Source organism: Oryzias melastigma, linkage group LG10 (assembly GCF_002922805.2).
Source record: "Oryzias melastigma strain HK-1 linkage group LG10, ASM292280v2, whole genome shotgun sequence".
In the NCBI taxonomy this organism is placed as follows: domain Eukaryota; kingdom Metazoa; phylum Chordata; class Actinopteri; order Beloniformes; family Adrianichthyidae; genus Oryzias; species Oryzias melastigma.
Window position 1 is genome coordinate 146000 of NC_050521.1, and position 71280 is coordinate 217279.

Below are 71280 nucleotides of genomic sequence, written 5' to 3' on the forward strand. Positions count from 1 at the left end.
GGAAGTCCGCGTCCCTATCACTGAAAAATAGGCTGTAGAGAATCTGTCAAACATTTCAAATGTTGGACATGGGGGCCAGCAGGTTTGGGATCAAATCAGGATCAGCTTAAAGTGAACAAAAAACAGATTGAAACTTAAAAAATAGACATTTTCACTGAAAATTTTATTTGAAAATTTGAAAACAAGACAAATTTGAAAAAAAAAAACTGAAAATTGGAAAAAAAATTTAGAACATTAAAAAAAACCCTGAAAACTAGAAATAAATATTGAAATAAAAAAAAATAAAATTTGATTTATTTTTGAAAATTTGAAAAAAAAACAACTGAAAACTTGATAAAAAAAACACAATAAATGTAAAATTCACCAATTGAAAAATAATTGATCGTTGATTGTTTTGAATTTTCAGTAATTTGTCCTCGCTAATATTCCTGTGCACCTTTCACGGTCTCGCTGTTTGGTGGATTTTTTTCAGTGCAACTTTGCTGTTAATCTCATCAATCAATCGCCTCCTTTTCACTCAGACGGGGCATGTGCAGCTGAGCAGCATTATAAATATTCATTGTGATTAGATCCTTGTTTTTATCCTAAAAAAATGAAAGAAAAGTGTAAAAATAGTCATGTGTGTCTGTGACAAGTGTTAAACATGTCCCCTCTGTCACACCCTGGGAAACATGTCCCAGTGGCCAATGAGCTCAAAGCCCCGCCCCCATGAAAAATTAAAATCAACTTAGAAGCGAAAAATTGAAAATCAGAATTGAAAGTGTAAAACTGAGGACTGAAAGTAAAGATTAAGAAATGCAAAAAAAAAAAAAATTAAAAAAGGAAAATTTAAAACAACAGCTTTTACTAATGGTTATTTTTTTAATTCAACTTTTCAGTTTTTTTAAATCAAATTTTCAAGATTAATTTAAAATGTTCTGTATTTTTCCCCCAAATTTCCCAATTTATTTCTAGTTTTCCTTTTTTTTCAAATTTTCAAAACATTTTTTCTTTTCTTTTTTTTCAAATTTACAATGTCTTGTTTTCAAAAAATGTTTTCAGTTAAAATGTCTATTTTTCCAGTTTTCAGTCTGTGAATGAAAAACGTTCACTTAAAGTTGATCCTAAATTGATCACATACAGCAGCTCGACCTTCTTTTACTGAGGGATCGGATGAGTCCAATGTGAACTTCACTAATTTGAACTTACAGAACCACATCATTAAACACGACGATGATCGAGAACATGTTAAAAATGATATCAGACCACGAATAGTTCTTCTGACTGAGTAATAGTGGTTAATTGTAGAAAGTTATTTATACTAATGTGAGAAACTGGTTTAACATGTTCAGATAAACCTGCTTCCTGGTTTACTGTCATCATGTGCACTAAACACCATCACTGCTTCTTCACAGCTACACAGAGTTCACATCACAGGATTTCATGCAGAAATTCTTCAGAAAAAATTATTATTTTTTCCTTTTGTAGGATATAACAAGTCAGGTTTTCACAATAGCACACAACCAGTCTCATAGGAAACAAGCCATTGAAACAACACTCGAGAGACCCTGAAAGCATGTATGTCAGAGATTTTCTGCATCCCCTTACTGGAACAGGAAGTAGAAACAGGACCGCAGCTAAAATGTGTCCTAAAAGGGAGCAGAAAAGGGAACTTGAACAGGAACGGAAGTCTGACGGGTTCCTGGATCTGAAGCAAGACCTGGAAGTGAGTCAGGAGCTGCTAGAAGAAAGACTCATGAACTTATAGATGAACAAAGAAAGAAAGAAAGATACATAACAAGAGCTGAAAATATAGCTGGAACAGGAAAAGAGAAATAGAGAAGTTAAACAAGAGCCAGATCTGAAAGTAGATTTAAAACCAGTTTTTTGTTTGTCGAGACGTATCTTATCACTGAAGGAAATATTCTTAATGTGCAAATAAAAACATAAGCCTTGACTTTATTGATCTATTTGTGTCAATTTGTTGTTTCAGAAAGATGGTATGCTATGTTATATCAGGTCACATTAAGACATATTAATCAGTCAGTTCTGTTATGGGAGAAAGTCTTTGTGCGCACAGATTCTCTGCAAAAATGCTCTTTGACCAGGAACTGCAGATGAACTTTGTCCAGCAGGAAATCTTCATGAATGTCTGACTCATGTTTCCCAAAGGATGTGTTTTAACGCAGAACCAAACATGTCCGAGTTCTTTCATGTCATCCCGGCAGATGTTCCTCCAGAACCGGGCCACTATCTGAGGTTCAGCATCCGTCCGGTTCACCTCTCCTTCTGCTGATGAGGTTTTCCAGATCAGGAAGTTTTCTCCCTGACAGCCCAAGTTCAGGAAGGGGATCAGCTACCAAACTGGTACTGGAGTGTACAAAGTGAATGTTAAAACACTGGAGTGTTTTTGGAAGTTGTATAGACGTTTATGAGCCACTCATACCTAACCATGTGGTTTGCATATCCTGTTTCTATTATTTGCATGTTGAAATTAACAAAAGATCTACTCATAATTACAGTTGATATCTATGATGATTGATATTCTAAAATATCAGTAATGCACATAGTTTTTTATATCACAATGTATTGGTATTTGGAATAAAAATACTTAATTTTAAGTGAATAGAAAAACAGTTGAAAGCATTCCTGTTAATTTTGAAACAACAAAAATAAGTTTTATTTTGAATTATTTCATTTTATTTGCTTTTCTTTTATTGTTCTTCATATTTGAGTCGAAATGAGGCAACAATTCAAAGAAATCAATGTGTTAGTCATAATATGAACTCATACGTCATAGCACCAGTAGCCACGCCCCCTCCCGTCTTCACCTGAGAACACCGGATGTGAGCTGAACCCCTTTCAAAAATAAAGCAGGATTTTGTGAAGTTCACGACTGAAATTTAATGATTTTTTTAAATCAAAATTCGTCCTTTTAAACAAAAACATAGTTAACGTTTACATTTTTTAGAAACTTTATTTATTTTTACTTTATTTTGATAATAGCTTTTCCAACATGATGATAAAAAAGTAGTGCAGACAGACCAATGTATACTTCAAATCACACTGACGCAAACCTCTAAAAAGTATTAGAGATAAAGTTTAGTTTTCAGATTATAATTGCAGAATTTAGGCTTTTATTAAATGTATTCAGTTCCTACAACAAGTAATAGGAATTACATTAATATAAATATAGATAACTAATATATATTAATATATGTGTATATATATGTGTGTGTGTGTGTGGGGGGGGTGTATATACACACACACACACACACCCACACACACGCACAAAATATCATTACTATTTAAACAAACCAACAAAATCAATTTTCTCAAAATTCATGCATATCTGTATGTTTTTTAAAACGTGCATATTGTTCTATTAATTAACAAAAGACATGCACTTTTTTTCTGTATTATTTTTTTAAGGAGCGGAGGAGGTGAGCTTTATTTTGAAAAGCTCAGGAGCGGAAGTGTAATGGCTGACTCTATCAGATTGACGTCCGCTGCCTCCTCAGACCGTAAACTTTTATTGACTCTCGGCGACTTTCCGTGTCTCGTGCTTGGCTAACGCTTTTCTGACGTTCCCGCCGTCACTTTGGTGAAACTTTTCAGAGTTTCGTGAACCGTCCGTGGACTTCAGTGAACTCGAGTGTCGGAGACGAAGCGTTCTGGGTTTGGACCCCGCTCATGTCAAACTCTGCCGAACTTGGACAGAGTTTTAGCTAGCGGTGCTAGTTCTTATCTGGCTAAACTTTTAACGACTTTTTGCCCTGTTGTCCAGCTTTTTCCCGGCACTCTGTCGTGTCATTTTCTCTCAACTCTGCCCACGGAGCTTCCGAACCGCTGCCAAAATGAAGTCTGGGAGCAAATAACGGATGTTCGGCGGGGATCCGGATGACTCTGTCGAACTTTCCCAGCTTGCTGTCACCGTCTTAACTGAAGGCTCCCCTTCCGAACTCGCTGCCCCAGGATGTCCGGAGACTCCGCAGTCAGCTTCAGCCTCCTCCACCGGACCTGTAAGCTGGTGGTGCTGCTCTGTGTCCTCCACATCTCCGTCACCCTCTTCTTCTACGTCCGCTCCATGGACGTCCGGTTCGCCTTCGCCCAGAACCAACAGATGCGCAAGAACCCCCCGCGTTTCAACCACGTCCAGACGGTCACCAACAGAACCGAGTTGGTTTCGGAAGGGCAGAACTCCAAGAACGCGGAGGTGTCGGTGAGGAGCCTGGAGAAATGCCCGGAGACGTCCCCCATTCTCGGTAAGATTCTGGTTGTATTCGTTTAAACCCAACTTTATTAACACGACAGGCCTTTCTTCTCTGCTTAAGTTTGTCTTTTAATATTGAAAGTGCAGCTGCTGAACACAGCATCAGGCTAAAGTCTTACCCAATGAGTTCACAAAAACACCGAGGAGGATAGGTGATGCAGCCAGGGGGGAACATGTGACCACGAAGGGTCGTCAGGCTGTCAGCTAGAAGGAGAGATGATGACCTGGTCTGTGCTTCAGGTCCATCAGAACAATGTCTGGTGATGACCTGCCAGCACCAGTGCTGCCACAAACGATTATTTTAGTAGTTTACTAATCACAGATTAATTTTTCAGATTAGTCGACTAATCAGGCCATGCTGGATGTAAAGCACACAGCTTAACCACCATTAGCTTTACACTAACTAAAAGCTAGATATAAAGCATTACCTGTGATAATTCTAGTGTAAATGCTGTAAACTAAATTTGGTTGCTGAAGATGCTGAAATTGATAGCTAAAAATGCTTAAGCTAAAATTGCCGAAGCTGATAGCCAGCTAAAATATTTGTTAGATATCAAAATAGCCTAAAACAAAAATACCCCAAAAACTGAAATAGCCAAAACAGCTAGAATCCAGCTGAAATATTAGCTAAAATCCAAATTAACCCCACAAAAAACCTGACAAAATCCTAAAATAGCTTGCATGTAGCTGAAATATTAGCTAAACTCCAGAATAGCCTAGAAAACGGAAAAAAATCCACAATTAGCTAAAATAGCTAATTTGTGGGTGGGGCCATTGGCATGGAGTAAGCATGCCCTTACTACCCATCGTCCATCTGTTTACACTCTCTCCTATTACCGGTGCAACAAAAATGGCGAGCAATATTGGAGCAATCCAATATTGAGTTTCCTCAGTCTGAATAGGCTCCTTGCTCGGAGCAGAACAATTTGACCAAAACGGTGTGTCACTTTTAACGTGATCCAGAGTCAACAGAGTCAGGGCCTTTAAACCCTCCAAAGACCAGATATCATCTGTAGGTACCGAGAACTGAAAAATGAAAACGTTTGCCACTTTCAGGTTCAGAACTCTTTTGGTACTACAGAAACGTTGTGAACCATGACTTCAACTCTGGCACGTTTTTCTCCCCAGCAAAGATCATGAAACTATTGTATGCATGTGAGAGGTTGAGGCTGGTAGAACCAGTCGAGCACCCTGCCCTTTTCTAGACGTGTCTTTCGGGTTTTGAATGTCCTTCATGCAGGACAAAAGTTGCCTGTCCCCTTCAGGTTTTCATCTTTGTGCTGCAGTCTAGCAGCTTCTGTGGTGTTTTTCCAGTAGACGAGTTCTATGGAGATCTGAAGGTTATTGTCTACATACTTAGAAATGAGCAAAAGAAGAGAAGACTAAAATGGGAATAGAATAAACTAAAATAAACAGAACAAACTAGTGCTTTTGTGTCCACCACAAACACTCCCAAAAGCCTGTTTGGGAAGGAGTGTGAGGCCAGTTAATGCTTAATTTCTTCCTGCACATTACAGCTGCTCACGTATGACTCAACATGGCTCACCTGCTGAATGTGAGAAGTTGAGTGAAATCCCTAACGAGTCATTTTCTGATTGGTCGTCTGTTTAGGTTTGTTCTCCCACCACTCAAGGAGGACTTTGTCCAGAGGATGAAATGGGAAACAGTGAAGCTGTTATCAGCTTTTGCCTCTCAGGCTAATGAGCTTCATATGTCAAAGGTCATCGGAGATGTGGTGGTTTGCGTGATTTTTGTGTAGGAACCTGGATGTAAACTCTGACTCCTTTGAGGTGGTTTCCGCGGTGACCGGGTTTTGTTCTGCGGTGTGTTTTTACATGTACTTGTGGCTTTTTTCTAATGATGGAAGACATAGATAAAAGAAACAGCATTTCTGTTTGTTTTTTTTATTCAAATTGTTGTAAAAACAGAAGCAGTCATAAACAAAAACAAAAAAAAAACACTGAAAAAAAAATTGTACTTGTTACGCCGAAAGCCACAAGCTCCCTGCTCATACACATTCTGACACACTTGTAGACATTTCTGTTTCCTCACCTGAGCTGGAATCTGGATCAAAACTGTACGACTAGATAGCTCCAATATTTCTCACCATTTTTGTTGCACTGGTAATGTTATCTTTGAGTTGTGAGGGATTGTAAATTAGCGGAAAAACTTGTTTTTCCAACAGGTATGTGTTATTCTATTGGGATGCTCGTGTGCGTGAGGATGCTAATGAAGACTGCTGCTTCAGGGAAAATCTGTTTCTGAGCCTGATTGTTCTGGCCTTCCTGTGTGTGTGTGTGTGTGTGGGGGGGATTAACACTCCATGCTTGGGGTGGGAAAGGTCTTTTATAAAAATGGCAGCTGTTTTCCTGCATCTGGAGCACTAAATAAGCTCAGCTGATGGGAATCTGTTGGCAGTAATTCTGTTTGGATGTACTCTGTCTCTGTTCACTTCCTGCCTGTTGCTGAGCAGCTGCTGGACCACACAGAGGTGGAGGATGAGAGGAGACCCCCCACCTCACACCTGCAGGAAGATGAGAGCGGTGGGGACCTGTCAGGTCTGACTCTGAGGGTCCACGCCCTCACTCTGTATGCTTTGGGTCTTCAGAGAAGAGCATCTTGTAGTGAAGACATTGTGTTGTTTCTGTGTTTCCTGATTTCTATGTCATCTTTGATCCGACATTTGAGTCTCGGGTGACGAGAACATTGTCTGGTATGTCTATCCCAGGGCTCTTCAACCTGCAGCTCTAGATCCACATGTGGGTCTTTTATCTCTCTATGGTGGATCGATCATTGGCCAAACATAAAATAATTCATGGAGACTGTTGACCGTCAGAGTCAGCAGCTCCTGCTAATGACTGCTTAACCAAAACTACCAAAAGAAAACAAATAAACAAAGCCTGCAAACTTAGACTACCAAGATCCAACCCCAAACTAAAATAACAAAACCCAGCAGAGTAAGACTGCTGAGGACAAAGAAAGGAAAAATAACAAAAAAAAGGAATAAAAGAAAAAATAAATATCATTTTTTAAAGTAAGGATTACTTAATTAGCATTTATTAAATTTAGATTAGTTAAATGTATAAACTGATGTCTGAGGTTCACATAGATGATAAATTATGTAGGTTTTTACATCCTGTTGACCTGAAGACGTCTTGTTTGATCAACTCTACCTCCAGAATGAACAGATTTTGTATGCAAAGCAAAACTTTGGTAAAAAGTTTGATCTTTTATGAGTTAAAAGTACATATTAACTTATGCTGCACAACATTGGTTACTGTCTGTCCAGAGCTGCACTGAGATGATCCTGTTTGGCACAGAGCGTCTTTTATTTAAAAAAAAAAAAAAAAAGAAATCACGTTTTAGAGATGCTAAATTCTTTTTATATTTTTACTTTTTGTTTGTGCCAAAAAATAGACAAAATTCACATTTATTATATATATAAAAAAAGTCATGAATGCAAATCCACATTTCTTAAAGGCTAAAGTAAGACGATGCGGCTCCCTCTAGGTTTGGATCAGTAGGAAACACTGTTACTGTTAAAGGTTGCCGACCTCGGCTCTAGAATAAAGCTGAGAAGGTTTTGGAAGAGTGATGCCCGGTATTGGATGGTTTCAGCAGATCAGCCCGCCGACGTGGAGTTCTATGTGACCAATGCAGACTGAACAGGATATGTGCACGGTTGATGGCATCACGAGATAATCCTTCTGCGTGCCACAAACTATGATGCTTGCATGAATGACTGCGTTCAGGCAGACGCCTGCTGTCAATGATGGCAAACGAGTGTAATTAACCAAGAGACGTCTGATTATTCCAGTAGTTATGAGTTCCTGTTTGGGTTTGCCTGAGGGCTGCAATCAATACTGTTACACATTGCAAGAAGCCTCCAGCAACTTAAGTGCACCAATCTACACGACTCTACACAAACTCAAGGCCTCTGCTGAGTTTTATCAAAGATAAAGGCTGTGGGATGTTGGAGAACAAACAGAAATCTTCAGGGTCAGAGATCTGGACCACTCTTCAGAACCTAATCAGGTCAGGTTTAGCTTGGTGAAGCTGCAGATTAGCTGTTTACCACAGCAGCGCTCTGTCATGACACCACCTGAGGCTGTCCATTAATGGGAAGGGTTGTGAGCAAATCCAGAACCGGATCTGGTTTCATTGTTCAGCCTGATGGGTGTTGTTTACAGCATGCTGCAGTAGTTTGTGACACTGATGCTGATTACTTCGTGTTTTTCAGCAGTGGAGGTGGGGGGTTGTTGTTTTTAATGAAGCTTCTTCACATCCCTGGAGTTTACAAAGATGGTAAACATCTGTAGAACTCCTCTACCCTGGTTTCTGCTGTTGTGGTGGTTCTGCCAGAACCAGTTTACATGGTAACGAACCTCAGAGGGAGCAGTGAGCCCAGAACATGACATCCCAGCGCTGCAAGAGCACCTGAAGACGAGGCGCTGCTCTCTGAGCTGAGGGTCGTCATGGTTTCCAGTCCTATCAGCAGCTGGAGCATGAATGCCGCCTGGCCCGGCGCGCTGTCTGTTTCCTCAGCTGTGTGCATCCTTGTTCAGCATGGCTTCCCTCAGCAGGAAGGCTGCACTCGTCTGTTTCTGACACTTTCTGGAGAGGCTCTTGTTGACATTTTCGTCTCTCTGAACAGACTTCCTGTCAGTTTACATGTTTTCTGACTAACCTTTCATCACCTGCCATTGTGTTTTGCTTTGCCCCATCAGTGCCAGCAATGAACTTGTTTCACTAGAATATTGTATTTCACTCAGAACTTCTTAAGTTTTTCTGTTTTGATTCTTGCAAGGTTTTTTGTCAATCTTCCTGCTCCTTATATTGAAGTTTTTTGTTTTATTTTGTGTTAAACAACAAGAGAATGTCACATTTTGATGATTCTTTAGCTCATCCTAACTGAGCACGCTCCAAAAACTTTCAGGCATTTGTCACTGTGACATCAAATTTGATCAAAATTTAGTTTCTAATTGCCCCAATTCACACTTGTGATGCCATCACACTCTGTCCAGGTTTTTATACAGAACTAAAAGAACCCTAAAACTTTACTTTGTTTATCTAAGAAGTGCTGAGATGGAACCACTTAGTTCCAAAAAATGAATCTAGAATACAGTAAATTTTCCCAGAAAAGTAGTTATCTTTCAAAACAACAAGTTACAACCGAACTTGCTATATCTAGTTTATAATCTCTAAAAGTAACATGTTCTTATTTAGGATAAAGCTACTTGTTAAAACCGCAGTCACATGCACCTGTATGGAGAAGTTGACCCATACAAGTGTAGGTTTTTGGGATTTCCGGGTTCATAAGGGGTCGTAAAGAGGAGCTGCTGCATCTTAAATGGAGCACAGGTGGGTCTTGTGGTTTGCTTGCGGCTGACCTTAATGGACGTCATTGAAAATGGAACATGCCATTGTTATGCATGTGGTAAGGGTATTGTGACATATTTGTAAGGATAATGTAAGTTACACGCACTTATGAAGTACGGGTGATGCTGTTGTATGGTGTCCTTACCACATTCTGGTTGTTTGTAAGCTCCTTACTGACCGTGTACTGGGTGTACACGTCATATGTAAGATGCCTACACAATCTACACTTTTTCCGTGTTTTCTCATTCAAGTTCCACACAATGAGCCTGTACTTGTCATGTGAAGAGCACTACTGTCTCCTTGCACAGTGTGCAGGATTCAGGACGGTCAGAAAAATAAGACAAGATACAGATTCTTTATCAATTCCAGCTTGAGAAATTTGGTTGTTGCAGTGGCTTAAATCCATCCATCCATCTTCTTCTGCTAATCCGGGTCGCAGGGGCAGCAGTCTAAACAAAGATTTCTAGACTTCCCTCTCCCCGGGCACTTCCTCCAGCTCCTTTGGCGGGACCCCGAGGCCTTCCAAGGCCAGCCAAGAGACGTAGTCTCTTCAGCGTGTCCTGGGTCTTCCCCAGAGCCTACACCCAGTGGGACATAGCCGGAACACCTCTCCAGGGATGGGTCCATGAGGCATCCGGACCAGATGCCCGAGCCACCTCAACTGGCTCCTCTCCATGCGGAGGAGTCTCACATAATAAACAAATAATAAGTGACAAAAATCAGGGAAGCAGTCAGTCTGATAACGGTTAATAGAAAATCAAACTTCAAGAATGTATAACTATATAGTCCAATGGGGTGAGGCAGGAATGATCTCCTGTAGCGGTTGGTGTTACAGCGAGGCTGGCTGAGCCTCCTTGGAAAGGCGCACTGCTGTCCGTCAAGTACAGGAGGGAGAGGGTGCTCAGGATTGTCCATGATGGATATGAGTTTGTTCAAATGAAAACTATTTCACCTTTACTTTCCCTTATGTGTTGTATAATAGTTCACTACAATCTGTCGCTCAAACTCAAACGCACAAGGGGCCAAAATGAAAAAAAAAATACCTTAGGTCAAGGGCCGAACAGGATAAACAATTATTAAACACACTGAAATATAATTTTTAAAACTCCAAAAAAGTAACATTAACATAATTATGAGCTGGATATCTAGCATTACCTGTGATAATGCTACTGGGAATGCTGAAAGCCAAATTTGGCCACTGAATATGCTAGTGCTGATAACTGAAAATGCTTAAGCTGATAGCTGAAAACTGAAGCTGATAGCAGAAAACACTTAAGTTTGTAGCTGAATTCACTGACGCTAATGGCTAAAAACGCTGAAGCTGAAAGCCAGCTAAAATATTGTCTAAATGCCTTATTATCTAAATGCTTTATTAGTCTAAAAAAACAAGCAAAAAACTTTGGTCAAAACGGCTATCATGTATCTGAAAAAATAGCTAAATTTCAAAATATCCTAAAAAACGGAAAAAGCCTAAATTAGCCAAAACAGCTAGCCAGCGTGTAGCTGAACCATTAGCTAAATTTCCAATTAGCCAAAAAATCTTAGTAAATGCCAAAATAGTGCAAAAAGCTAGCAGAATGCCCATTTTTAAACTTTAACACTATAATTTTTTAACATAATTATGAATAATAAAAGGGCAAGAATATTATTCCAGAATAAATCAACTTAAACCTTAAATAACTTTCGATATTTTACTCTTCATAAAAATATATTTTGTCAATATTATATTATAAGTTAGAAATGAGTTCAAGATTACATCGGACCATTAATAACAATAAAATATAATGCTCTGGAGGGCTGGATCCACCTTTGTGCCCCAATCACGATTCCCCATTTTTCACCCACAGTCAGCCTGTAAAGGCAGTTGTGACTAAGACTTTAGTCTGAAACAAAATGAACAAACCTCATCTAACAGGTTGGGTTTTTCCAGAGAGATTTTGGTTTGTGTCACAGATCAATTGAAGCTGTGTTTTTATTGTAGCCAAATGAGGACAGAAAACCTGAAACTGATGTGCAGAAAGGCGTCGGCTCGTGTGGGTTGAACAACAGGAAGTGACCGCAGGGCTTCACTTGTCTATCTTTATGTACACACTAGAAAAGTGCTGGTGAGAGAAAAGCACACAATGATCACTGAAGCTTAAAAGCGAACCGTAAAAGCTCTTTAACTGAATCATTTTAAGAGACATGTTTGTTAAACAGGGATTGACAAAAATGATGTTCCTACAAAACCATACTACCTTGACATCTCTAACTAATATCACAGTTACCTTTAAACCTGTGGTTTTGTGGTTAGTACCACACTGAACCAATGATTACAAGAAGTGGTGTGGACCTGCTCTCTGTTGTAATAATGTGGGACTGGCTGATTCTGGCGCTCTTGTCTGTCCTCAGTGGGTCCTCTGCGGGTGGAGTTCAAGGATCCTGTGACTCTGGAGCAGATCAAGAGTGAGAACCCGAATGTGCAGCAGGGTGGACGCTTCAAACCCAAAGACTGCCTGGCGCTGCAGAAGGTCGCCATCATTATTCCATTCCGCAAACGAGATGAGCACCTGAAGTACTGGCTGTACTACCTGCACCCCATCCTGCAGAGGCAGCAGCTGGACTACGGAGTCTACGTCATCAACCAGGTACGCTTCATTCACACAGCCTCCAGAGTGTTGGAGTTAGACTTCAAACACGCGTTGCTGCATGTTACCCACCAAAGAAAGACTATTAACCGAAACAAAGACTCAAACTCTGCACAGAAGAACTAACTCTGGCGAGGTCCACGTAGAAACGCTTGAAGGGAAATTCTGGGAAAAACCTGATACTATTCAAAATGGAAAGAGTTCCTGGTACAGGCCAAGTCATTGTAAAAACACTTGATTTCCTCTCTGTGTCTGAGGACATAAAAGAAAGATGGCACACATGGCTCTAAACGTTATCACGGAAACGCTCTGAACAACCTTAAATCGAGTTCAAAGGTCAGAAATGCTTATGAGGCTGAGCATCTGGGTGATTGTTACTCTCCATCCAAAAACATGAAGACTATGGGGTCACGAGCAGATGTGTGTCTCCAGCTCTCCTCAGCTACTGCAAAACAACTACAGCAACAAGGAGACTTGAACATGGCACAGAAGAAAAGTTTTGAAGCCGATTTGACGTAGTCCTGAACCGGATGTTAATAATTCATGTAGAGAAAATGGTATGGTCGAGCCAGGGTGGGATTATATAAGTTCGCTTCCTCCCACTCCAACTTCAAGTGATCAAGTTGTAATTCAATTTGATATGTTATTTCATGTATTATTCCTGATTGTTATAAATAAACCATTTCATTCATTCATTCCTCCCCCAAACCTAAAAGAGGCTCTGCAGACTGATTGTTTGCACAATGACCTGCAACCTCAGAACAGTTCCTGCACAACCAGTAGGTGTATCCTGAAACCTGCACCATTTCAGCTGCTGCAAGGAGGGCATTCTAGAAACCTCAGAAGGGTTTGTCTCAACCACTTTGACAAAGAATACAAACACACACACACCCATGCTCAGACACAAACACAGATACAATGCTCAGAATGGTTACACAAACCTTTCAGTGGTTCCTCCTGTTGGACTGGAAAGCCTAACAAGCTGCAGCCGCCTTGGCTGTTTGTTTTGTGTGAATGTGTGTTTAACCGGGACGCCGTGACACAGCCCCCTGATCCGACCCGCTCCGCTGCCCCAGCATGCACCCTGCCTTGGGTGGTTCTGTCATTCATGAACAGAACCGTGGGTCTGGGAAGACCTGGACCTAGCCCATTCCTCCCACAGGTGCACCAGGATCGGTTTCATGGCATGAATTATGCAGGAGGCGAAACAGAAACGATGAAAAGGAGCGTCTGAAGAGCGTCGTGAGGCCCAGTGTGAAGCATCTGCACCCGGCTGATACCACAAAACGCTGATAGTCAGGAAAAGGCGGGCTTAAATATCTGAAAGCTACGGACGGAACTGCTGCCAATCAAATCAGAGTTCTGTTCCGGCCCAGGTTCTGATGCGTGTGTGCTCAGCCTTCTGCATGCTGACCTACTTTAAAGTGTTTGACTCACAGTTGTTCTTCTCTCTTGTCTTTGCTTCTTCCTCCTCCTCTTCTTCATCTTCCTCTTTGCATTTCCCACCGCCTACCCTTCCCTTGCCCCTCTCCCTGCATGTCAGGCGTTTCTGACCAATCACAATGGCTGCTGCGGTGGAGCCGCTGGGACACGCCCCCTGCTGGTGGCGGAGGGCTGCTTCGGTAACACGGCTTCTTTCTTCTTTTCTTCTTTCTGCTGCTCAACTTTCTGTCTGTGGTGCCTGAACCCACCAGGTGTGTTTGAGTCAGAGAATCTTCAGGTGAGACGTCTCGACTCCTCCCCCACTAACCTCTTCCTGCTTCATTGATGGCAACAGGAGCTTCTTCCATTCACGGACTGAAATTATACAAGTTAGAAATGAGCGTCAGACAACATGGGGCCATTAATAACAATAGTATAAAATGATCTGGATTGCCGGATAGAATTACCTGGAGGGCCGGATTTGGCCCTCCAGGTAATTCTATCCGGCAATCCAGATCATTAAATTTTATTGTTATTAATGGCCCGAAGTTATTTTGCTTCTTTTTTCCCTGTTCTTTAGGCTATTTTTCAGTTTAGCTAATATTCCAGCTACATGCTAGCTGTCTTGGCAAATTTAGTTTTTTCAAATTTTTTTGCCCATTTTGGTTTTTATCAAATATTTTAGCTACATGCTAGCTGTTTCACCTAACCTGATTTGGCATTTAGCTAATATTTTAGTTGGCTATCAGCTTCTGCATTTTCAGCTTCAGTGATTTCAGCTATCAATTTCAGCATCTTCAGTGGTCAAATTTAGCTAACAGCATTCACACTAGCATTATCACAGTTAATGCTAAATATCTAGTTCATAATTATGTTAAGTTACAGTTTTAAAGTTTAGAGTGTTCAATTATCCTGTTCGGCCTGTGACTTAAGGTGGGTTTTGGATTTTGGCCCCCTGTGCGATTGAGTTTGACAACCATGCTTTAGGGTGTTTTCATTGTCTTGATGAACTTCAATGTGGACCAGTCAGTCATAGTTTTAGATCTTTATCAAAGAATTTGTGCTCATAAAAACGAAACAGCTTGACAGGTTTGAAAGTGATTCTGAGGCTTGGTGTTTGCTGTATGGACTCAGATGAAGTCTGCATTTTTGTCTTCAAATGCTCTAAATGTTCATACCTGTAGTAATATAGACACACATGCCCAAAAGCGTGTTTCTGTCGAAGTGGGCGTAGGAACGTGTTGAAGCAGAGACCAGGTGTGCTCTGAGATCAGGGAGCAGCGAGTTGAGGCTGTGGGAAACTACAAGCCAAACCTGCGTCTTCATATTCTTCATCAAAGAGCGGCTTTGCAGAGTGGTAGGAGGGTGGACTTTTACGCGTAGGAGGAAGATCGGCCTCTTAGCTGTCAGAACACTAAAATGCTGCAAATCCTTTTTAAATTCTTGTTGTTCAGCTTCTCCTGCAGGAGGGTCATGGGCAACTTTTGTCCCAACTTTGTCCGCAACACTGTTTACTTTTGAATGAAAGCCTTTTACCTGAATAAGGAGTCGAGACCAGAATCCAGATCTCGGTAAAACTGTTTACCTTTGACTTGACCTGTGTGTGCCTTTCTTCCAGGATGGTGATGTGACGTTTAACCGGGCTAAGCTGCTGAACGTGGGCTACGCCGAGGCTCTAAAGGAGTACGACTACGACTGCTTTGTCTTCAGCGACGTGGACCTCATCCCCATGGACGATCGCAACATCTACAAGTGTTTCAGCCAGCCGCGCCACCTGTCCGTGTCCATGGACAAGTTCGGCTTCAGGTGAGCAACGTCTGTCCTGCTGAAGCGGGAGCAGTCACATTACCACATGACCCTGCCGCCGGATTTCCACTGGTCTCTGTTGCGTTGACACAGAAAATAGAATGTTCATTGATCAGTCCCAACATTTACATTGCCTCCGTCGTTTCTGTGTTTGAATTTTGTCTCTCCGCAACGCAAGCTTTACGTAGGTGTTCTATTTCCAGTCCAATGATGCTTCAATGTCGCGACAAAAGCTGTAAAATCGAGTAAAAGGTCCGGGTTTCAAAGTAAAAACTTCCATTGTACTTTGAAAGTTCAAATTTATAGACTTTTGTTTTATATTTACGGTGACTATAACACAGCGAATTACACTTTAGCTACATGCTAGTTGTTTTGGCTAACTTCAGCTTTTTTCATTTTTTTATGCTAGTGTAGCATTTAACTAATATTTTAGCTGGCTTTCAGCTTCAATGTTTTCAGCTATCAGCTTCAGCGTTTTCAGCTATCAATTTTAGCATCTTCAGCAGACAAATTCAGCTTACAGCCTTCACACTACCATTATAGCAGGTAATGCATATCTAGTTTTTAGTTGGTTTAAAGTTAATGATGGTTAAGATGTGTGCTTTACATCCAGTTTGCGCATGATCCGATTAGTCGACCAATCGTGTTTAGTCAAGTATTTAAATAATCGTTTGTGGCAGTACTACTCATCTGTGTAAATCTGGCATGAGTGAGACTAGATGGTAGCTGTTATTCCAAGTTCCAATTTTTTTTATTTTGACACCATCAGGTGTGCGAGGGACTATACTGTACACCTCTGACATGAGGATTTCCCACTTCTTCCCTTGTCAGTGAACGCACCGCATAGTAGTTCTTTAGTGTTATTTTTCTATCTTTATCAATGCTGGACAAAAAACTTCTAAACATTCAGTTCAGAAACCCATTCAGGAGTTAGTGTTGTTTTTTGTATGAACTGATGGAAGTGAAGCCTCCAGCAGGAGACTCATGAATGAAAGAAATTACCAGCAGAGCAGAGACCGCAGAGGACGCTTCCTAAACATCTGGATTTCTGTCACTAATGACCAACCTGAGGCGGGTCTGATGTTTAGCTGCTGCTGCAGTTTTGTGAAGACAAAAGAGAACCAAAGCAACCTTTTTAGTCAGAAAAGGGTTCTTGCTGGTCTTCTAGGGTTCTTAAAGGATCATCAGGTCATGTTCTTAGTAGGAGAGCATAGGACCTTCGTTTGGACCTTTCTGTAGTTTTAAAACCCTATAGAACATACTTTTTATTACAGACTCAAGGTCCATTTGTCTCAAAGACACATCAGATAAAATACTTAAAAGCAATAAAATAAATGTACATATATAATAAAAAATGTAAAAATAAAACAAAGAAAAAGACACTCGTGATAAAAGTATAACAGCCAGTAAAAACAATGACATAAAATTACTAAATATTGTAAACTTAAAAAAACAACATAAAAACAATTGCAGACTTAAAACATTAAAAACTTAAAAAGACTATAGATGAGTCAGAAGGGGTTTTGGAATTCTTAGGAAAAACAGGAAATGCTGACAGAGATACCACAGAGGAAGACGTATGACCTAAAACTGCCATGTGCTGAGGCACTCACTTCCTGTCTCACACACACACACACACAAATACACACACATTTACACATATGCATGCAGACACACACATACTTACTGTATGCACACTCACACATGCATTCCCACTCACACATGCATGCTTACTTGCACAATTGTCCACACTCACACATACATGTGCTATCATTTATGCATACACACTCACACATGCATGTATACCAGGGGTGTCAAACTCAATCGTACAAGGGGCCAAAATCCAAAACACACCTTTGGGAGCATGTAGTTGAAATGTTAGCTAAACTCCAAAATAGCCCAAAAAGTCTTAGTAAATGCCAAAATAGTCCAAAAAGCTAGCAGAATGCCAATTTTTTTAAACTTTAAAACCAAAACCTTTTAAAATGATTATGAATAATAAAAAGGCAGGAATTTGATCCCAGAATAAATCAACTTAAACCTTAAATAACTTTCAATATTTTACTCTATATAAAAATATGTTTAGTCAAAATTATACACGTTAGAAATAAGCACAAGAGAACATCGGGTCATTAATAATAAAAAAATAAAATGATCTGTAGGGCCGGATAGAATTACCCGGAGGGCCGGACCCGGCCCCCGGACCTTGACTTTGACACATACATGTATACGCACTCACACATGGATACACACTTTCACATACATGTGTGAGTGTTCATGGATGATTACATGCACACACACACAAATGCACTCTCTCACAGGTTGACAGTATTTTTGGAACAACCTGACAAGTCTATGATTATGATATTTCCTGTTTTTCTGTCTCAATTTCCACTCTGGATTTTTTTGTTTTAACTTAATCTGTGGTTCTGCTCCAGTTTCTGTTCAGATATTCTGGGGTAAATTCTGGCCACGCAGCAGAACCCAAATGACCTCAAGTGAGCAGGCGGTCTTAAGATACCCGAGTGCTAAGGTGTGGTCTGTTTCTTCTGCAGGTTACCATACAACCAGTTCTTCGGGGGGGTGTCATCCTTGAGCAAAGAGCAATTCCTGAAAATCAATGGCTTCCCCAACAACTACTGGGGCTGGGGGGGCGAGGACGACGACATCTACAACAGGTACTCCTCCATGTCAGCATGTAGTCAGAAATCCAGGCTTTGTTTTTTATTATCTTGTTTTCTACTGCTCATCTCCTCAGCTCTTCTCTTTGCTCTTCACTCTTGTTCTTTTTCTAAAGTCCCATCTATAGAATAAACAGCCCAAAAAAGTTGATTTGGTTTAGTTACCCTTTAACCTCTGGTGTGTTTCCAGGGTGGTCTCCAGGGGCATGTCCGTCTCCAGACCCAGCGGAGAGGTGGGGAAGTGTCGCATGATTCGACACAATCGGGACAAGAAGAACGATCCCAACCCACAGAGGTATCCACAGGCTTTGTGATTCACTGCTGTGTGGTGTCTGACATTCATAAGAACTGCTCCAGTTTGGAGCTGATGTTCACTCTTGAACCTGGATTCTGATGTTCTGGTTCCAGGTTTGACCGGATCGCTCACACTAAAGAGACCATGAACAAAGACGGCATAAACTCTCTGAGCTACCAGGTGCTGAAGGTGGAGAAGTTTGACCTGTACACAAAGATCACAGTGGATGTAGGGAAGCCCTGAGGGCGCGGGTGGGGGGGTGGAGTGGGACTGATGCAGCCTCTGACACTTGAAGCTTTAAGTTCTGGTCCGGATCTTTGGACTGGGCCTGCTGGACTCTGCTGTCTTCCTTGTTTTTGCACAGATGGATGTACGGACGAGAGCTTGTTCTTTTTCTCCGATGGGTCGGTTGGAGCCACTCAGCTTCTCGTTGCCCAACCTCCAAAGCTTTTATTTTGAAAATTTTAGCCAATCAGAGCTGCCCTGCAGGCTCACAGGATTGGGACTTTACTGGTGGTGGGGAATTATGGGTAACTGATGCTGTGAGTTTAGATCTGGTTCTGGTTCTATGCCTGTTATTGGTACCAGCAGTTTTTCTGCACGTTTCTTGAAACCCACCGATCCAGTAAGCGGACCGGGACCTCAGGAGAACACAACCACACCTGGTTCCACCAACCCCGTCGTGTGAGCTGGACTCAGTGATGTAGACCACAGTCTTGGTTCGGGACTTGAGTTCAGTTCTGGAGACTTCCCAAGAGTACTTATCTCAGCAGCTAGCTGAATTCCTGCAGAACCTCATGGCGCCGGTTCACCAAACACATTCACTTCCTTATTTGAGGCACTTTATGGGGGCGGAGCTTCCTGCTGCAGCAGTAGTCTGTAGCTCCAGGGGTGATGAAGTTCTGGTCAGAACTTCTGAAGATGACGCCCCCTGCTGAAGGTTTGACCCAACCTGTTTCCATGACGATGGATAGCTCACACAGTGAACCGACAGCCTCATAAACCAGTTCAGAACCAGGTCCAAACTCCAGCTGGTGTGTTTGTGTGTGCGTGATTTTGAACGTTACTGATAATCAGTTTGGATCAATGTTTACCCGCTGAACCGGGATCAGAACCAAAGCAGCCAGCCTCTGTTTAGGCTGCAACTCTAGATCCTCCTGAATGTGCTGATCGATCAGAACCAGTGGTAAGTGATGGATCCATCCACCAAAAGAACCCCGATGACTCGATTATCAGGATAGTTGAGGATAAATTTGTACTTGATTATTTTAGCTGTTCTTTCGTTGATTGTAAGTGTCCTTACTGCAGCTGTTGGTACCAAAGACTCTATTGATCCTGTGAACAGTCACCTGACAGCTGGACGAGCTCGTCTGATTGATGACGGCGGATATCCATGGGTGTGTGTAATTTGTTTGTGAATCTGCAGACCAAACCGTGTGAAACAATCACCTGGAATGTGCCTTAAACTGGAGGGGAACCAGTGAGGAAATGTGAGGATAAACTCCAGATCTGAACTGAGCTTTGTGTGCGTCTTTGTTCTGTAGAATGAGTTTGAGTCACAGATGGTAAACTCGTTATGCTCCATAAAGGCCAATCAGGGTCAGTTTTACACACTCTGATCAGAATAAGTTAATTACTAAGAGCCATCCTCATTTTAACTAAGATTTATACATCACCATAGCAACAGATCAATAAGAACACCATTATATTAGTGAAATAAATTCTAACCCATTTTTTACTCTGAATTGTTCCCATTTGTACAAAATAGAAAATAAGCTAGCTGCAGAGAGAGTTATTTATGTTAAAAACTGTCCGATTAACCAAAAGCAGCAGATTCTTTTCAACACAATATTTTAAATTGATTTACATATTTGCAAACAGGTACATAAATATAAAAAATAAATATTAGTTGTGATAATAAATCCCAATATGACACAAATCATGCACAAAGTAAAACAACAAAAACAGCACAGGACTGTATGAAAATGTAAGTAAATAAATACACAATACGGCACGTGTCAAAGTCGAGGCCCGGGGGCCGGATCCGGCCCTGTGGGTAATTTTAACCGGCCCCCCAGATCATTTTATTTATTGTTATTAATGACCGGATGTTATCTTGAGCTTATTTCTAACTTGTATAATTTTGAGAATTTTTTTTTTTAATGGAGAGTAAAATATTGAAACTTATTTATGGTTTAAATCGATTTACGCTGAAGATATTCCAACCTTTTTATTATTTATAAATATTTTAAAAAGTTACAGTTTTAAAGTTTAAAAAAATTGACATTTACCAAGATGTTTTTAGGCTGTTTTGGAGTTTTTTTTGTCTGTTTTTTAAGGCTAATTTGACATTTAGCTAATATTTTAGCTGGCTATCAGCTTCAGTGTTTTTAGCTATCAATTTCAGCATCTTCAGCTATCAGCACTAGCATTTTCAGAGGCCAAATTCAGCTTACAGCATTCACACTAGCATTATCACAGGTAATGATGTATATCTAGTTTATAATTACTTCAAAACGTTACGGTTTAAAATGTTGAAAAATTGAGTTTAATAAATGTTTATCCCGTTCGGCCCGCGACCTGAAGTGTGTTTTGGATTTTGGCCCCTTGTGTGATTGAGTTTGACACCTGTGCAATACAGTATAAACCAAGAGAACAAAATACAAATAAATAAAATAAAATTGATGATCGTTACAAACGCAGTGAGATCATGATCGTCCGCCCCCTTCCTCTCACAAAGATACAGATGGATTATTATCAGATAGAGCTCTCAGTGTGTCAAAATAAAATAAAAAGGCTCCCATGTTTTGTAGAATTCTCACGTAAACCCTTCAGTGTGAATTAGATGTTTTTCAAGTTTTAAAAGATTTAGTGTTTCTTTATTCCTCATAATGTGGGATGGAGGACTCAAAGACTTCCATCTAAGTAAAACCAGGCGCGTCACTAGCAAGGTAACGAGTTGAATGTCTAAAAACACAAAGTAACAATTTGAATTCCAAATGTACTGTAATGTAAAATGCAGATCATCTCAGACATGTAAACAAATGGACCAACAAATCTGTAGGATTTTAATGGGATTTATATAAAAAAAAAGTCCTAGATTTTTAGATTTTATTTTTTATTTAAGTGCATTTGTACAACATACGGAAAAAAACAGGTATAGAAATACACAAAATATGTGCAGGAAGAGACAAAAACCTATAGGAACTTATATTAAAGCCTCTGGTTAATAACATTTTTAAATGAACATAAAATACAATTAAACAATTTTATACAATTTACACATCTTAATCCTTACTACCCAAAAAATAAATGCCAAAAAAAGGTATTTTTTCTGCCGCTTATTGTCTTGGTATGGAGCCTTTAAAGGGACGTAAAAGTGAAAAAAAAGGATAATTTAAGTAAAAAAAAAAACAAGCATTTTTTTCTAAAAATACTTAGGGGCTCTGTAAAAAAATTGAAGTGAAAAAAAAAGTTCTGGTTACTAACTAGAACTAGTTTCTCTAATAATTAAAGTAATTAAACAATTCTTGTTATTGCACAAAGATAGTAACTTCTTTCCTAAAAATTGAATTAACAAAAATGTGTTATGGTTACTAATTGCTATCTGGTGCAAATCCGTTGCTAAGCAGATTTTTTTTTTCTTTTATTATTTCAATTTTTGGAAATAAAAAAAATTACTTCAAATTTCTTTCTTCAATGTCCCTTTAGGGGTTCCGTACCTTGGGGAGTAATGGACACTATCAATATTTTTAAAAACATGTTTTCTAAATGTTTCCCACTGTTTGGCTGAGCAGGCAGTTAAAGGGTTAAGAAACAAACACACACACACACACCCACACACACACACAAAAAAACACACATACATTTCATAACACACTCATTTTATTATTGGTGATTGCCTAAAATTTTTTTTTTAAAGAAGTGTCTGGTATCTCATTTGTGGCCAGATGGGAAAACTGACTCATTTTGTGCTAAACATTGAAATCTTGATGTGACACATTTTGAAACTTGAAAATGACCATTTCGACTGTAATTTATTAATGAATCTTTGCATTAGTTTAAAGCGAGAAAAAGTTCTTAACGGAGAAGAACATGTGAAATGTCAGAGAAGAGACTCTCATCACCTCCTCCCTGGGATGTAGAAGTATTATTTGTACTTATTTTTGTCGAGCAAGATTAAATAATACAGTAAATATTTTACTCCCTCAATGCTAAGTAAAAACCAGTTTGCACAAAGCTAACGCTAAAGACGCGGAGTTGGTGATGGTGGAAAATGATGAGGAAGTCTGCACCGCCTTGAAGACTCTCTCCAATGATGTGATGTTTTTAACATGTAGCATTTCTCTCATGATAGAGAACAGATATATAGAACACTAAGACTAGAACTGAAGTTGTTGTGAATCAGGAACAGACACAAAAAATCCAGTTTGCAGAAACTTCTAGCTCCATCTTCTTCCGCTCATCCGGACCGCGTGGTCGACCTCTGATCAGAAGATTACAGATTATGTTTAGGCCTTACTCATGTGTCAAAGTATTTTTGGGCAAGACACTGAACTCCACATCGCCTCTGATAGTTATTAGTGCTGCCACAAACAATTGTTTTATTAGTCGACTTCTTCTTCACCTTTCGGCTTATCCCTTTTTTGGGGTCGCCACAGCGAAATGGCACCCACTGTTTCACAGTGATTTGGCAGAGATGATTTTTTCTGGTTAGTCGACTAATCGGGTCATTCACAAAGCGGATGTAAAGCACATCTTAACCATCATTAGCTTTAAACTAACTAAAAATAAAGACAATGAAGATTATAGTTTATTAAACTTTTAATGAGTCATGCAACTTCTGTCCTTCGTTAGTTTATGGTATTAAAAACAAGATTAAATCAAATCAGAGAGATAAGAAATATACTTTCCATCAAACTCATTTTGACAGGTGCCCCGCCCCTCGAGATGATGTAACAATTTAATATCAATTATATATATAAAGGGTCAAAGGTCACCTGTCAAAATGAGTTTGATGGAATGTATATTCCTGATCTCTCTGATGAGGTCGACATCTGAAACATGGAACTATTTTTCACTAAAGAGAAAGTTTCACTGACTCAAATACTGAAAAAAAAATTTTGGGGTGCTGAACGGTCACAACTTTACTACAGTCTGAATCCGTATAATATAAAGTAATGACAAATTGATTATTAAATTAGTCGTCGACTATTTTAATAATCGATTAGTTGACTAATTGTGGCAGCTCTAATGTCCATTAATGTTCACGAGTCTCAAAAATTTAGAGGCACCTTAACCTGTTAAAAAGCTTAACGTTTCATTCACTTCCTCATCCATTAATGACACACACTGATTACATATTTGTGTCAAGACATTTAGCTCATTTATTAGCATTGCCACATGTGGGAGTCATTGCACTCTCAAACCCCACGCTTGTTATCTTAGACCTTTGGAGCTAAGCGTCTCATGGAAGTCGAGTCATTTTTTACTTCTAGTCCAGCTGACCCAGACATGTCGACCGTCAGAGTCAGCAGCTCCCTGCTAATGGCTGCCAAACCAAAACTTCTGTCAAATGTAAAAAAAAAAAAAAAAAAATTGCTGGGACAGTAATTCTGTCAAGCAGGGTGGGGGTAACATGATGGTCTGGGGTTGCTTTAGTGCTGACATGGGAGATTTGTTCCGGGTAAAAAGGACTTCAAATAAGGACACTATCCCTGTGGTCAGCACTAGACTGGAGCCAATTTCTTCCCACAACAGGACAATGACCCAGAAATGATCAGGGATGAAAGGGAAAACGGAAAATCTGGAATTCAATCATTAAAGTGATGAATACAAAATAATAAAAAAACTTTATTTAAACATTTAGAACAAAAGCAAATGCTTCCTGCTGAAGCCCTTGTTGTCATGTGATTGTCACATGACCTCTGAGCCACACTTCAGTTACTCACAGCCATTAACACAAACAGGTCCAGAAGGTTCTGTAGAGACTGACTTGGTCCTGCTTGACCAATCACAGTGCTCTGTCTGAACCCAGTCTTCAGAGGCTTCTTCTGGGTCTATAGCGCCCCCTGCTGGACCTTCTTGAACAGCTGCTGCCTCTGCTGCGTCGTCATGGTGTCACAGCTCTGCAGCAGGTTTGCCACTATCAGGGTCTGCTGGACGCTGGACGCCCTCACCCACACCCGGCCGTTCATGCCCACCACCAGCTCGCAGGGGAACAGCTGCTCCAGGTCTGAGCGGATGTCACTTTTGGGGGCCAGCAGCCTGAGGGTGGGGGTACAAAAGGCACGTTAGATAGCATGGAAGCGGTGGTAGGATTCCAGGTGCGGTGGGGAGTTACCTTCTGACCAGCCCCAGCGAGACTTTGATGAGAAGACCTCCTGGTCCAAACACCCCCATCCCATTGGCTCGCCCCGACCCGTCGATGCACACCAGCTCAGGCTCCATGTCCTTGTTGGCGATGAGGAACTGAGCAAACACCAAGTCGCCCACCTGTACAGGTGAAGGAGAGGGGGTGGAGCTTCAGAGATGGTTTCACATCTTCATCCACTGCTGAGCTCCAAAGAGGGACTGCACACGAAGAGCTCCGCCTACACTTACCTGAACATTGGGTCGGTTCCGCTTGGTGGCTCCTTCAAACGCCAGGTAAGACAGAGACGCCAGCTCGCTGCCGCCAAAGTCCACCCTGAAGATGTCTCCTCCTCGGGCCGTCACGATCCCGATCACGGTCTCCCCTTTTGTGGCCACATACTGAGGAGGACAAACCGTTGACTTTAAAAGAGAACTGGACTGAGTGGCCCCTCCCCTCTGGCGTTCCAAACAGGAAGTACCTGCTGGTTCCACGAAGACAAAATCTCATAGAGATCTATAGAGAAATAAACAGCTATTAATCAGGCACTGTATTTATTTGAAAATATAATGTCGAGGAAAGTTACATTACCTGCGATAATGCTAATGTGATAATGCTTTTTGCTGAAAGTAGTTGCTGAATATGCTAAAATTAAAAGCTAACAATGCGGAAATTGATAGCTGAAATAAATGAAGCTGATAGCCGCCTAAAATATTAGTTAAATGCCAAATTGGCCTTAAAAAGAACAAAAAAAAACCTAAATTAGCTAGCATGCTGCTGAAATGTTAGCTAAACTCCAAAAAAAAGCCTAAAAACCTTATTAATGCTAAAATAGTCCAAAAAGCTGGCAGGATACCATTATACCTGTCAACTTTACTACACTCCGACTCCATATAATATAAAGTAACGACTAATCAACTATTAAATTCGTCGTCGACTATTTTAATAGTCGATTAGTCGACTAATCGTGGCAGCTCTATTTCCTTTGGGGCATATTCTGATTATTATTTCAAAAATTATAAAGTTTATGAATACCAAAAATACAAGCAGTAATGTTGTGAACAAGCTTATTTTATACCAAGACTGCTGAAATCGCTGAAAGTGTATTTGAGTTTTTACGTTGCGAAAAACATAAGGACAGGAGAATCACTAAGTGGTGATATACTGAACTTTCCTCCATTTCCTTCATATGTTTTACTCAAAAAGGTTCGGACCGGTCCGCTCTCACCCGCTTCTGCTGGGACTCGATCCAGAAGGTGAGCGGCGGTTTGTGCCGCAGCACGCCGCTCTTCATCACCACCAAGCGGTCTCCGGTCCGCCGCAGCCCCGGCCCACACACCGCGCGGTCCGGCTTGGCGCTCTCCGATAGAGAGATGGTGTTCTCGGCATCGAAGCAGAACTCGTCTCCCGGGACCACAACCTGCCCAACTTTCTCCTTTAGAACGGCGAACATGCCTGTCGTGCTCATGGCCGTCTTCTTCTGTTTGTTGTTGACATCGGATCATTGGTTTCCGCCCCCTGGTGGTCAGGAGTAACAACAGTCCTTCTAATTCAGGGAATTTTTCTAGTTTAAAAAGGAAACACGTTTCATAAGATTTGGTCAAATTTAGGTTTTACACAATTTCATCGAAAATAATGTATTTTTTAGATTTAAAATCCCTTTTAAATACATTTTAAAAGTATAAAATATTCTCCAATAATCAAATAATTTTCCACATATTTTTGTAGTTGCATCAACAGTGTATTTAACTTTAAATATCAAGCTTCAGTTCTAAACAAAACTGGGAATGTGGGAATTTAGAATGAAAAAAATCTTGATTAACCTTTTCTTTTTTAAGAAAAACAGTTGTCAGTTGTGTTCAATTTTTTTCACACAAAGATAGCATATTTTTGCTGTAACAAAAACGATGCAGATTCAGACAAACCAGCAGCCTGGACCAAATCCAAACAAAAGATTATTTGTGCCCTTCATTTATGATCATCAGATGATGTTATGAAACCGTTGCAATCTAGGTTCAGATGCTGTAGTGTTTTTCAATCTTTTTTGAGCCAAGGTACACTTCTTCCTGTAAAAATTCTGGGGAAAACAGGAGAAACTCGGCAGTCTGTATTGAGGTACAGTTCCTCCACAATCTAGGGACATTTTTTTGTAGTAACACTAAATTTTAGATAACACTTTTATTAAAATGGTAAGAAAGTCAATCATGGACAATTCTGTCATTGGCAGCATTGCTGTAGAATCCATTAAAAAATATATTGTGCCATTAGTTTATTCTCACAGTAAACCGCTCCAACAATAGATTGAACCTTTTATCCTTATTTTGCTCAGTTATTTCATGTATTCAAAATCTAAATGAAGAAACTTTATTAACAAGAACAAATGAACCAAAACTACAAAAACTACATTTTTATTCAAATCATTATTATTTTTTAAGGCTTTACAGCCACAATGGAGGGATGAAAGAGCTGCGTGTGGCTTCAGAGCCTCAGGTTTTAGGCTCCTAGTTTAGACGAATTATATGTTTTTAACACGTATAAATAGTAAAAGTATAGAGAGAAAACATTTTATTAGTTATTAACATTTGTTATTATTTTAATATCCTTCATCTCTTACTGTCATTGCGTGATGTTTTCAAACTAATAATGAGTTTTTTTTTACATCTTATTCCAAATGAGATCATGTTGATGCATTCAATTAAAAATGTAAAACAAGGTGAGCACATCCATCCTTTTTCAGAACCCACTGAATCCCTCATGGGTTGCTGGAGCCTATCATCTACTGAAGGCGGGGTACACCCTTCTGTCCCACACCTAGAGATAATTAGGGATCATCAATTATCCTATGAAGCATCTGGAAAACTAATGAACAAAATGTTTGCACTTGCACATCCTGTAACATTTATCTTAATGTTCAGAGTTTAAATGACATCAAGGGGCATTTCAATGAGATTCTGGACGGGTCGTGTATGACCCGTTTTCATCCCTGCACGGCGCAGATTTTTTTTTCAGGAATCATACAGCATCACATCTAAGAGAAGAATGTTTCACAAACTTTCAATAAAGTTGAGAAGTGAGAATGTTCTCAGCCCCCTTTGACTCCGCTTGTCATCTTTGTCTGGCTGTTAACACGTTTTCTCTGCTTGTTATCAGTGTTTTATTTCTGAATGTTTTAAAGTCCCCCATGACATTTTTTTTTTATTTTAAAAAGACATTCCCAGTCATTTTTTGATTATGAAGTTTTTAACCAAAATCCCACAACCTAAATGTCTTTAAAAGCCATTTTTCATGTTGATGTGAAGCCTCTGTTTCCAAAATCTCCTCTGAGGGGGTGTGGCAGTTTGTATGTGATAGTTTGATTGACAGAAATTTAAAAGGAGAAATACTCGGAAATACAAAAACGAAATGATTTTGTATTATATTTCTTCTCTTTCATAAGAAAAATGCCACACAGACATGTTAAAAAAGAGCATTTTCATCAGAGGGGGGGTTTAATGAACAAAACTCCAAACACATACGTCACACGAGAATGTTTCGTCATGGTTTATGGATTTCTGAAGCTTAACGTTTTGACAAAAAAGACAAAAGAGTCATGGCGAGGTCGCATTTCAGCTTTATTTTACAAAAACTCAAAGGAAAGCTCCTGAAAGTTCTTCTCCCTCATAGTGTCTGTTTGACAGGAGGACTCCAGGAAAAATACTCCTTACAAAAGTTCACCCAGGAAGAATGAACTTGAACAAACACTGGTTTGGTAACAATGTAAAAAACTCTTAAGAACAGCTTTTCTCCTCGTCACACAGGAACAGGAAGCCCACCCAGAACCTCAACAGCTCCTCAAATATCCAGAGATGGCTGCCCCCTCAGATGTCCTCACGGTCCTGCTTCTCGTCGTCTTACTGACTATTTTTCATCGCCCGGCTGGAATGGCTCTTCAGGACCTTCTGAAAAAGATCATCTGAAAGAACAAAGAGAATCATGCCATAAACCCGCTTTAGATCTTAAACTGAACATCAGACACTCACCGTTCCGGAAGCTCCTGGAGTCCACCTGCAAGACAAAGAGAAGGGCGTCAGCATCCCTCTGAAGGAAGTGGACGGGTGTTTTAGGTTCACGTCCATGATGCTCTCACCCTGAAGGAGGCGGCTGATCTCATCTGAGTAGACGGCCCGTCTGCTTGCTCTCTGTCCACCTTTGGAGCTGCAGACACACCAACAGCAGAGCATCAGCACCGCCCACACTCACAGCAGGCTCCGCCCAAAGCTCACTAAACTCTAGAATATGGGTGTGCAAACTGTGGCCATATGTGGCGTGTTAAAGTATTTAATCTTTTATTATTCATAATTATGTTCAAAAGTTACTGATTTAAAGTTTTAAAAATTTACCTTTATGCTAGCTGTTGGGACTAATTTGTCATTTGCTAAAATTGTTTAGGCTATCTTGGAGTTTAGCTAATATTTCAGCTACATGTTAGCTTTTTTGGCAAATTTAGGCTTTTTTCAGTTTTTTAGAATATTTTGACATTTATCTATTTCTTCTTCTACATGCTAGCTGTTTTGACTAACCTATGTTTTTTGTTTTAGATTTTTAGGCTAATTTAGCATTTAGTTAATATTTTAGCTGGATATCAGCTTCAGCGTTTTCAGCTATCATCTTCAGTGATTTTATCTATCAATTTCAGTATTTTCAGGGGCCAATTTCAGCTTACAGCATTCACACTAGCATTATCACAGGTACAGTTATATAGTTCATAATTATGTTAAAAAGTTACAGCTGTAAAGTTTTCAAAATGTAGTTTTAGAGTGTTTGATAAATGTTTCTCTGCTCGGCCCGAGCTGAGTTTGACACCACTGATGTAATGTTTAAACATTTGTTATGTTTGCCGATATTCATGTGTCTTTTGCAAGTCAGACAGTTATTTTTTCCGATTTTTCCCTGAGTTCCCCTGTAGGGACATCAACCCATTGGTGAAAATGACAGTAAAATAAGAACAAAAACCACAGTTTTGATATAAAAACTACAAAATTTTATTTTTTAAAGTAATTTTTAATCAACATTAATGTATATTTTTATCTAGATCCTGTGTAATTTCTTTCTTTTATGAGGTGAATTAACAAAATACACCACAAATCTACTCCTGGTCTGGCCCTTTGTCAAATTTTAGAACCCTAATGACCCATGAGTGAGAAAGTTTGCCCCTCTCTGCACTATAAACACACTTACCTTAACTGAACAAAAATGATAAAAAAAGGACAGTGTCCAGACAGCTTTATCATCATATGTTCATATGATCTTACAGATCATTCATATCAAACTTTGATCCACATCAGACCTGATTTCCTCTGATAGTCCTCTTGGATCATCACCTGATGTCTGGTTTGGACCAAACAAGAAAACTCTGGTCCTTTTCCAAAACTCACCAGAGTTCATTTGCAAAAGATGAACTCTGGTGCGGTTCACCTCAGTGTGAATGCAGACGGAGTTTGTGGGGCAAAGAGATGAAGAAAACCAAATGGAAGTACTGGTGTAAGCTCTGTGTGTCTGGAACAGAGGAAGAAACTGAGGAAGAAACTGAGGAAGAAACTGAGGAAGGAGGAACCAAAAATGTTTAAAAATGTCTGCAGGGTTAACGCGGTGCCGTGATAATCAAGGGATTAATTGGACCAGCCGTCTTTCAACTTCTTCTTTTGTCCTGGTAAGGGCTTGTGTGGACAACAGCGCCGCCAAATGATCAAATGTTGCAACTGTGGTTGTTTTTTTTATGGGTTTTGTCAACTTTAGTTCCTCCCTGAGACGACAGTATGGGGTCAAATCAGGATCAGCTTAACGTTAATGAAAAAACAGGTTGAAAACTTGAGAAATAGACATTCTAACTGATTTTTTCTTTTGAAAATTTGAAAAAAAGGGAAAACTTGAAAATAAATGATTTGAAAATTTGAAAAAAAACTGAAAAACTTGAAATAAATCTTGAAAATTAAAAAAAAAATACTAAAAATTTGAATAAAAAAACTATAAATGTAAAAATTACCAAATGAAACATAATTTATCCATTAGTAAAAGCTGCTGTTATTAATTTTTAACTTTTTTGTCTTTGCTTTTCTGAATCTTAACCTTCAGTTTTCTGTTTTCAGTTTCAATTCAGATTTTTAAGTTTTTGCTGCTGAGTTGATCCTAATTTTTCATGGGGGCACTGGGACACGGGGTGACGGAGGGGACTCCTCTCTACACATTTTCAACACTTTTCTTAGATGCACATGAATATTTTTACACTTTTCTCTCAATTTTTACTCTCATCCTTCCAACTTTCATAGAAAATAAATCTAGCATTAGGATTAGGATTAGGTTAGAGTAAATCCAAGAAGACAAAGACTGGAGCTCCAGTGTTAAAGGGTTAACGAAGGTGTGAAAATACTGAAACCTGTATGGGAACAGTAGTGCTACCATCAACTACAAGAAACAATGTTTTCAATACAAATGTTGACCGTCTCTAATATCTTTTTATTCTCAGACCTGAATTATCCAAACTTGCTCTGTGAGGAACTCTTTAAACCCAATATTTTGCCTCAAGGATCTGATGGTTTATATCTGGGATTTATGTTCAATATATCATTTCCTGTCTATTTCCTTTTCCTCTAACAGGACTTACTTTTAGTGTTTGTCATAAAAAATTCAGAGAAAAACGACTAACAGGACGGAAGGAAACCTTGAACTCAAAGCACGCTGAGCAGAAATCCTCCAGACCTGTTTCTGATCTGAGCAGCCAGACTGCCTCAAGACCTTAAAAGTGGACTCGATCAACAACTCTCCAGGATTTCTGAAGCCTTCAGTCACTTATCTTTAGTCCACTTCTTCTGCTTTCAGAATAGTTTTACTCCCAATTATGAGACAATTGTGCTGAAAAAGGGACTAATCCCAAAGCCGAGTTCCTGATTGGCAGATGCGACGCGGTGACCCGTCAAACTATGTGAAATTCACGTTTGGTGTGAATGCAGCTTCAAAGAGGTTGACTGAAAATCAGTCAAAAGCCACAGTTGTAAGGAGAGGAACCTGAAAATGTAGACAATCTGAAAGTTGGACTCACGCAGCGACTTGATGATGCTGTTGACGGCGTGAACGACCCCGTTGGTCGCCATCAGGTCCGCCTCGACCACAGGGACCTTGTTGACGTGGGCGGTGTAGTTGCGCTGAAACACACACGTGGCAGTTTCAGTGAAACTGTCATTGAACAGGACTCTGAACCAACCAGGTTCCTGACCTTGTTCAGCTCCAGCTTCTCTCCCTGCAGAGACGGCATTCGGATGTGAGAGCTGATGCCCCCGCTGACCAGCATGCCGGCCACCATGTGCAACCGGAGCACAGCCGACAGCTGCTGAGAGTTACCTGCAAAAAAACAGACAGGTTGGCTCCACATCTACCTTAAACCAACCCCACCTCCACCCAACGACAGGGATGGACAGACTGTGGGGTCACCAGACTTTTTGGTTTGACTGCTCTGTACACTCCACCATCTTTAGAGGATATTCATCATTCATCTTCCTGCCTTGTGTCTTAGGGGGACACGGGACTGCTGGAGCCTAACCCGGCTACTGAAGGGCGAAGGCGGGGTACACCCTGGACAGGTCTCCAGTCTGTCGCAGGGCCTCAATCACACACATTCACTCACACATTCACACCTAGGGGCAATTTAGAGTCACCAATGAACCTATGAAGCATGTTTTTGGACGGTGGGAGGAAGCCGGAGTCCCCGGTGAAAACCCACGCATGCACGGGGAGAACATGCAAACTCCACACAGAAAGGTCCCAGCCGGGAGTCGAACCGGGGCCTTCTCGCTGTGAGGCAAGAGCGCTAACCACTGCGCCACCGTGCAGATGAGAGCAGGGGTCCCCAAACTACGGCCCGCGGGCCGGATCTGGCCCGGCCCCCAAAACTGTTTTGACTAAATTAGACATTTTTCCAGTTTGTTGGGGCTAATTTTGGATTTAGCTAATATTTCAGCTACATGCTAGCTGTTTTAGGTAATTTAGTATTTTCTTCAGTTTTTTTAGGATATGTTGAAGTTTAGCTAAAATTTCAGCCGCATGTTAGCTGTTTCGGCTAATTTTGAATTTTTGGAGTTTTTTTTCACTAATTTGGCAATTTGCTAATATTTTAGTTAGCTATCAGCCTCAGCATTTTCAGCTATCAGCTTCAGTGCTTTTAGCTATCAATTTAAGCATTTTCAGCTATTAATCTATCGCAGGTAATGCTATATATCTAGTTTTTAAAATGTTTTAGTACTATGTTCTATATGAAGATTACAGAAATGAATTATTTACAATTTGGCTATGTGTGGCTTTCTGGAAAACTGTAAATCTTTACATTTAGGTTCTGATTTTTACACTTTTTCTGTTAGCCTACAAACTGACCCCGGCCCCCCATCAGAGAAGAAAACAGTTATGTGGTCCTCACTAGAAAGAGTTTGGGGACCCTTGATTTCACAAAATCCTGGACTTGTCAGAAATGGAGGGATGGACTACTTGAAGTGTTATCATGTAAGAGACAATTTGTCACTTAAATATTTTGATCAAAAATGTTAGCATGTTGCTAAAATAGAAGCTTGACTCTAAATTAGCCTAAAAAATCCCAGTAGATAACAAATTAGCCAAAAATCTTAGCATGTTGCCTAAATATTAGGTAAACTCCATTTTCACGCCGTACGGGTAACCAGTCTTACACACTTACATACGAGTCTTACCAACCTTTTTTTTAGAGGGGGAGCTGAAGCATTTTTTTGAATGAATGAGCACACATTTGATTATAATAGAAATACAAGTTAAAGTAGTTATTCAATGTGTCTTCTTCCCTGTAATAATCATCAAAATGGTTCTGTCTAACACTCACGCAGCAGTCTGTTCAGCTCCGCCTGGGGCATCTCTCTGAATGCAGTGTCTGTAGGAGCAAAGAAGGTGAGCACCCCCTGCTGGTTCAGGAGTTCTGTCATTCCAGCCGTCTGGATTGCTCCAACCAGCTGGCTGTTAGAAGGAGACAACAGGATTTTTTTTTATCACAGTATTATTCACCAATGCTGACTCCATGTTTGCTCAGGAGCTGTTTTTGGTCTGTAGGGGGCAGCATTGTGCTTTTCTTCCCAGAACACCATATATCCTCTAAGAGGAGGAGAGATTGATGGATCAGGTGAGGTTCACGGAGGAGCTCACCTAAAGCGATTGTCAGCCTTCAGAACGTCCATGATGGTGCCCATCGGTGGAACCAGAACTTTGTCAACGGTGAACATGGAGGCAAAGCGTCCAACTTTGTCGTGTGCAGCGATGCAGCTGTTCTCAATGCACAGGTTCTACATACACACAGGAAACACCGACAGGTCAGAAACATGTCCACGTTTGACTGTCAACTGTTAACAAAAGTTCAGTCTAGAAGAGTTTATCTAGAAAACTCTGTGAGGAAGATAAACCAGGAGATGTAATGGAGAATCAATCAAAATACAATCACGCACACAACTGGTTATTTACCAGTCTTTAAACCTTCTGGTCCAGTCAGACAAACTGTAGGTTAAAGTTCTTGTTTTAAGAAGCTCCAGAAGATGAAAAGAGCTTCAATGACCTTTACCAAATCACACGGTCCTTGTGATCCTCAGACTGATCATTAAAGCTACTTGTACAAAGCAACTTTTCATCTGTCCAGATCCTAAACCAGAAATGGCTCCAGACTGAGAAGGTGTCAAAGTCAATGCCCGGGGGCCAGATCCGGCCCTCTGGCTAATCAACGGGGAACCTTTCTGTGTGGAGTTTGCATGTTCTCCCCGTGCATGCGTGGGTTTTCACCGGGGACTCCGGCTTCCTCCCACCGTCCAAAAACATGCTTCATAGGTTAATTGGTGACTCTAAATTGTCCCTAGGTGTGAATGTGTGAGTGAATGTGTGTGTGATTGAGGCCCTGAGACAGACTGGAGACCTGTCCAGGGTGTACCCCGCCTTCGCCCTTCAGTAGCCGGGTTAGGCTCCGGCACCACTGCGACCCCGAACGGGACAAAGCGGTCTGGAAGATGGATGGATGAATGAATGTTAAAAGGTTACTGTTTTAGAGTTCTAGAAATTATCATTCTGCTAGTTTTTTAGACTATTTTGGCATTCACTAAGATTTTTTATGCTATTTTGGAGTTCAGCTAATATTTCAGCCTCATGCTAGCTGTTTTGGCTAATTTAGGATTTTTTGTTGTTGTTGTTGTTTAGGCTGTTTTAGAGTTTAGCTAATATTCCAGATACATGCTCGCTGTTTAAGGCAATTTAGGCTTTTTTTTAATTTTTTTGGAAGTTTATTTTTTCAGCTACAAGTTAGCTGTTTTAACTAACCTAAGTTTTTCATTTTTTTGTTTTTTATGATAATTTGGCATTTAGCTTCAACATTTTCACCTTTCAGCTTCAGCGTTTTTAGCTATCAATTTCTGCATCTTCAGCTATCAGGACTAACATCTTCAGTTGCCAAATTCAGCTTACAGCATTCACACTAGCATTATCACAAGTAATGCTATATATCTAGTTCATAATTATGTTAAAAAGTCTCAGTTTTAAAGTTTTAAAAATGTAGTTTTAGTGTTCAATAAATGTTTATCCAGTTCGGCCCGTGACCTAAGGTGTGTTTTGGATTTTGGCCTTTTGTGCGACTGAGTTTTACACCTCAGATCTAAGCCAAGTCTCAAAGAGGACCAGGGGTCAAAAGAAGGCAGAAAAACTGAAAAGCGTCTGCTGGAGATGCAGAAGTCAGAATGTGCAGTGAAGAGAGGGGATGTGGAAACAAACGAGAGCCAGAATGGATGAACAGAGGAATTAGATGAAGGCTCCGTCTGACGCTTTTTTGAAGCAACTTTAGATGAGAATTGGGCATTAGAAACAGACTGAACTGAGGGATGGTCGGACAGGTGGATTGAGAGATGAACAGAAACATTCATGGATGCTTTCTTACATTTCTGTAGACAAAGACTCTGAGCTTGAGGCCTCCCAGCGTCTCCAGCTCCTGACCGTGGTACAGAGACTTGGAGGACAGCTGATCCCTCAGGATGTGGTTGGTCAACAGCTTCCGGAGGTCAGGAGTCATTGTTGGACTTCCTGCAGGACAGGTGATCAGGCGGTTAAATCAAACCCACAAACAGATGCTCACACACTCGGGGGGTGAGTGTCACCTCTGAAGGCCTCGTTCACAGGAGCCAGCATGGTCAGAGCCTCAGAACCAGTCAGACGGGACGACAGACCAGCGCCAACAAACAGCTTGGTTGCCGTGGAAACGGTTGAGCCTTCAGCCAACTCCAGCAGTGTCTTAGCTGGAACACACAAAGCCTGATACAACACCTGACACCACTGGAAGTACGAGTACTGGTGACTGATAATGCTACTAATACAATCCTCCTACTGTTAGTTGAATGGTGTTTAGTGAACAGTATTCTGACAGGTCTTCATTACTGTTACCATTACGTTAATACGGCTATTACAACCTCCCTCCAACAAGCAGTGTGCTCCAAGTATTACATGTAGTGTTAGCAGGTTTTGCTCTCTATTGTATTTATTAAAATGTTACATGTAGCTGGGGTTCTGCAGTACCAGAGTCTGGGATCAGCAGCTCGTTGATGTAGTGGATCACTCCGTTGGTTCCCAGCTTGTCCTTCTGGCTGACGATGGCCTTTCCATTCAGGGTCATCTGTTCTCCGTCACAGCCGACCTCCAGAACAGTTCCCTGCAGAGTCTCCATCGGCGTTCCTGACACGATGGACTCGGCACAGTGTATGTGCTTCAGGATGTGGTAGTTCAGCAGGTCTGAAGACAGAGACGGACTTTACCTGAGCTGCCACACGAAGGTTGTCTGTAATGCATCAAACAAGTTTTTCTAGGCACCTTTCAGGGCCACTGGATCTCCCAAGATCCTTTTCAGGGTTTCTTCAGGAATCTTCCTGAAGGCTTCGTTGGTGGGGGCAAAAATGGTGTATTGATCTTCACCCTCCAGCATGGTGGTGAAACCTGCGGCAGCCATGGCTGTCTAAGAGATAAATGCAGGAAACCAGAAGCTGAAATTTCAGCTCCCTGCAGCTGACCCGAACACTTCCTTTAAATCAGGACTGTCAAACCCAATCGCACAGGGGGCCAAATTAAAAACACATTGATTGAACAGGATAAACATTTATTAAACACACTAAAACATTTTTTTTTAAACTGTAGCTTTTAAACATGATTATAAACTAGATATATAGCATTTCCTGTGATAATGTTAGTGTGAATGCTGTAAGATGAATTTGAGCGCTGAAGATGCTAGTGCTGATAGCTGAAGATGCTGAAATTGATAGCTAAAAACACTGAAGCTGACAGCTGAAAACACTTAAGTTGATAGCTGAAATCACTAAAACTAATAGCTGAAAACGCTGAAGCTCATAGCCAGCTAAAATATTAGCTAGATGCCAAATTTGGCTTAAAAAAAAAAAAAAAAAAAAAAAACTTAGGTTAGCCAAAACAGCTAGCGTGTAGCTGAAATATTAGCTAAACTCCAAAACAGCCTAAACAATCTTAGTAAATGCCAAAATAGTCCAAAAGTTAACAGAATGACAATTTCTAGAACTTTAAAACTGTAACTTTTTAACATAATCATGAATAATAAAAAGGCAGGAATATCATTTCAGAATAAATCAACTTAAACCTTAAATAACTTTCAATATTTTACTCTCCATAAAAATATATGTTGTCAAAATTATACAAGTTAAAAATTAGAGTATGGTAACATCGGGTTAATAATAATAATAACAATAATATAAAATAATCGGGAGGGCCGGATAGAATTACCCGGAGTGCCGGATCAGGCCCCTGAGCCTTGACTTTGAGACATGTTTAAACCAAAGGTTAGTGAATCAGAAGACTGCAGTGGATCCAATTTATAAAATGATTCCATGGTGAGAAAGGATCGACACTGGGTTTGACATTACACACATTTTCTCCAAACCTTTACAAGGAAATCTGAAGAGCCAGTGTGAACTTAGCGTACTCACTCTTAACGTTTCCAGGTCATCCTCGATTTCAATCAAGGTCTGCAGATTACTGGAGGTGGCTGTGATGACACGGTCGATCACGTGCACAATCCCGTTGGTGGCGTGCTGATCAGGTTTGATAAGACGTGCACAGTTCACTGTGATGATCTGTGAGATGAGTGAAAGTGTGTTACTGCACAGACCACGCCCATCCGTGTGACGGGTGTCTCAAGCACTGACACGGGGCTGCCACAGGGGGTCCTCATGCTTCCACCGAGTGTCATGGTATGCTCGACACGGAAACAACTTGGTATAAAGAATTTGTCACATGACAGGCAAAGATGTCCATCAAACTGTGATTTACAAACATTTTAAAAACTGTGTTTTATGTTGTGTTTTTACATTTCACATCATGATGTCATTTGTTAAAACATGTTATAATATACTGAACCAGACTTAACAATCTTAATGATGTGTTGTAGGTTGTGTTTGATGACTCAATGTAAAATATGACATTTATTATTATTAATAAGTAGCAAAACACTCAACCACTTTAATGAATTTATACTGAGAAAGAGTGGAGGGTTAAGTACAGCCGTTTAGGCATCACATGTTTACATCAGTTTCTAATAGTACCAGGGCTCCTTCAAGAGTAAAAACTGTGGTTAGACAGTCGTGCAGACGTCGGGTATCTGTGGTATTTGTGTTGTGAGTCGGTGTAGCGATGGCCAAGAAACTCTCTTTCTATTTGGCGTTAAAACTTCATGCGGTGGCAGTCGCCAAAGAAAATTCTGGTGAGGAATCTGCGTGACATTTAAGGTGGATCCTAAATGTATCAAAGAATTATGCAAGATATTGAGAAGATGCTGTATTTAAAGGAACGACAGCAAACGATTGAAAGTGCAAAGAAAGGAAATTAGAAGAACTGGTTTGAACTAGGATCATTAAGCAAAGACGGAAAGGTGCAAATTTGACCGCAAAATGAACCCATCACCATTCTGTCTGTGATGGAAGGAACACCAGTCTCCAACAGACAGCTGTCTCTAAACACCGGGCTGGCTGTCAGATATTTGGAATAAATGCCGGGGCTACTATTGGTGTTGCAATTCCCTCAAAGACCACAGGAGGCATTCCTCCCCTCTCCACCAGCCTTTCCCAAGATTCAACGCCTTGGTGACCTTTCTTTCCTTGTTCTGTAGAGCGATGACACATGGTCGCGACCAGGCTGGACGTGTGGGAGTCTGTTTGGACTTTTGTTACATGAATGTGTTTCTGTGTTGATGTGTTTTTGTTTGTACTTCAGTCTATGCCATTCTACTGCGATACAGATCAAAGATCCTTGATTTCTGACATCATTCCTGTACCCTCCTCATGTGTCTTTTCTGGGCGACTAGCGCCGTGAGATTTGCGTGGCTGCTGGCCTGCATTAGGCATCATGTCTTGTATGTGTTGTTCACCACTTTCCCTTTGGATTAATAAAGTTTAATTGATTGATTGATTGATTGGTGGATTGATTGATTGAGGCAGGCTGCAGGAGCAGGCATTGGGAGGACGAGAGAAGTGATATTTTTCAAAAGCAGTATTGATTTTAGTAATTGTGCATTTTTATTGTGGTTTGTTCAAATAGTGATCCAAAAGAGTTTTTACATTTTGCTTTATCCCTTCCAGTTGTCATTTTGTAGCGTAGATATGAGGTTTTGTGTGGTTGATATCAGATTTGTTTGGTCTTGAATGTAAAAAATGGTATTTAAGGTTAACATTTACACAAGTTTTCACAATTTGAGAAGCAAATTCAGCTCAACTATGAAAACTCTCGGACTGATCTACTTCTGAAAACTATTTCTCAAGGGGTTTCTAACAAGAAATTTGGTTTAGCTGTTTCTCTTTAAAAATCTCAGTATATTCTCGGGCAGAAGCGGCTCAGGTGGTTGAACAGGTCGGCCATTGATCAAAGAGTCTGTAGTTCAAATCCCACTCCCCTCAGGCAACTGTGGTTGTGTCCTTGGGCCAGCCACTCCCCCCTAGTGCGTAAATGAATAATAGATACTTGTACACACTTTGAGTTTCAGGAAAAACCCAATCCATTATTATTATTATTACTATTATTGGAAACCCCTGAAATAGTTCCAGAAATCTGAGGAATTTGCACTTATAAGTAAGAATAAAAAACTTTCTGTGTATACTCCGTATAAAATTTATGTTTTTTTTTTAAATCCAACAAGCTCCTAAACAACCTTTTGAAAAAGCTCTCCATGGAAAGCTCTGTGTTTGTCATAAATGTCTGGTTCAGGAAGCCACCTCAGTTTTCCTACTGGACACAGGAGCTGTGTAAGGTGCTGCTGCTTTGTCCGTTTACCCCGTTTTTGTAGTGGTTGATGTGCACGGTTAAGTCCTGGTACATGGAGGTGATGACGGAGCCGTGCTTCAGCTCCTCAGACGTCAGCCTCCGGTTCACCATGTGGTAATGAAGAGCGTTCAGCAGCTCGATGTTCACGTTACTCACCAGAGCGTCCAGGATCTCCTGCAGCAGACAGACTCTTGTGAGCATCACCGTGTCGTGTCGGTGTATGTTGGTTTCTCGTACTGACTGCTGGCAGGGCGGCCCAGGCCTGGTTGCTGGGAGCAAAGAACGTGAAGCTCCCGGGACCTTCGATCTCCTCCCTCAGTAAGGCTCGCTCCGTGTACATATGAGTGGTAGTGGCTCCCACGACGCTCAGAGTGTTGAAGATGTTGACCAGAGGCAGCGCTGCAGAGGAGACATCAGGAGAAATGCTCCATCATCTCCTACGCTGGTTTGGGTCAGAGGTCCTGTGTCGTACCTGCAGGACAGCCCTTCTCTCCAGAAATCTTCTCGTAACCTGGACAGCACTCATATACGATCACCCTGCAGGAACACAACACGCATCAGCGGGAAACAAGTCCATCAACACGATCTCCTTCACATCAGGAGCTCATAACAGGAGACCATAAAGGCCTCAGTGAAAGATGAGCTTTCTCCAAAGACTGCTTAACTCCACACATCATTTCACGGCATGTCCCTCAGCTGCACACTAAACCTGGACCTCCACTTGGTTCTGGATCCGGAGCCAAACTTTAAAGATACGTGACAACTTTACAGTCCCCATGAAGACGTCTTCAGTACACTGAAAGCCATCTTTCACCTCTCAGGTTTTATGATCCAGACCAACCTAAACCCACCTGCCCTTAAACAGAGGTGAGTCAGCACAAAATGCTTCATGTCTTTTATGGAGCAGTGGTGGCAAGAAGGTGAAGAATGGCGAAGAGAGCTCATGTCTGAAAGCTAATCTTCAGACTCTGGAGATAGATCCTGGCCTGCACACAGTAAGGCTGAGCTGCTGTGTGGAGCTGGAGGAGGTGAGAACTTCTACAAGAACTTTAGTTCTGCAAAAGCCACAGAAGAGTTGAACCCACAGAGTTCTGAATCCTTGTCTCTACAGATCAGAGGAGGTTCATCAAAAACAGACCTGCAGGTGAGACCAGCCTGGTTCTGAAGGTCATATGAGCTGAAACCAGGACGTTCTGTCCACAAGATCAGGTCAGGGAGGGGGAACAAGAGGGGCTCATACTGTGGAACTAAATGGACTGGAAGAGGACAAGGAGAACCCACTTCTGTGAGTTCAAACTGGCCAGTGATGGCAGGTTTAAGACCACAGGACCTGCAGGATTTACAGGCATCAGGGAGCAGAGGGAGCTGAGGAAAACCTGCTGAGATTCCAGCAACATGTGGGCTGTAACGACGCATGCAGGCTGAGCAGAGTCCTTGGGACTTCCTGGAGAGATTTCCATAATAAAAGTGGAGCAGTTGTCTGGCATCATAAAGCTCATTTCCTCAGAGAGGGGTAAAATCTGGCCTCAGGGGCAAACCAAGGGTTAACTGTAAGTCAGAGGCATAAACACGTCCTGACTGCAGGAGATCAGAGGTTTGGTTGACAATTCATAATTCTGTTTTAATGATTCCAACATTTACATCACATGTGTCAAAAACAAGGCCCGGGGGCCAGATCCGGCCCTCCAGATAATTTTATATTATTGCTATTATTATTAATGACCCAATGTTATCTTACACTAATTTTTGACAAAATATATTTTTATGGAGAATACAATTTTGAAAGTTATTTAAGATTTAAGTTGATTTATTCTGGAATTATATTCCTGCATTTTTATTATTCATAATTATGTTAAAAAGTTACGGTTTTAAAGTTTGAGAAGTTTGCATTCTGCTAGCTTTTTAGACTATTTTGGCATTTACCAAGACTTTTTTAGGCTGTTTTGGAGTTTAGCTAATATTTCAGCTACATGCTAGCTGTTTTGGCTAATTTATTTATTTTTTACTTTTTTAGGCTAATTTGCCATTTAAGCTTTTTTCTGTTCTATCGGCTATTTTGAAGTTGTTTTTTTTAAGCTGCTTACTAGCTGTTTTGGCTAACCTAAGTTTCTTTTTTTAGGCTAATTTATCATTTAGCTAATATTTTAGCTGGCTATCAGCTTCAGTGATTTCAGCTTTCAGCTTCAGCGTTTTTAGCTATTAATTTCAGCATCTTCGGCAGCCAAATTCATCTTACAGCATTCACACTAGCATTATCACAGGCAATGATATATATCTAGTTCATTATTATGTTAAAAAGTTACGTTTTTGAAGTTTTAAAATGTAGTTTTTAGAGTGTTCAATAAATGTTTATCCTGTTTGGCCCGCGACCTGAGGTGTGTTTTGGGTTTTGGCCCCTTGTGCGATTGAGTTTGACACCTCTGATTTACATGAAAGAAGTTTGCACTAAATGTCTTTAGGATCTCCAGAGTGTGGAAGTTCAAGAGGAAGGCTGAACAAGTAGCTGATGCAGCTTTTAGATCTTCTAATGTTTGCTGAGACCAAGCAGAATCAGATTCAGACCTTGAGATGAGCTTGATGTTCCTGCTCACAAAGTCAGAAAACATCTGTGTTGAATCTGAAACCCAACCAAAACTCAGTGGCTGCTGTGGAACAAAGAATCCTTCAGGTGCAATTTTAGTTTGCACCTTTTTCTTGATCATTCAGAACCAACAGAAGTCTATTGTCTGAAGATTCTGGTGCAAATGATGCAACGTGATCTTCACCAAGCTGCTTTGACAAACATCAAGACTTCTGCTGTCAGGTGTGACTGAAGGTGTGGACCTATGAATCAATGGAACCATGACCAGCAGATCCATGCCAATATATTTTGTCAAATTTATACAAGTTAGAAATGAGCACAAGATAACACCAGGCAGTTACCAATAAAATAAAAAGATCCGGAGGATCGGATAGAATTAAACGGAGGGCCTTGACTTTGACACGTGTCCTAGAGGAACGTGACCAAGACAGACTGATCTGACAAAGACATTAAATATTCAACAGTTACTGTTTACGAAGGATGTTTTCTGAATCACCACATTAACAGCCGGAGCTTTAAGGAGCAGGACTTCCTCCGCTCAGAGACGTTCCATCACTATCACCTCCTCCGTCCCACTGAGAAAACTCCGTCATGAACTTCCCTGAGATCCTAAACAACCACATCTTCCCCGCATTTCTGCTGAAAACTGTCATCTTCCGTCAAAAACAGCCACAGAGGAGGTCAGGTCTTATTTCAGAGGAGCTCTCAGGCTCCTTCATCCTCCGCCTCCAAAACCGAGGAAAAGCCCTCGTCTGCAGACGCAGAGAAGCTCCAGAGCTCCTCCAGTGAATGTAAACAGATGGAGATCAGCTACCGTGTGAGCGAGGGTGCTGGCACACACTGGACTGATTATCGGAGCAGATGGAAACTTCACTCCCGTTTGTTCTCCACATAAACAAAGATGGCTGCTGTGGATTTCTGACAAAACAAACAGAGTGAGGTCGCAGTAATTCAGCCAGCGGGTCGAGCCGCTCAAGGGGAACATTCCAGAAACATCCAGCAGAGAAAATATGAGTTTAACGACAGTCAGGAGCCACGCCGAGGATCACCATCCTCTGACTCAGACCTGAAGCCGCTCCAAAGTAAACCTGCAGCTTCACAGAAGCTTCAGTCACATCTCAAGGTCGTAAAACAGTAACAGAAGCTTCTCTGAGAAGCATTCATGGACAGCTCTCCAACAGCAGCCTCCGTTTCTAACCATGTTTGGGTAACTGACAGTGAAATGATGAATCTCTGTGAGTGAAAGCAGGCGAACAGGACAGGCCTGAAGTGCAGCCCTGTGGAACGCCACCTCCATGTCTGCAGATCAAACCCCCTCCCTCGGTCTTTCACACAAAACCACAAAGAAGCCATTTAATGATGCCTCCTTTATTTAATCACTCAGAGATATTTCAGAGTCTGAAAGTAAAAATGTTAATGGACATTCTTTCTAAACAATGCAGGTAAGTAAACGTTTGCACGTGTACCATTTAAACCGACATCTTCTTCACATGAATGCTCATAAATGCCTCCCAAAACCCCCAGGTTAAAAACTGCAACAATGAGCTGATGATACAGAAAGAGAGCAGAGAACAGGGGGGACAATGTTCAGCTTTAGGGGTTTATTTTAGCGATTTAATTTATATCATAACTTGTGGTTGCTGACAGGAGTAATAGTCAATATTTGATCATTTTGAGCAACCTAAAAATCATCCTTTCAGGTCTTCTTTAGCAAAAAATTACCAAAAGTGGAGCCTAATTCTGATGCATCCACTTGCAGGCAAATAGATCGCCTGAGCTGGAATCTGGATCTAAACTGTGCGATCGGATAGGCCTGATATTGTTCGCCATTTTTTGTTGAATCACTGATGCTAGATTGGGGTTGTGAGGGGGTGTAAGCTAGTGGGAGAGAGTGTAAACATAGGGATCACGGGAAACAAGAGCAGGCTTACTCCTTACAACCCCTTAGACCAGGGGTCTGCAACCTGAGGCTCCAGAGCCACAAATGGCTCTTTTACCCATCCATTGAGGCTCTTTGGCTTTAAGAAAAGTTCTATCAATTTTAATAAATATTAAATTAGTCAGTTGAGTTTAGCACATTCTAACATATGCTGCACCCTAGCAACTAGTTGTTGTAATCGTGAAAGAAATGTAATGTTTGACTTGGTTTTCTTAAATGTTTAATTCAAAATCTGCTGCAGCAGGAGGATACTATTTCACATAGAGTGTATTTTATTTTGAAAGGATATTTGCTGCTGTCAAAATTAAAGATGATTGAGTTGTTATTTATAGAAAACTAAAACACTATTTTTAATTCAGTTATTGTAAATATTTGAAAGCTAAATTTTCTAAAGGAATGGTTGACTGGCTACATAAAAAATAAAGTGTAATTTCTAAAAGTTTAAGAAAGATTTGGCGGCTCTTGCTGGGTTCTGGTCTGTCTGAAACTGGACCAGATCACTCTTTTGGTGTTAAAAGTTGCAGACCCCTGCCTTAGATTGATTGATTTGGTTGGATTGTAGAAATATAGATCAATAAATCCATTAAGTTCAATAATTGTTGCACCTCTATTCAACTCACATGAGAATAACTTCCAGCAGTCTAAAACAGGGGTCACTAACTAGCAGACCATGGTCATGATCCTAGCCCAGATGTTGGGTCATGCGGGCCCAGAATCTGGGTCTGCATTCTAACCCAGATGTTGGGTCATACGGACCCAGATGTTGGGTCATGCATACCCAGAATCTGGGTCCAGATCCTAACCCTAACCCCTAACCCTAACCCAGTTAATGGGTCATGTGGACCAAGACTCTGGGTCTGGATCTTAACCCAGATGTCGGGTCATGCGGACCCAGCGTCTGGGTCTGGATCTTAACCCAGATGTTGACTGTGGACTGAGCGTTGATGACCCAACATCTGGGTCTGAACTTGACGCAAAACTAAAACATTGTGCGTCTGTATTTTAAACAATGCAGCTCTTGCTGTCATTGCAATTCATTGTAACTATCAAGTCGTCATATATGGACATCCATGTTTGGAGAGTTTCTGAGAAAAGCCATGAAGAACCTGAAGAAGAACCGTCAACTTCAGAGAAACATAAAGTTTACAGACAAAACTAGGAGTCTTCCTCCAAATATGTATCCATGTTTCCATGTACCATAATTGCTCTGCATATTATGTGGCCACAGATTATTGAATGTTTCCCATAATCTCACAATAATAAAGTTACAGATTTGCCACCAATCTCTGCTACTTAAAAGTATATTACACAGGATATTTAGACATTATTTTTTTTCTGGACCTAAACTTCAAGATTTTTTTCCTAACTGAACCTCCTTAAATTTTAGTTGAAGACCCCTGGTCTAAAAGAACAGCAGTATGAAAGGGTCAGCCGAGTTAACCAGGTCAACTAGAGTTCTGCTTAAGTCAGACACGAAAGGCCTGTTCAAATTAAAAGGGTCCTTTCTGTGCAGGACAACTTCATTCTACCACACCTTAATACCTATAACATATAAGTCTTTGTTTTTAAAATGCCCTATTGATAGGGCAAACAGTCATACTGCATGTGTGTGACATCTTTCATTTGTGGAGTCACTTAACAAACAGGAACTAGAATGAGGGGATGATGTCAGAGAAACTGTTGGAGAAATGAGCAGAACACTAGAAACTGTTAGACCCTGCAATGTTTCTGTGAGCTGAAGGAACATCTGTGGAGTGAAAGAGGAGAGGTCAACAGCTGAGAGGTGGAGAACGATGCAGCAGAACAGCTGGTTTGATTTGGCTAAACTTACAGGGTTTCTGTCCAAAAGAAAATCACACATTGGGTTTATTTGTTCCTGACTTTTCAACAAATATTTTGGAGGAAGAGGACCAGAGAGGAGGAGAATCCTTTTGGCCCTTCTTCTGTCTGGCGGGAACCCGGCCTCCACACCCACCCTGAGAACCTCTCTTTGTTTATTCAGATTTCTTAAAGAGGAAATATTAAAGGAGAAATGTCTGTCTCTCAGGTGTTTGTGGGCGGAGCTCTAGGGACAGCACCTGACCCGGAGCCGTCCCCACAGATGCAGACATGATCTCAGAGTTTAAACAGCTGGGTTCAGGAGGGTGGGGGTGTTATGAGTGTTCCTTGTGTGGACCTCTGACCTCTCCCACAGAAACCCCCAAACTCAGAGACAAAGACCCGTCTGTCCCGCTGCAAACACCCCCACACCCATCCTCCCCGCTAACTGGGCCTGAGTCTGAGCTCTTGTAGGGTTTGAGTTCAGCTGTTCAACTTCTCTTACAGCAGGGATGTCAAACTCAATCGCACAGGAGCAAAAATCCAAAACACATTAGGTCGTGGGCCGAACAGGATAAACATTTATTGAATACTCTAAAAATACATTTTAAAAACTTTAAAACTGTAACTTTTTAACATAATTATGAACTAGATATATAACATTACCTGTGATAATGCTAGTGGGAATGCTGTAAGCTAAATTTGGCCGCTGAAGATGATAGCTGAAATCACTAACGCTAATAGCTGAAAACGCTGAAGCTGATAACCAGCTAAAATATTAGCTAGATGGCAAATTAGCCTACAAAGCTAACTAAAAAAAATAACTTAAGTTAGCTAAAACAGTAAGCATGTAGCTGAAAAAAAATGGGTAAACTTCAAAATAGCTTAAAAAACTGAAAAAAGACAGATTTAGCCAAAACAGCTAGCATGTAGCTGAAATATTAGTTAAACTCCAAAACAGCCTATAAAAATCTCAGTAAATGCCAAAAAAGTCCAAAAAGCTATCAGTATTCCAATTTTTAAAACGTCAAAACTGTAACCTTTTAAGGAATATTATTCAAGGATAAATCAACTTAAACCTTAAATATCTTTCAAAATTTTTCTCCCCATAAAAATATATTTTGTCAAAATTATATAATTTAGAAATGAACAAAAGATAACATGAGGCCATTGATAACAATATAATGATCTGGAGTGCCGGATAGAATTACCTAGAGGGCCGGATCTGACCTCCGGGCCTTGACTTTGGCACGTGTGACTTAGAGTATCCGTCTACTAAAACCAGCCAGATTCTGATAGAAAAAGTCTGAAGGAAACCAGGAAGGATGAAGGATCAGAGGAGGATGAGAAACCAAAGACAGGAGGTGAAGAAAGAAGAGTAGAAAGATGTGAAAGGACAAGGAAGAGTAAACGAGAAGCACATGAAGCCAAAATTAAAGAGCGAAATGGAAACACATCAAATGAGAAACAGATGAAGGCTTTGACTGCTGAGGAAACCGTTTCCACAGAAACCCACCCGTGAGTTTGTTCTGAGAGGAAAAAGGTTTATTTACCTGATTGCAAAAGAGCACATCAGTGACATCGCTCTGCTCCGCCCCCACGTCACCACAACCTGAATTCTCTGATTCACCGCCGCCTGACATAAACAGTCTCTCTATGGAGTCCTGGGTCTCCACAGACATCTTCTTCCTGAGGATCAAGACCTGAACTGGGAAGCAGAAAGGAGCCCAGAAACCAGAACCAGCTCAGTGGACTCCTTAAGTCTCCCTTAAAGCACCTTCAATGAAAAAATCTACAGCTTCTCCATTCAGGAGCTCACTTCTAACCCAGTCTGAAAAGGGACACTCATGATCAATCTGCTTCAAGCCTCATAGTGCCTTTATGAAGCAAACAGAACCAGTGATCTAGTCCTGTGTCACCAAACTACAAAAGTCTTTGCCTCTTGGCTGCAGAAACAAACTCAGTCTTCAGACTTCTGTAGATATTTGGTGGAAAAGAACCGCTTTGGAGAACCCTTGAAGAAAAAGAAGATTCTGAAGTCTTTGGGACAGGCTATAGGACAGAGCTGATACATGCCTCCCACCTCACCTGGTTTGGTTTGCTTTCACACTGTCTTCCCAGGAGAGAAGCAATGAAAAACTCCTGCTGTTCCTTTGGAGGCGCTATTGTCCAAAACGAGCTCTGACCACGACGGTAAAAATCAGGAGGAAGAAAAGTGGTTGGTCCTGCTTGTTCTCAAACTATCATCTGAAGGAACACCACCAACTCCTCAATCCACCACGTAGACCCAGGAGACGTTTTCAAACTAATCTATGATTAATCCGATCCTCCAAAACCAAAGAGACTTTTTTCCCATTTGGTTCTCTTCTTCTCTTTGGTCTGTGATCCACACTGAAGTGAACCACACCAGAACCACACAGACCCTCCTTCTCAAGATGAACAGAGTTCTCTTGTTGGGTCCAAACCAGAGTCCAGGTGAATTTTTAAATCTGGAATAGTGAGAGGACCATCAGAGGACACCAGCTCTAGATCAGACCAGGACCAAACCTGGGTCAGACCAAGACCAGCTCAGACCAAACCAGGGCCAAGCTGGGACCAAAACCAGATCAGACCAGGACTAAAACTGCCAAAGGGAATGCTTCATTGACCTACAAACAAGAAGAACCCAGCTGCAACTTCAGCATCACTGGAGCTTTTTGATCATTTGATACCTAAAGCTGATGAAGAAACTCTGCCTGGGCACACAAAGCTCCTTCAGTTATGTTTGGGACACAGGGAGCAGCAGAAAGCCATGGATCTTTCCGGATGATGACGGATTGGTCTCCCGAAGGCTTAGTTCATTTATTAAGTTAGCTCTCTGAAAGAAGGGGGAAGCGATGGAGTTCTTTGATGGAAATGAAGAAAGATCGGAGTATCATCAACCAAATGTAGAGCTAATAAAAAGATTGTGTTGGGAGAGAAAATAAAAGTCCACAGTAACCTCCACTGAGTCACCTCATGAGACCTTCTTAGGTACAAGAACTTTGGAAATATTTTGATTCCCCAAAATACTTTAAAGTCACACACGTGTGATGGACTCATCAAAGCACAGAGGAAGAAGAAAAGATGCTGATTTGTTGGATCATCTCAGAAAACAGAACCTTTCTGATGGCGAAGGGGTTCTGAATGTCTCAGACCTTCAGGAAAACAGCGAGTCGGTCTCTGAATCCTTCATGAGACGGCCCTCATCTTCCTCCCTGTGCTGACTCATTCACATCTCTGCAGAGACACAGCGCTGTGGCTGAGTGGGACTCAAGAATGTGTTTATTTAGTCCCACAGGTTTTCACTCAAACATGCTGGTGCAGTGAAGCAGAGTTCCAGCTAATCCAGAAGAGTCCCACTCTGATCATCTTCTGATCTAGTGTTCCCAGTGATCTCTTAATTAGGATGAGGCTTTTATCCAAAATCAGAAAATCTGTGTTGTTTTATAGGATATAGTTTCTGCAGAGTGGCAGGAGTTTATTAGAAATGAAAAGTTGTGGGCAGGACTGTGGTCTTGGAGCAACTCCAGCCCCTCTTTCCTTTCCCATCGCTGAGAGCTCTCTGTTTACACTCTCTTCTGATAGCTTACAGCCCCTCGTAGTCCTAACATAAGATTAGCAGTGCAACAAATGGAGCTTTCCAGTTGTACAGTTTGGATCCAGATTTCAGCTCAGACGAGGAAAACAAAGACGTTCATGGATCTATTTGTCTGTATGTGGATGCATCAGAATGGAGCAGAGAGCTTGTGGTTTGGGGGTCTCTGTGGATCAACAACAAAAGAAAAACCTAATTTCTAACATTCCAAGTAAAACTTCGTCATTGCTTACCTTCACTAATCGTTCTTCGTCAAAACATCAAATCACTCTACAGCAGGGGTGTCAAACTCAATCGCACTAGGGGCCAAAATCCAAAACACACCTTAGGCCGCGGGCCGAAAAAAATAAACATTTATAGAACACTCTAAAACAAAAAGAAATTAAACTGTTACTTTTTAACATAATCATGAACTAGATATATAGCATTACCTGTGATAATGCTAGTGTGAATGCTGTAAGCTGAATTTGGTGGCTGAAGACGCTGAAATTGATAGTTAAAATGCTGAAGTTAATAGCCAGCTAAATGCTAAATTGGTCTAAAAAACTTATGTTAGCTAAAACAGCTAGCATGTAGCTGAAACATTAGCTAAGCTTCAAAATAGTCTAAAAAAATCTCAGTAAATGCCAAAATAGTCCAAAAAGCTAGCAGAATGCCAATTTTTAAAACTTTAAAACTGTAACTTTTTAACATAACTATGAATAATAAAAAGGCAGGAATATTATTCCAGAATAAATCAACTTAAACCTTAAATAACTTTCAATATTTTACTCTCCATAAAAATATATTTTGTCAAAATGATACAAGTTAGAAATAATCGCAAGATAACATCGGACCATTAATAATAACAAAATAAAATTATCTGGAGGGCCGGATAGAATTACCCAGAGGGCCGGATCTGGCCCTCGACTTTGACACACTTGGTCTACACAAAAACATGCTGATTTTTGAAACTAAATACATTCTAAAAAAGCTCAGAGCTTCTCTGCCGCTCAGCATCAAATGAAAGAAAGCCACAGAGACGCTGCAGGAACATACCTGAAGTTTAACAAGTGAAAGACGAGGAACACACAAATTAAACACTTAATCCTGACTCAGCGGGAACCCACTGCTGCGGCCCGACCTGACGGTTCTGTTAGTGAGGGAGCTCTGAGATCCTTCTGGATTAGGAATCATGGAGGCAGAAAAGTGAAGATCCATCCTGGGGTTGCTTTGTTTGTGTGAGGAGTGGAAACAAACACTTTAGTTCCACTCTATTCAAGGAGAAAACTCACAGCAGCTTTTTTGAGGGCCAACCTTTAACTTCCAGATGGAAACCAAAGCTAAATGAAAACGGGTCAGTTCATTTGGTGACCAGTAGGCGGCTTCATACTGGTCTGAAGAGTACCAATGTAGACCCTGCAACAGACTGCTGACCTGTTCAGGCTTCACCCAACAGTAGCTGGGATAGGCTCCAGCAACCCCATAACCCCAAATGGGATTCTGAAGAGAGATGGACGGATGTAGATTAAATATTGTTCAATAAATGTTTATCCTGTCGGCCCATGATCTAAGGTGTGTTTTGGATTTTGGCCCGTTGTGCGACTGACATTGACACCCCTGATCTAGAAACTGTTTTCCAGTCACGACTCAAGAACTCCAGTGATTGATCTGATCCGTCTGGTTTAGACCTCTTCAGTTCATGGTGCGTCCGATGTTTCAGGCACAGAGAACCCAGAAATTTGGTTCAAACGACAACAAAAACGTACCTTTTAGAACCCTCACCAACAGTTTGGGCTTCAGTAAACTCTGAAAAGTAGGATTCATTTAAAGTTCTGTCGACTGGGTCTGGCAGGAGTAAAGTTAGGCTGAGAAGTTCTGGTGGAAACCCAGAAGCATCCTGGAGCTCTGCTCCTCCCACACCCACACAGAACAGAACTGGACTCACGTGGGTTTGCCGCAGATCTTCCGGTGGTACCACTGCTTGCAGTTGGTGAAATATTTCTTGCCTGTGTCTTTAACCTGCTGCATGGCACAAACGTTCGGCCTGAAACAAAGCAGACAACGGAGTCAGAGAGTTCAGCACACACAAGTACACACACACAGAGTCAGCCAAAGACTGGATCAAGGAGCTGGAACCAGGGACTGGACCGTCTCACCCTGTGGCACCGGATACAGACCTGAAGACAAGCCTGGAATGAGAAATCCTTCCAGCATAAACCTGACTTCCTCTTGTTCAGCTTTTCACCTTATTGAGTCTCTCTGAGAGTCGTCTGTCTCTTAAAGTTCCAAACTGAGAACAGATGACTCCTTAAATCTCTGAGTCATCTACTTTGGGTGTTCCTTCTGATTCAAGATTGTACTAATTTGAGCCCATTTTTAGGTATTAAAGTAAAAAATTACTTTAAAAATGTGTAACTCTTTTTTCTGAATATTTTGAAATGAGAAACATCAATAAACTTCTTCATAAACTTCTTCTTCTGTGGCTTAAGAATTGAGCGGAGCAGCGAGCTTGTGGCTTGCCGTAGTAGCTTTTAGGTCACATCTAGAACTGGTTTTTTTGTCTGCTCCTGATTCACAACAACTGTAATAAAGAAATACTCAAAAATACCATTTTAATCTTGATTTTTCTTAAATATCTCCTCCATCATGAGAAAAAAGCCACAAGAACATGTTAAAAACACCAAGACCACAGTTTTCATTGGAGGGGATTTTAACCCTTTAGCACCTGAGGTGTCATTGGTGACACTTCAAAATATATATATATTTTTTTATTGTTAACATGATCAACGTAGTTCCAGAATTACAGCTCGAGACACTTTTCTACTTCAGAATCTACTGGAATTATCGTGTTAACAATTTAAAAATTACAATAAATCAAAGAGCATAAACACTGGAGCGCCGGTATTAAAGGGTTAAACTATAATTCCATTTTACACATCATTTAGGAACCAGATTTTTGAAAGGGTTGTAGTATTTTCATATTTGTAAGTCATATATTTCCCCATCTTTAGTCTGTGTTATTGATCGACTTAACAAAATCTGTTGTCATTTGTTCTGTTTATATACAAAGTAGCAAAAAGTGCCTCAAAGAACTCCTCATTCAGCAGATAATATAGTACTTTTTAATATTTAGCGACTTAAGTTCCTTGACATTTTTTTAAAAAATATTTTTACATTTTCCATTCTAACCCAGTATTCAGTGAATGATCCGGCCGCTCCAGCATGTCCTGCTACACCTGTGTTACAACAGCTTCAACTACAACAACAGACTGTTTCCCTCTAACAGTTTTGGAGAAGATCAGTAAAATCAAGAAGCATTTGGACCTCACGTGACTCAGAACCACAACCCAAACTTGATGAAGTGATGAACCTGCAGCTTCCTGTCATGGAGCAATCTGGTGCTACCGTCTCCAGTCACCAGAGGGAGCGCTCACCAGAGTTTTAAGCTCACCACCTGCCCTCACCTGGACTCATCAGCATCAGCTGTTTCCCATCACCTCATCACCTCCTCAGCATATAGTCTGGCTCCACACTTCACTCTCTGCGAAGTTTTGTTTGTGCCACCCTGCCTGCAATTCTGAGCGTTTACTACTGGACCTGACCTTCTGCCTCTGACCCTGCTACTCTGATTGCCTGCCGCCTGCCGCCTGCCCCTCGCCAGGACTCTGACTCATCTTCTCGCTCGTCTCTGATGATCCCATGCCCGTGTATGACCTCTGCCTGTCTGACCCTGCTTACTCTGTGGACTGTTAATAAACCTGCTGCATGTGGAACCAGCTGTCTGCCTGTCTGTGACACTTCCCATGATGGATCACAGGTAACAGAATAAATTAAAGGAGAAATCCTGCTTCAAACTGGATTTGAAAAGTCTGAATGTTTCAATTGAGACGATAGTCTATAGGGCTGCCACGATTAGTCAATTAATCGTTGACTAATTGACTATTAAAATAGTCAACAACTAATTTAACACCCGATTAGTTGTTACTTTATATTGTATGGAGTCAGAGTGTAGTAAAGTTGAAAGTTATAGTGCATTCTGCTAGCTTTTTGAACTATTTTGACATGTATTTTGGAGTTTAGCTAATATTTCAGCTTACATGCTAGCTATTTTGGATAATTTAGGAATTTTTCAGTTTTCTAGGCTAATTTAGAGTTTAGCTAATCTGTAAAATACATGCTAGCTATTTTAGCTAGTTAAGGCTTTTTTTCAGTTTTTTTTTTAGGCTAATTTTGCATTTAACTAATATTATAGATGGCTATCGGCTTCACCATTATCAGCTATCACCTTCAGCTATCAGCACTAGCATCTTTAGTGGCCAAATTCATCTTACAGCATTCACACTAACATTATCACAGGTAATGCTATTTATAGTTTTTAGCTAGTTTAAAGCTAATGATGGTTAAGATGTGCTTTACATCCAGTTCACACATGATCCGATTAGTCGACTAATTGGAAAGAATAATCGGTGATTAGTCAACTATTAAAATAAACGTTTGTCAGCTCTAATTGAGACACCATAACGTGTTACATTAGCTGGAATTGATTTATGATCTTATAATAAATTTGTTTTTCAAAGGAAATCATAAAAAGTGTTTATTTTGTTTCTGTGACATTTATGATGATTTTCCTAAATAAAAACTTACAGGTTTCTGTCTGTTTACCGTAATTCGTGCATAAAAGGAGACTTTTCGGTTTCATCATATGTTCAGGAAGCAGAAGACACTAAAAGTTCGAATGAACTCCAAATTAGACCCAGTCCGCTTCTGTCGCAGCTCAGAAACCCTCGGAGGAAAATGAGGAAGCCAGAACTTTAATCGGATCCATCAGCTGATCCTCCTGCAGCTAAACTACAGAACTGAGTTCGGAACCGCGCTGCTCCGACCCGCTTCACCACAACACTCACCCCTGCTGCCGGCCCCGGATCCGGCTGTGCTGGAGAACCGTCTGGAAGGGAGACCGGGCCACGCACACGGTCAGAACCAGGGACAAAGCCAGGACCAGCACACACGCCTTCATCTTCTCCTCTTCCTCCTCTCTCCTGCTCCTCTCTGCAGACCCCGCAGCGGCGCCGGGGTCCACTTTATACCCCGAAAGGAGGAGGAAGAGGACGATGAGGAGGAGCCAGCACGCGCAGACAGATGTGGAGGAGGCAGCTGGCTTCAAAGAGGAGTCACTCAACATCTGCAGTGTTCCTGGTGACCGCGCGGGGGCGCGCAGGAGTCCAACTTTACAAGAAACTGAAAACTTATTCAAAAGAGACTTAAAGAAGCTGAATCTGACTGTTATAAGTAATGTTTGACTTTGAAAAAATGACTTTGATTTTATCATTGAAACACTTAGTGCACATGTGTCAAAGTCAAGGCCCGGGGGCCGGATCTGGCCCTACACATTTTATTAGTATTAATGGCTTGATGTTATTTGTGTTCATTTTTTACTTGTATAATTTTGACAAAATATTTTTTTTTATGGAGAGTAAAATACTGAAAGTTATTTAAGGTTTAAGTTGATTTATTTAGGAATAATAGTAATGCCTTTTAAATAATTATGATAATTTATGGTTTAAAAGGGTAAAAAAAAGTATTCTTCAAGCCTTTTGGCATTCACTAAGATTATTTAAGGCTTATTTCAGCTACACACTAGCTGTTTTGGCCAACTTAGCTTTTTACAAACTTTTTAAGGCTGTTTTTGCTAAGAATTCAGGAGACAACCGAAGCAGAGGAACCACAGGTCTCAAAGTGTTTATTTTGGAGGTGGAGGTAGTTTATTTGCCGCCAGATGCACAGGTGAGCCTGAAAGTCATAAGCAGTTATTAGTGATCCTGACTCCAAGCCTGGGGTGATGGTGATCTCTTACGTAGAGGAGCTCCTGAAGCAGCAGAAGAAACTGGGGTGTAGATGCGCATGGGCTGATGGTGTCACCAGAATGACTGAAGGTTCCGCACTGTAGAAGTATGGAGGCTAAATATACACAGGAGGGTGAAAAACCACGAAGCTTTACTCAATGATGAAATGAAGACTCCAGAAACCTCAAACTCATCAAGGAGAAAACTGTGGAGAAAAAACAGGGCAGGAAAAACTCCAAAAAGAGACAGGCTGAAAATTGTTAACAGGTCCAGAAAAAGGGTCAAAACTACGAAACAACTAGATCTACTGTGACTTGCTGGAACATGAACTAATTGAACGGACTGGCAGTGTGGATGTGAAACTGAGGACCTTAAATAATGTGAACACCAACAATGAGAGCTTAATAGCACTGGTGAATGAGATTACAGTGGAGGAAGGAAAGGTGGTGAAGGCTAAAATTTGCACGCTAACTGTTTTGGCTAATTTAAGATTTTTTCAGTTTTTTAGGCTGTTTTGAAGTTTAGCTATTTTTCAGCTGCATGCTAGGGGTTTTGGCTAATGTAGGCTTTTCTTATTAGTTTTTTAGGCTATTTTGGAGTTTAGCTAATATTTCAGAAACATACTAGCTGTTTTGGCTATTTTAGGCTTTCCTATTTAAGTTTTTTGGGCTATTTTGGAGTTAGGCTAAGATTTACACAGTAATTGCTTTGGCTAGTTTAGGCTTTTTAGAGTTTTTAGGATATTTTGAGGTTTAGCTATTTTTTTCAGCTTCATGATAACTATTTTGGCTTACCAAAGTTTTTTTATTTAAGGTTTTTTTTAGGCTAATTTGGCATGTAGCTAATATTTTAGCTGGCAATCAGCTTTGTCGTTTTCAAATATTAGGTTTAGCATTTTTAGCTATCAGCTTCAGCGTTTTTAGCTATCAGCACTAGCATCTTCAGCAGCCAAATTCAGCTTACAGCATTCACACTAGCATTATCACAGGTAATGCTATATATGTAGTTCATAATTATGTTAAAAAGTAACGGTTGTAAAGTTTTAAAAATGTAGTTTTGAGGTGTTTAATAAATTTTTGTTGCGTTTGGCCCGCAACCTAAGGTGTGTGATTGATTTTGACACCCCTGTGTTAGGTGATTAACTAGTTGGTGGCATTGAAATCAGCTCTACCATCTACTAAGCTTTTTGCTAACCTATTGATATCTGAAGCCTCCTCAGATTGGTGCAGACATCCTTTACATCACCTCCCTCCAGAAAAACGTCTGCATTTAAAGTGCAGTGACCCCACAGCTCACTTACATGTCATGCAGGCTAGGGAGGTGTGGGGCTAACAGCAAGCACACCTCCCGACAGTCACCATGTTAGGTCAGAAACTCTAGTGTGGACCAATCAGCTTAGTGTGAAAGTGACTTGAAATTCATATTGACTGTAAGAAGGTGAACCAACTATAATGTTTGAAGAAAACATTTGTTTACCGAATGTGACTGTGTTTAGAGAGAGATTCGTCTCTGGAGAACGCCTTCAAAGAGGCTCCAGTTCACTTTCATCCTCCTTGATGATGACTGAAAAAGATTTTTTTTCTGCCCACAGATGTTTTTAGGATGTGATGGTTCATCTCCACTGTTTAGAAGGGGGGAAAGAAAAGCAAGCAGTTCAGAAAACTAAAGAAAGAACTGAAGTGAAAGGATAAACGCAGTTAGAGAAGTTGATGATACAGGAAAGTTTAAAATAGAAAAACAAGAAGGAAAAAGAAAGCAGTGGGGGGCGTGATTAGTGTTTGTTTGTGTTGTCATGGAAGCCAAGCTAGCTTTCAGATCATTAAGTAATCACAGGACGACAGGAGTTTCCAGACAACCACCAACAAAGTGAACTAAGCTGCTGGTTGTGTAAAGTCCCACTGGTTGTGAAGGCACCGCAGTTCAAAAGACGCTGCACATCTGTCCAAACACGCATGCAGCAGCTCAGCATGAGGACAGCAGGACAGCAGAGCCCGTCTCCACGGAGACGGTCTGTGGGATACGTCCCTGCAGGCCTCACCTGAACTTCAGCCGCAGATGAGGAAAGCCAAACAGCCAGACAGGAAGCTGCAGCTCCGTGTGGTCAGAGCGGCGCTCTGCCTCACCCCAGCTGCAGACCACCTCTTCCACCGCTCATTTTCAGTTTGACAGACACAGATTAGCTCAGTTCCTGCTGCTTTCATGTGCAGCTGATGGGATGTAAATGAAGAGCAGCTGGTGCACAGAAGACGGGAAGAACTCACAAGCGTGGGAACTTCCTGCTGCTGCCGGGCTGCAGGACGGCAGACGCTCTGCTTCCACTTATCTGAGCTCCAGCAGGTATATGAGCAGAGAAATGCAGCAGATTAGTGCTCACCGCCTGGGGCTGCTGCTGTGGGCCGAGTACAGAAAAATGTCACTTCATACTGAAGCTGGAAGTTTCAGAACTAGAGCTTCACCCAACAGGGAAGGAATCACAGACACTCCAAGGAAAAATGTGTTTTAATAGTGTTTTTGTACCATTTATATCATGATGGAGGAAATATTTAAAGACAATTAAGGTTAAAATTGTATTTCTGAGTATTTCTTTTTTCAAATTGTTGTAAATCCGACGCAGATGAAAAAATGCAGTTTGAAAAAGCTTGTAGAAGCCACTGTGGCGGTCCACAAGCTCTCTGCAAGAGAATCTGGACACAAAATATGGCACTCGAAAATTAATAGACAGAAATCCATCCCCCTCCCGGAGCCAGCCGCAAACAAAACCTCATTCGCGCCCAAAATCCTTGACCGGAAGTCCTCAACCAGAACCCGGTAAGCAGCATGTCGCCAGCTATTTCTCCGGAGGTTAACAGGTGTAGTTATACAATTTGGACAGTTATTCTTCTGTTCCTTTCCGTACATTTTTCACCTAAAAACTCAACCACACTTTCAGTGATTTCAGCAATCTTGGAATCAGCTCATTCAGGACATTACTGCTTTTATTTTCGGCATTCATAAACTTTTTAGTTTTGAAATGTTGAGCAAAATATGCCCCAAAGAAAATGATAAGAAAGGCTACAAATTTATTAATTTTAAGCAGGATTAGTAACAAGAATTTAAATATATTCATAAAATATGTTTTCATCTCTCATAATAATTAAAAACAAATCAGTTTAGTTAATATTTTCGCAACATGCTAATGTTTTTGGCTAATTTGTTGTGTACTAAGATTTGTATAGGCTAATTTAGAGTTTAGCTTCTATTTTAGTAACAGGCTAAAGTTTTTTACTCATTTAGTTTACTGAGGAATTTTAGGCTATTTTGGAGTTTAGCTTGTAATTAAGCAACACACTAAATATTTTTGCAAAATTGGCATGTATTAGGGACTCTTAAGCTATTTTACTAAATATTTTTTAGAAATTTAGGTCAACTTCAGCACTCTTTAATAGTTCTTTAGCGAAATATCTATTTTTTTTTTTTTAGCGAATTTACCATTTTGCAAATACCTTTTGCATTTTCAGCAAATCCCTTCAGCAATTAAAGTAAATTGTGTCACCATTTTCTGTTAAAAGTTTTAGCATCTTCAGCGACTACTTTCAGAAAAAAGTATGATCAAAGGTGATGCATTTTTCCAGTTATTGACTTGAAAAAAACGTTCTTTGTCCTATTTTTTGCACACTAAAATGCTAGACAGTTACAGATTAATCACATTTTAACCTTAAAAGCTGATAGTTCTGAAAAGTTTTTAAAAGGATTTCCTAAAGTTCAGGAAATTTCCGCTTACACAACTGGCTAATGTTGCAAAATTTCTGTTTCTGGCTAGTGATTCTGGAACCATCTTTCGTGTGACCAGTGGCCCCTCACTCCCTGCTCCGGTTCCACTTGCAGACAAATAGATCCATGAACGTCTTTGTTTTCCTCGTCTGAGCTGGAATCTGGATCAAAACTGTACAGGTGGATAGCTCCGATGATGCTTTCCATTTTTGTTGCACCGCTATTTTTAAGTTGGGGGTGTGGGGGGCTGTAAGCTAGCAGGAGAGCGTGTAAACAGATGGATGACGGGAAGCCAACAGTCTCGCCAACATCTCCGAGGTAAATTTCTAATGAACTCAGAAACTATGGTCTAAAAAACAAATAGGTTTTTTTATTATTATTTTGGCATCATAGTCATTTTTACAATAGATCAAAAGATGATCAACATGGGACATTAAGGCCCAACACTAAAAGATGGGGACCCTGTCGCAGTGTCAGACACTTTAGGTTCAGCTGTGATCCATGAATGGTTCATTTCAGAACAAAATGATCAATGTGAAGCAACAACAGGCAGGTCTCATCGTCATTTTACTTTGTTTACTTGGTTAGAATAAAGTCAAACACCCATAAAGTTCATTTTCTATCCTCTCTCCTTTTTAGTACAGATGGAAAAAAACCTGTCTATGGTGGTTTTCCAGAAAGCCTGCCCTACCAGCTGCTGATCACCTGGAGCAGGTGTGTTCTGCCGTACAATGACGGGTTTGCTGGAAAGTGGGCCCTTGAGGCCTGGAGTTTTTGTGCTGGAGGTTTTATACGCTCTAAGTTTCAGTTTTTAGATTTTTGAAGGCTTTCGCTAAGACTTTTCCTTGGTTTGGGGTCACATCTCGTTTAACTGAGAGTGTGGGGGTCAGATTGAGGTACTCAGCCGGGGTGGTGGCACTGACGGTTTCAAACACCTCAGTGGAATCAGCAGAGTGGTGCAGTTTGGCTCCCTCTGCTGGTGAAAGGCAGGTAATAACTCTGATGTTTCTGTTTTTCTGTCATTTTTTTAGCTCACGTTGACCTTTCCCAAACTTCCTTTTTTATGACCGACATTCTACAGAAAATGAACTTTCACAGTTCCATGCATAAGATGAGACAGAATCAGGACACATGGAGGCTTCTGCTAAAAAACAGGAGTATCTCTTCACCTGAAGTACCTGACAGACAGAATTCTGGGAAGTCTGGATTCTAAAAGAGTGATGATAAAATCACAAATTTCTAAATCTCTTAGAACATGAACACACCTTTCAGTGGTTTCCATGGTTACTTACGCCGGAAGTAGGACTACAAGGTAAACAAAAAGTCTGGGGATCTTCCATCAGTGTCCACCAGAGGGCGATAAAACCAACTTTGATTCCCCCGATATAAAACAGAACATTAAAAATGAAAGATCCTCCTCCTCCTCCTCACCATCATCAAGGAAGTGATCGTGGTTTTAAACTGAGAAGCTCCTGTATGAGGCCCTGCAGCCTTCAGGGTCAGTGCCCGACTGCTGACAGATGAGCAGAAGATGACATTTCTGCAGTTCTGGAAGCTTCTTCCTCCTCTTTTGTGTTTGGATTCAATGCGTTACAAAATGGAAACATCTGATACTTGATCTTTCTGACACACCTGCTTTTGCTCCATCTGAACAACAGGTGTCGGGTACTGCTGCGTTTGAGTGCAGTCCGGACTCTCAGGCATTATGACCTCAATCTGCTGGAGACGCTCAGGTGAACAAACTGCGGAGAGAAACACCTGCGAGGCCAGACCGGAAACACAATTCACGTCGTTAAATCAGCAGGTCGGATTTTAGTTTCACTGAACGCGAGGAGAACTAATGTCTAACATCCAAACAAAGGAATAAAAGGGACAATAGTCTGGATGAACATCACTCTGTTCACATGATCCGAAAAAGTTCTGGTTTGGACCCCAGGAGCCGGTAGAGGAGGTCGCCTCCAGGGCTGAGGTCATCGTAATTCATATTAACCGCGGTACCTGAACGCACCTCAGAGATGCTTGACAGAGAAGATGGAGACTCTGATCTACAAGTTCTGGACGGATGTTCTTCAGAAAAGTCATGGAAAGTTCTGAGCCGAGGCCTGCTTTGATCTCTGATCCAGAGTAAGATTTGGATCCGAACTGGGGCAGAACTTCAGGAGTTGGTTCCACTGAGACTGTTCCTATAACAGGCTTTTAATGCTCTTTTCATAGTCGGATCTCCATGGTAACAGCATCCAGCACCACATGTGAGATCAACCCAGCCGAACTCCAAACCGAACCCACCCAAACCCCGCCCCCCCGCTCACAGGTGTGAGCACCTGAGCCTCGTGAAAAAGCAGCAGAGTGAGCGCTCTCTTCTCAGTCCTATCTCTGCGGGAGGGGGCAGATAAAAGCCGCCGCTCCGGGGGTTGCTCCTCAGACCCGCACCTGGACCTGCTCCGCTTCCGCCCCAGCTCCTCCTCGGACCCGGTACTAGCCGCCGTGCCGGCCGCGCGCGCGCGACGCTCGCTGATGCGCAGCTGCGGTTTCCGGTTCGGAAGGACTCGTGGTTGATCTGGAGATGCCGGTTCAGATCCCGGACGACTCGGACTTCTCCTCGTTCAGGGATCAGGTTCTGAGCGAGGACGGATGGAAGAGCCGCTACAACAAGAGCGGCGTGACGGTGTGGTGCCGCGAGGAGGAGAGCTGCGCCGTGCAGAAGCTCAAGGTGAGGCCGCGCGCGCACACCTGCGAAAAGTAGATTCTTAAAAGATTCAGACCCGTTTTCTGTCGGATCCAGGTACTTTTTATCCTAAAGTTTCTCAGGTCTTTAAGCATTTCAGTGTTTATGTCATTCCATGCGCAGGTTTGGTTCCTGATGACGTCAGAGGTTCATTTGTGTGATCTCATCCTCACAAACACCTGCTTGAACCAACTGTATTTGAAATCATCACTCAAGACATTCAGATATTTTCAGATACTTTTAAAACTTTGACTAAATTTAAACTAAAAAAAACTTAAAATGTAAATGTGTTGAAACCAAATTGAGGAAGTCTCTGAAATCCTGAATGAGAGGTGAGCTCATGTTGTCTGAAATTCTTCTGCCATCAGAACAAAACCTCCATCACCTGAAGCTGTTCTTCTGCAGGGTGCAGTCCTGTAGAAATGCAGTTTTTCAAGTGATTTCGAGAACATGGATAGGAATGTCAGACAGAGCGTCACTTCCTCCTGATCTGCCAGTCAATCATGGTTGAGTTCTGATGCTTGTTTCCGTGGTGACGTGCTCTTTTTATTCTTTATGCATACTGACACAAGTCTCCTGAAGTAGCTCAGACCTTCTGGAGGAGACGACTGTGCGGCATCAGCGGTTCTGGAGCTGCAGACGGTCCGGTTCTGTCTGGAGCTTGGTTCTGCTGGCTCGTGTTGCTGCAGCTCGGCTGTCATCACCACGTCAGTTCGGGCTCAGGCGAGCTGCTCTGCTCCCAGAGTCAATATTTGATGAGAGGGCGACTGCAGTGCATGCTGGGAGGCTACTGCTGCTGGACAGGTTTCAGCCGCTCTTCTCTGATTTCTGGTTCTGGAGGTGAAGCTGCTTAGCGAGCAGAAGTTTCTGATGATCTTCCTGTTTGGGGAAATTCACCTAATAGGAACCGGTTTATGCATTCTAACTGAGCTTTGCTCAGTAGCTCTAAGGCAGACTTTAGAGAAGTATTTTCTTCTTTTTTATTGTTTTTCTTGTTAGGAGATGCTGGGTGTTGGCATTAATGCTGCCACCAACAATAATTTTAATAGTTGACTAATCACCAATTATATTTTCCAATTAGTCAACTAATCAGGTCATGCGCAAACTGGATGTAAACCACACATCTTAACCATCATTAGCTTTAAGCTAACCAAAACCTAGATATATAGCATTACCTGCAATAATGCTAGTGTGAAATTTATAGCTGAAGATGCTTAAATTGATAGCTAATTATGTTGAAGCTATTGGTCAAAAACACTGGAGCTGATAGCCATCTAAAATATTAGTTAAATGCCAAATTAGCTTAAACTGAAAAAAAGTTAGCCAAAATAGCTAGCATGTAGCTGAAATATTAGCTAAACTCCTAAATAGCTTAAAAAACTTAATAAATACCAAAATAGTCCAAAAAGCTAACAGAATACATTATAACATTAAACTTTACTACACTCTGACTCCATATAAGATAAATTATCGACTATTAAATTACTATTTTAATAGTCGATTAGTCGACTAATCGTTGCAGCTCTAGTTGCAATGCAGAGATCAGCTGTTCTCTGTGGTGTCCTGTAGGGGGTGTCTGTTCGCTTACTTAGTTTTATTTCTGTTTTTATTTCTTTCTGGTTCTCATTCATTCTTTACAGCTGTCTGATCACTGCTACAGTTAAAGGGCGCCTCTGACTGAGGTTTTACCCATAATTCCTACAACGCTGACTCTGATCAGAGCTGGGATGATCTTACAAAGTTGGTGCTATTGGCTGAACCGAGCATTTTTCCTGTTTAATAAATGTAAAAGCACGTTTTAGTCAGATGTGACGTCTGTTTCATTTCAGGCTTCAAAGGAAGCAAAAACTCTGACAACTGATCAAACAGCTGATCCATGATAATTATAATAATTAACCACATTATTCCATTAGTGGGACGCATTCGCTCAAGAGCATCTTCTAGTTTCACTTTTTTACTGCTGTGCACAAGATATAGTTTTAAAAAGACATTAAACATTAAAATCTAAATTTGAAATGTTAAAATAATCTGCTATATCTGTTTTGCCAGAGCAACTAGTATTGATCTAAGAGTACGTCGATATCCAGCCAATCTAATCATGACACATGGGACATCCTCTAACATTGTAAGTAAATAATATCTAAAGAAATGCCCGCTAAAAACGTCTTAACTTGTCTTTTTAAACTTGCCTGACGTGATCTGTAGGGCTGCCGTGGTGAATCGACTATTGACTATTAAAATAGTCGTTAATTTATATTATATGGAGTCAGAGTGTAGTAAAGTTGTAAGTTATATTAACATTCTGCCAGCTTTTTGGACTTTTTTTTTTTAAAGCTATTTTGGAGTTTAGCTAATATTTCAGAAGCATGCCAACTGTTTTGGCTAATTTAACCTCAATTTAACATTTTTTTAGGCTAATTTGGAGTTTAACTAATATTTTAGCTGGCTATCAGCTTTAGCTTTGCAGCTATTAGCTTCAGCTATTTCAGCTATCAACTCCAGTTTTTTTTTCTTCTCCATCTATCAATTTCAGCATCTTCACTGGTCAAATGAGCTTACAGCATTATCACAGGTAATGCCATAATTCTAGTTTTTAGTTAGCTTAAAGCTAATGATGGTTAAGATGTGTGCTTTACATCCAGTTTGCACATGACCCGATTAGTCGACTAATTTTTTGATTAGTCAAGTATTATAATCGTTTGTGGCAGCACTTGTGATCTGACGCAGAGATGGAGGGATGGCGCTCCAGTCAGAGTCAGGGAGCGACTGCCTGAAAGAACGAGATTTTGGAACGCTTAGAAGATTCAAGGGGAGGAGCTTGATGTGGGTGGATGTCCTTGGGGGCGGAGTCGGAAACAATCTTGGGTGTAAAGGTCGGTGTAAACGGGGGTTGTTGTGTTTTGTGTGTCCTTTCCCACTTGGGAAACCGTATTAAAAGACAGGAAGTAGCCTCTCACGTGACAGGAAGTCTATTGTGGACAGCTGTGAGTCTTTGCTCTGATGATGATGCCATTTCTGAATAATTTAGCATGTTTTTCTGAAGCAGTGAGGTGTTTCTTCTGAATCATGAATGATTGAAGAGGAGAGGAAACCTCTCGCGTGTTTACCTGCTGCTCACAGAGACAAAGACGCAAACGGACCATCGTCGGCAAACGTGATGACCCTCAGAACGACCTGCTGCTCTCTGTGAGGAGATTACATTCTTCTGGTCAGATTACACTTTCAAGTCCAATTCAACACAGAACTGTCAGTAATTCTTGATGGAGGGTGATGTGACGTGATCATCAGGCTTGTATGATTGGTGCAGGACTTTCTTCTTTTTGGCGGATGTTTGTCCTTCAACTAGTCTGTCTTTTGGGAATCGTGAGACGCTGCAGACGGACGGAGGCTGACGGATGGTTGAAGGCGTGAATGATTGATGATGCAGTAGAGTGGTGCTGATTGAGTTACACGGAACGTTTTCCAGCGCTGACCCTCGCCATATCTGATGTCAGCGGCGCAGCCGAGCCTGATGCTGCCGGAGCGGCGTGGCAGTGGAAAAAAGTGACGTAGCGCCGCGAGCGCCCTCTCACATAGCGTGTGTGGCGCTGAGACGGACACCGGCTGAAACGTCACCGCGCTCCGAGAGCCGCAGGATTATGTTCGATACAAGTTTAAAGAGAAACTTTCACCGAGGTCAGAAAAGCTGTTAGCCTTTGACCTCGGCGCCTGAGAAACAACTGCAAGTACAGAGTTTTAAGCCACTGACACAGCGGGCATGTGACGCGCGCTCAAGAACGCACGTTTGGCCCGTTGTGTTTAGGGCTGGGCTTCACTGGGTACCTCATGATACGATATGTGATACATGGCTCATGATATCGATGACATCGCGATACTGCGTTAATTGATAAAGAAAATCGTCTCTAATAACACACAATATATAAAAGAACACATATTTTTAGGAAAGTTTTTCAACATTTATTTTTTTGAATTAAAGACAATCATAAAAAGCAACTTGTGTCTTATTTTATGCAACAAATTGACGCTTTAGTGCGACATTGCTGAAATCGGTAATACTACGTCTTTGACGAGCATCGACACCAATTTAATTGGAATTATTTGTAAAATTCAGTGTTAACAATAGTAAACAAGTACCACTACTACATACAACAAAAATGAATTCATGTTGCTGCCACACATATTGGTGCAACGTGTGCAACAATCTACCTCCAAAGGATGACAAATATAACGTTTTACAGCTCTTCAAACTAAAAATAAAAGATCAATGCTTGGTGAGAACCCATCGAGAATCAATTGCAGGACTAAATATCATGATATATTGCAATATCAATATTTTGGCACTCTTCTGTTCTTTTTCTACTGTCTACTAGCGCATGTACGTCAACTACAGCTGTTTTGTCAAAACACTGTATATCTTGTGAATCTTGCTCCAGCTTTTTCTTTCCGATTTATAGAAGACTTGGAGTCAGAGAAATTGCAGCCGAGAACTTCCATGAATTAAAAAAAAAAACGCATCCTATGTCACTATCAAATCAGAGTCCCTGATTGGTCGAAGTTTGAGCTGGTTTAACCTGGACACGTGTCATAAAACCTTTGTAGCCATGCGTGAACATGAGAGTTTTGAGTGTTTAGTTTTTATTAGAAGTGGTCGCTTGATCGTCCTTTGCTGAGGCCGGTGTGAACATAGTGACTGTATAAGACTGACTGGGCGGCCGTGGTGCAGCGGTAGGGCGGTCGACTCCTGATCAGAAGTGAGCGGGTTCGACTCCGCCTTGCCCGCCCATGTGTTGAAGTGTCCTTGGGCAAGACACTGAACCCTGAATTGCCTCTGGTGGGAGGTTGGCGCCAGTGTTCGGCAGCGGAGCCACCACCAGTGTGTGAATGTGTGTGTGAATGGGTGAATGGGTCTGTGACTGTGAAGTGCTTTGGGCCCTCGAAGGAGGGTAGAAAGAGCTATACAAGTATACACCATTTACCATTTATTCAGAGAGGCGGGGCCAATGCGACACCAGGGCTACTGAATGAATGAAGGACATGGAGTTCTTCTTTTCAGGAAAGTTAATGGAACTGGATCTGAACAAACTATTTGACAAAGTGTAAATGTTGGATCACACTCAGTCAAAAATACTTGAAGCACGGTGGTGGGGGGCTAATAATATGGTCTTCTGCAGTTTAAAGTGGACCACAAAATCTTTCTGAGTATTCTAAAGATTTTAACCCTTTAACTACCCCCAAAATTTTAAAAAACACCAAAAAAGGTATTTTTTTTCCTGCTGCTTATTCCCTTGGTATAGAGCCCCTCAAGGGACATGAAAAAAAAAATTGAAGTAAAAAAAAACAAGTTCCGGTTACTAATCTTTTTTTTTTTTTTTTTTTTTTTTTTTTAAAGAGTTGAATAAAAAAAAGTACTGGTTACTAATTGATGCGCATCAGTCACTAACCGGAATTATTTTTTTTATTATTTCAATTTTTGTTAAAATTACTTTAAATTTGTTTTCTTTGCTTTCCTTTTAGGTTCTCCGTACTTTGGGCAGTAATACACTCAATCAATATTTTAAAAGGCGTGTTTTCTAAATGTTTCTCACTGTTTGGCTGAGCAGGCAGTTAAAGGGTTAATGTGAGTTTGACTGACAGTCAAATCGTGTCATGATGTTTCGGATGCAGTTATGTGAAGATGGTTGGTGGTTGTCATGGTAACTTTGGATAAGCACGATGCTGCTCATGAAACTTTCCAAATAAAAGCAAAGGAAGGAAGACTCGAGTGTTCAGGTGCTGCTCACCTCAGAAACCAGGATCAGGCTTCACACTGGGATCTTCTTCAGTCTGGGAAAGCGGTTCATGTAAAGTTGTCACAGATAGTATTGATCAGTCCCTCAGGACTTCAAATTTACTTCCTAAAGATCCACACTGATCACAACTCCTCAGGTTCAGAAACCATCACAGTTCCAAATGTGTCTCTGGTGTTTAACGTATTCTCAATTCAAACTAGTCATGAAAATCATCACATTATTTTGTTCAAGCATGTTTAAAAAATTTTTTTAACCCAGAATTTCTTTTGTTGTTAGTTTTTATGTATAAATTCTTATATTATTAGAAGATCAACTTTTGTTTATTACTTTATTTGTCAAAACCGTTTTGTAAAACCAATAAAAGTGGTTTTAGAATGGAAATTTAAAAACGTAATCAATATTTTTTGTGTTTCCGAACCAGATTATTACCTCAACTCTGCAGTGACGCCTGTCCCACACTGCAGAGTTTACATTTACTTCAGGTTTTCTCTTGAAAGGCTGACTGCCGTCCGGCTGGAACATTCAGCATCCTCACACCAGACGGCAAAACCAGGCCAAAAATTCTTACTCCAGATTTTCTTGAATTAAGCCAAACAAATGTGGTCAGAAAATGGGTTACCAATAATCCTTACTTTAAGAAAAGATTTCTAGTCACTAAGACGTGTTTTCTTAAACTAACAATTATTTTGCTATTGGGAAAAACTATATTTTCCCTCAAAAATGGGAAAATACTATTTTTATTTTTACTTTTTTTTGTCTTGAAACGAGGGTCTATTTACTTTAAGAATCAGTTTCCCCTTGCTGGGACTCAGACCAGCAGCTGCTTCATACACTTGAACTTCACATGTTCTCCAGGCTGGGATGAAGCTCATCTTCCTCCTCCATATCAGGCTGATCATCTGCTCTCCTCTTCCTCCACCTCAGATGAGAATCGTCTGCAAAGACCTGCCGGCGGAGACGCTGTACGACGTCCTCCATGATATCAACTACCGCAAGAAGTGGGACGCCAACATGATCGACACGTACGACATCGGCAGACTGACGGTCAACGCCGACGTGGGATATTACTCCTGTAAGTCCTGCAGCCGCCTCACACCCCGCAGGATTGTCCACAGAATGTGTTTGTCTCTTCTGTTCCTACTGACATAAATCGCTCCTGAAGAAGTCTGCAGCTGCAGCACTTTAAAGCCCCTTTTTTTATATGAAATGTGTGTAATTTGTTGAAAAAATAACTCTCGTAGTAATGTATCAGTTCTGCGCAAGAGCACAGAACTAAACTCCACTTGGGAGCTGATAACTCCATGCAAATGAGAGAAAAAGTGAAGCGGCTCAGGAAGTTGGTATTTCTAGAAAAGGAAGTTCTGTTTTGAATGTTCATGTTGAATTGTTCTCTGGTCTTTTCTGGTTTATCATGTTAAAATTTAGAGAAACTCATAAAAAACTGACCTCAGATCTTATTTTAAAAAGTTATTTGAATGGTTAACCTTGCTAGACATTGTGTCCAAATAAAGTTTAAAACAGTAAAAACAGAGATTAAAGTTTAGATAAGAAGCAAAATCTTGCAGTATATCAGTTTTAAACGTCTGGGAAAATCAAAGGCTGTGGTACGAATAGTCTAAAAAAGGTGAAAGAAAAACATATACTTAAAGAGTGACCAAACAGGGAAGTTGGAGGCTGACTCCGCCCACAGCCGAAATTTGAAAATCCAGTCAGAGGGGTGGGGCTTGGGGGCTGGACTGTTATCATTACTGGAGCTGCAGATCATGACGTCAGACTTCTGAAACTTACATGGTTTGACCAATCGCAAAATTCAACCGTAATACCTCTATTCAACCTGTAGAGGGCAGAACACGCATTTTTTTTTTTTTTTTTTTTTTTTTTTTTTTCTTTTAATACATATTCAAAAATTAAACAATTTTATTTAAATTTATTAAAAATTTTCTTTCTGACCAACAGACAGCACTTTTAAACCCCCTTTATTGAGGCCAACAGACAAAAATAGTTGATTTCGGGTTTGGTTACCCTTTAAATATTAAAAACCTGCTCCAATTAAAATGCCGTTTTTAACATTCTTGATAGAAGACCTTTCTATTGATAGAGGACATGTGTAAATAACAACAATATTAAAATTGTGTTGCTGAATATTGCTGTGAATCAGGAGCAGACAAAAAAATGCTGTTTGGAAAAGCTTGTAGATGTTGCGCACAAACAGCTATCACTGGGCGTGTGAGGGGGTGTAAGAAAAGGATGATGGGAAACTAGTGCAGGCTTACTCCACACCAACAGCTCTGCAGAAACTATGTCTTAGAAAAAGACATGTTTTTATTTATTTATTTTGGTCAAAAACGGCATAATCATGATTAAAAGACCACTGGGAACACTTTAAAATAGATTATTTGTGTCAAAGTCAAGGCCCAGGGGCCGGATTCGGCCCTCCAGGTAAATATATCCGGCCCTCGAGATCATTTTATTTTATTGTTATTAATGGCCCCATTTTATCTTGTGCTCATTTCTAACTTGTATATTTTTGACCAAATATAATTTTATGTAGAGTAAAATATTGAAAGTTATTTAAGGTTTAAGTTGATTTATTCTGGAATAATATTCCTGCCTTTTTACCATTTATAATTATGTTAAAAAGTTAGTTTTAAAAATTGGCATTCTGTGAGCTTTTTGGACTATTTTGGAATTTACCAAGATTTTTTTAAGCTATTTTGGCATTTAGATAATATTTCAGCTACATTCTAGCTGTTTTGGGCTAACCTAGGGTTTTTTTTCAGCTATCATTTTCGGCATCTTCAACTTTCGGCATTTGCATCTTCAGCAGCCAAAATCAGCTTACAGCATTCACACTAACTTTATTGGAGTATATGTAGTTCACAAGTATATTAACAAGTTATGTTTTTAAAGTTTTTAAAATGTAGTTTTAGAGTGTTTAATAAATGTTTATCCTGTTTGGCCCGCGACCTAAAGTGTGTTTTGGATTTTGGCCCCTTGTGTGATTGAGTTTGACACTCCTGCATTAGATCTATAGGTGGTTGGAGTGGCTCTTTAAAGGATTTAAAATTGGAAAAACAAATA

The 71280-nt window shown here is 40.8% G+C and overlaps 4 protein-coding genes across 4 annotated transcripts in view; 2 read left to right on the forward strand and 2 right to left on the reverse strand.

The window, feature by feature from the left end:
• The first annotated feature begins 3448 nt into the window (after nucleotides 1-3448).
• On the forward strand, nucleotides 3449-19980 carry b4galt1l (DP-Gal:betaGlcNAc beta 1,4- galactosyltransferase, polypeptide 1, like). Its single transcript, XM_024283937.2, has 6 exons — nucleotides 3449-4244; nucleotides 12023-12258; nucleotides 15299-15486; nucleotides 18042-18164; nucleotides 18358-18462; nucleotides 18576-19980. The coding sequence occupies exons 1-6, from the start codon at nucleotides 3956-3958 to the stop codon at nucleotides 18703-18705; spliced, it is 1071 nt and encodes a 356-aa protein (XP_024139705.1). The 5' UTR covers nucleotides 3449-3955; the 3' UTR covers nucleotides 18706-19980.
• A 4315-nt stretch (nucleotides 19981-24295) lies between these two features.
• exosc3 (exosome component 3) lies at nucleotides 24296-26343 on the reverse strand. The gene is made up of 4 exons (XM_024282889.2): nucleotides 26043-26343; nucleotides 25066-25215; nucleotides 24806-24957; nucleotides 24296-24729 (listed from the first exon to the last, which is right to left on the reverse strand). The coding sequence occupies exons 1-4, from the start codon at nucleotides 26280-26282 to the stop codon at nucleotides 24522-24524; spliced, it is 750 nt and encodes a 249-aa protein (XP_024138657.1). The 5' UTR covers nucleotides 26283-26343; the 3' UTR covers nucleotides 24296-24521.
• Nucleotides 26344-28401: 2058 nt separating this feature from the next.
• On the reverse strand, nucleotides 28402-55289 carry tgfbi (transforming growth factor, beta-induced). Its single transcript, XM_024283815.2, has 17 exons — nucleotides 54997-55289; nucleotides 52038-52136; nucleotides 40629-40693; nucleotides 40398-40555; nucleotides 40166-40330; nucleotides 37831-37977; nucleotides 36692-36833; nucleotides 36401-36613; nucleotides 35986-36123; nucleotides 35769-35911; nucleotides 34007-34143; nucleotides 33690-33820; nucleotides 32064-32188; nucleotides 31890-31992; nucleotides 28941-29008; nucleotides 28834-28858; nucleotides 28402-28766 (listed from the first exon to the last, which is right to left on the reverse strand). The coding sequence occupies exons 1-17, from the start codon at nucleotides 55272-55274 to the stop codon at nucleotides 28705-28707; spliced, it is 2199 nt and encodes a 732-aa protein (XP_024139583.2). The 5' UTR covers nucleotides 55275-55289; the 3' UTR covers nucleotides 28402-28704.
• A 6758-nt stretch (nucleotides 55290-62047) lies between these two features.
• Nucleotides 62048-71280, forward strand: part of stard15 (StAR-related lipid transfer (START) domain containing 15) — a 16438-nt gene continuing 7205 nt past the window's right edge. Inside the window, exons 1-2 of the mRNA XM_024284120.2 lie at nucleotides 62048-62395; nucleotides 69124-69271. Of these exons, the coding sequence (XP_024139888.1) occupies nucleotides 62249-62395; nucleotides 69124-69271 (295 nt within the window). The 5' untranslated portion in view covers nucleotides 62048-62248. The remainder of the gene's footprint in view (nucleotides 62396-69123; nucleotides 69272-71280) is intronic.

Bases quoted from the DNA above. Each gene is read 5' to 3' on its own strand.
- b4galt1l (XM_024283937.2), top strand. From the start codon at position 3,956: ATGTCCGGAGACTCCGCAGTCAGCTTCAGCCTCCTCCACCGGACCTGT. The intron at 4,245-12,022 runs GTAAGATTCTGG...GTCTGTCCTCAG, and splicing joins GGAGACGTCCCCCATTCTCG to TGGGTCCTCTGCGGGTGGAG. The intron at 18,463-18,575 runs GTATCCACAGGC...TTCTGGTTCCAG, and splicing joins AACGATCCCAACCCACAGAG to GTTTGACCGGATCGCTCACA.
- exosc3 (XM_024282889.2), bottom strand. From the start codon at position 26,282: ATGAGCACGACAGGCATGTTCGCCGTTCTAAAGGAGAAAGTTGGGCAG. The intron at 24,958-25,065 runs GTAAGTGTAGGC...TCACCTGTACAG, and splicing joins GGAACCGACCCAATGTTCAG to GTGGGCGACTTGGTGTTTGC. The intron at 24,730-24,805 runs GTAACTCCCCAC...CCCCACCCTCAG, and splicing joins TCGCTGGGGCTGGTCAGAAG to GCTGCTGGCCCCCAAAAGTG.
- tgfbi (XM_024283815.2), bottom strand. From the start codon at position 55,274: ATGTTGAGTGACTCCTCTTTGAAGCCAGCTGCCTCCTCCACATCTGTC. The intron at 40,331-40,397 runs GTCAGTACGAGA...TGTCTGCTGCAG, and splicing joins CCTGGGCCGCCCTGCCAGCA to GAGATCCTGGACGCTCTGGT. The intron at 29,009-31,889 runs GTGAGTCCAACT...GTGTGTCTGCAG, and splicing joins CAGCATCATCAAGTCGCTGC to CTCCAAAGGTGGACAGAGAG.